The sequence below is a fragment of the Neolamprologus multifasciatus genome, chromosome 17 (assembly GCF_963576455.1).
Source record: "Neolamprologus multifasciatus chromosome 17, fNeoMul1.2, whole genome shotgun sequence".
NCBI lineage: Eukaryota > Metazoa > Chordata > Actinopteri > Cichliformes > Cichlidae > Neolamprologus > Neolamprologus multifasciatus.
The window spans coordinates 29,686,042-29,758,130 of NC_140455.1; the positions used below are offsets into that span (position 1 = coordinate 29,686,042).

Sequence of the window (72,089 nt, forward strand, 5' to 3'; positions counted from 1 at the left end):
AGTCAACCTTCTTAAATTAGAGTTGGTGACCACACTAAACTCACCGTTTCTTCTCTTGCTAAATCCTGTCCTCCCCATTCTTCAGAGAGTGAAATATTTATCTTGTCTTTTCCACAACGCTGAACAGTAGTTGACTTGTGTTGCTAAATTATGTATTTATTCAACATGAGCTGACACATTTGAATGTTTTTTTTGACCACTCGGATCAAACTGCTGCCATTAAAATGTATGAGAAGCCAGGGTGCTCAGGGAAGATGAGAAAGAATGGATATGGAGGCAGAAGGCAGAAAGGTATAGAAAGTGAAGGAATTCCTAGATAGATGTAGATATTGTGGAGTTGGATAAACTCAATATATCCTTGCAATCAAATTCCAAAATCTAATTTAGAAAATTGTCAAATGTCATATTGGTTTAAAGCTCCAATTTCTTTGTGCGTGTGTGTGTGTGTGTGGATGTGTGCAGGGTACAAACATCAGTGCATCGTACAGCTGACTGACAAAATCTGCTGTGCAAGCACCCTTACAATTGTAATGATAAAAGCTATCATAAAAATAACATAATTTTTCTTATTTATTTGGCAACCTGCAGTTTTGGTAAAGAAAATTATGCATCTGACTAATTTTTCAGGTCAATTTCAAATATATGTGTATAAGCTTACTAATATACACAAAAGGTTAAGCTTAAGGTTGATGTTGCAGGGAATTTGACCAAATTTATTTCACTCCACAAATAGAACTCTACACATTGTCATCTAAAAAATTATCAGTTGAGCATGTGTCATGGTCCCTAGTTTTCATCCTTAATGTCTGTATTGAGTTCAAAGTTTTATGTTCAGGTTTGGCCTTCTGTTGAGGCTCTCCTGTTATTCCTGTGTGTAAGTTTAGATTCTTCTGTCCTCTGTTCACTCTGTTATTCTAGCAGCTTTGCAATCCAGTGTGATGGTTTGTATCTTAATGTTTAGTAGTATAACTTCCCTCAGTGTTCCCAGTCTGTTCCTCTCTCTCGTCTTTTTGCTAGCCTCTGTGATGTCTGGTGTTATTCTTCTTAATAATAATAATAATAATAATGGATTGGATTTATATAGCGCTTTTCAAGGCACCCAAAGCGCTTTACAATGCCACTATTCATTCACTCTCGCATTCACACACTGCTGGAGGCAGCTACAGTTGTAGCCACAGCTGCCCTGGGGCAGACTGACAGAAGCGAGGCTGCCATATCGCGCCATCGGCCCCTCTGGCCAACACCAGTAGGCAGTAGGGTAAAGTGTCTTGCCCAAGGACACAACGACCAGGACAGAGAGCCCGGGGACTGAACCGGCGACCTTCCGGTTACAGATGCGCTTCCCAACCCCTTGAGCGACGGTCGCCCCCGCAACTCTTGACTCTGCTTAGTATTTTTCTTTTATTTATTTCAGCTTCTACATTGAAAGTTACTTTTATCTTAATTTTATATTTATGTGACAAAGAAAAGACAGGCCTGGCTGCGAAATCACATATCTATTGGTTACTGAAGTGAGCCAATGATGTGCCAATGATCACAGACAATCCACTGTTTTTTGAAATATAATATTAACAAGATTTTCAAAACAGACTATGATCCAAGACAAGTGAATGAGCCCATGAATTTTGCAGGAATGTGTTTAACGAGGACGAGACAGAAAACCATTTTAGCATAGACTTCAACAGGACTGGACGTCTTTTTGTAACCACAGCTATTACTTTCTCATGGCCTTCAGATACAACCTGAGTCTACTTATGCATTTATTTTTGTGATGTGGAAGCTACATCCATTGTTTTCACTGCCTATGATTATCCTGTGCTTATATATATTTCTGAATTTCTATTTCATTTCTGTTGTCCTCTAAACACCAAACTATTCATCATAGCATGTTTACTAACAAGTAGATGGAAAAAATGTTATATGAAGTCTTACTGTTACCTAAGAGTTTTTCATTTTGGCTGTGTTTTGGTCTCCAACACGTCTGGAAACAAACAGCAGCTAAATGTTTGAATATGTTTCTAACTTTTGTCTGCCTGCTATTTAGCCCTTTCAAATTGTTTCTTGTATTTTTCTTTGAGTTAAAGCAGTATCCAAACAAAAAGAGAGAAACCTTGAAATCTAAGAGATCTGCATAACCAATGTAGCCTGTATTTTAAATTAAAGGTAATTCATCATTATGCTAGAAAATCACAGCAAAGAAAGAATACCTTTGGGCTGTCTCCAAATATAGTCAAAGATAGCATCACCTTCATGAACTGATTTTATTGCCTTGATAGAAAAAAAAAAGGAAATGGGAGAAATTTAGAAAAGATGGTAACTTGAATCCATGGTTGCCATAGCAACCATTCATAAAGCACAACCAGAAAAGCAACCTTACTCTGACCAGATTGCTTGGCTGAAAATCACCCCCCCCCCCCCCCACCTCCTTTTCTTTCTTTTAATTGATGCCCAGTTACACTAAAGGAAATAAAAGGAAAATGTAGGGGTGTGTCTGGAATACACACTAAAAGATTCAGGTGACCTTTAAACACTGACTAAAAGGCAGTCTGTTAGGAAATGAGATCTTGGTGAAATGTGCTGCTGTAAAGAAAATACCTTTTACAACCCCAGACAAGGTAAGAATATCATTTGAAAACCATGTGTTTTCTCCGTAAATGAAGATATATATACATTGATTTACACCAACTGTAAATTACAGTGTTGCCATCTTAAGAAACACAGTTGTTACTTTGAAACAAAAGCAAAACTAAAAACTAATAATGAACTTAGATACAAGCAACCCATCACAAACACTGGTAACAATCTTACTCTATTGTCAGTGTGCATTTCTCTCTAAGCTAAAGTTAATTTTACATTTAATGCAACGTTGCAAACTAAGTGATCTCCTGCTATCTGTTTGTAAGGAAGATTTAGCTATATCTGAAGCAATAATATAAAGCTATATACCATGTTGTATATGTGGATGGATTGACAAGTAATATCAAATGATCCTAATGTCTGATGTCAGCCACAGCCAGAGGTAAACTGAGAATTTCCCTTACTGGAAGAAAACTGTAGAAACCTTACAAATCTGAAATGTAAACCTACTTATAATGTCACCCTTAATTGATGTCAGTAGACTGAAACATTATGGCTGACTTATCACGTGGTTAAAATGATACAGTGTATTATACTTAGTTGCAAAAAAGAGAGGCAAACCAACAATCAAAAGAAAAATATCTAAAATTTTCCAAGTCACAAAATAATCAGTTATTCATTAAACATTTCTGTGTTGCATAACTGTCCTATCAATGTAAACAGTGTAACTATACTTCTTTACCTCATTGTGTTGCATAATCAAGCCCCGAATGGGTCCATTAGAGCCTGAAATAGAACTTAAAAAAAAAAACTGAAAAGAGATTAAAAACAGTCTGTAAAAACTGGATCAGACCTTCTGTGTGATCATGAAAAGGCTTTGCTACAGTAAGAAACTGCTGGGGAAAAGCATTTGAAGACAGTGACATAATGAGACAACAAAAAGACAGATAAAGGCATTCACACACATCAAACACACACACAGACAGAGTGACTCTCACAGTCAGCCAGGACTGCAGACACTTTACAAAGTATGTTGCTGATTGAGGCTGATTGAGGCTGAGCAAGTGCACTGGCAGGAGGCCAACTGTTTTGGGGGGGAAATTATCAAGCTGAGTGGCACATCGCCCGTCAGCTTTTCTGCGATGAGAAACCCTCCCGTAATGTAGACAGACACACACACCCGCATGAACATGCATTGCAGAGCTTCTTCTGTGAGATGAGGGAGGAGATAGATAGTGGTGGGAGGACAATACATAAAAGCCATCTCAAAGTGAACAAATCCTCTTGCTTTTTACCAGACATTTAATTTCTTGTTGTCTGCCTTGAGAGATAAATGACAGATATTTAGTGGATTTGATTCAAAGTGCAAAATGAGCTGCTGATTTCATAATAATGGACTTCCAATGAGATCTTCTAAATGCATTTTAATTACTTAAAATAATGTTTCAACTGCTTGAGACATTTTAATAATTTGTCTGTGCACCATCAAAGCTCTGTTAGAGTGATTTATTTAGATCAGATTTGAATAGGTGAGTTGTGTTCTCCTTTCTCTCTTCCTGTTCAATGTCACAACAACCTGCTGTTTTTAGCAAACTGAAAGACATCTACCTTTCCTACATCTCTCCAGCCCCTAGCTTTCTGTTTTGACATGAGACTGCGTTACATAAAGAGCAAAAATGAAAGCGACCACCTCCTCACAACAGTGGGAGTGATCCACGTCCTCTTGGGGACTGAGCAAAGACGTCTTGGTTGGTGGTTCTGGAAGCTTTCTGGCATCGCCACGTGTGTTCCAACATGACAGCTAATTCTGTTACAGGAGGCATAAACAGTTCTGTTCTTATCGCAAACACAGACCCGGGACGTCGGCTGCTATCGTCAGCGTTGTATAACACTTTGGATGCAACAGACAAAGAAAAGGCAACAGAGAGAAGAGATGGAGAGAGGGTGTGTAGGATGTGTTGCAGCACAGTGATACATCACTGATGAATATTTTAAATGGTCCCCTGTTATGCGAAGAAGAAAAATGAAGACAGCTTTTGCTAGAGTACAGCAGTAGTAGGAGGATCTTACAGAAATCAGAACATGGGGACACAAAGTTTGTGAGTTACCCCAAGTAGCGGGTTTGGAGTAATTATTTCCCTATTTCCTAATAGTGTATTCCTACACTTCAAGCTGTGTGCCCAACTCCATCCATCGCAAAATTTCAAACAGTGCTAAAAATAAGGTGAGTGGCTGACTGAGGAGGAGTTGTTGTAGGCCACAGATAAATAGAGAACAACACAGAATACCAAGGCACCTGTGGCACAGTGGGCTCATTTGAGGTAAAAGACTTTCCCCTTCAAGAATTCCCTGAAGCGGACATTAGGGTGGTGGAGGACCTTGGCTCTCCTTTGCCATATCAATTTAAGCTGTTGGCTCCGGGCCCATTCATGCCCGAAGCCAAAACTCTCTGAGGTGAGGCAGTGCATTTGCAAGAGAAAAGCTGATTAAATCGAGGGATTGTCCATCTTCTGCCACTGCTGAGCCAAAAGATAGAATGACAAAGTGCTGGAAACATAGATGTGACAGCATCACGCAGTTGATGCAGATTTGTCAGCTACACACATACGTAATGCAAACTCCCTGTTCCTCTACATCCCAAAATGTTACACTGAACTCATTGTGTTCAAGAAGCCGGTTTGAGATGATTCGAGCTTTGTGACACGCCATATTATCCTGCTGGAAGCAGCCACAAGAAGATGGGCATGGCCAACAGCAATATTCAGGTAGGCTGTGGTGTTTCAGCAATGTGGAGTTGTAGCAAGGGGCCCAAAGTCTCGCAAGAAAATATCCCCCACTCCACTACACCACCACCAACACTGGCCTAAACTGTTGATACAAAGGAGGATAGATCGAGGTATATATGTCTGATAGAGGTCAACCTGCATGCATGGCTATGTGAGTCCAAGTGAATTTTATCAGACTGTGAATGCAATGCTCTATAGAGATGTATGTGTAACTTCCAATTTTTGATGCTAAAATAGAATAACTATTTATCTTTGGTGTCTGCAGCTAACGCAACAACTGCAATGAGTGTGTATGATTACAGCTTTAGACTATTTCTACTTTAAATGTATAAAACTCAAGCAACTCAAGCTTTTGTAAATTTGAAGTTCTGAGGCTTAAGCACACGTTCAGCTCTTTCCTCTTCATGTCATTAACAGTGATATAACAACCAAACTTTTTTATACCTTTAAAGAAGAATGCCGTTTTAACATTGCAAACAGCTATTTATTACAACATAATAAAAAAACAACAACTTTTGGTCTTGCTAACTCGATGAAGAACTTCTAAAGTCTTAAATGCTGGACATGAGATCTTCCGTGATTTTCATAATGTCATCTGGGCAAGTTGCATGCCAGACCGGGGCGTCGTACATCACAGTTTCCTCTACACAGTAAAGTAATGCTACTATAGTTAATGAAAGACATCTGTCAACACAACTCTTTGGGCTTAAATTTTAAGAAATTATTGGGTACAATTAAAGAAAAGTTTCTCATAGCTCATAACCCCAAACTATCCTGTAATGATAAAACAGAATATTATATTTATTTTAGACCCACCCCCCATTTTCTTTCATTGAATTATCTTCATCCTTCATTACTTTGGTATAGTATGAATGAGTGTGGGGGAGGTCTTATTCAGTACAACAAGCTGTAAAATTTATGAAAATACAGTTAAGAGACCAAAATTTATGTCCTCACATTTTCTAACGTCTTCTGGTGGTCCTTGCTGGGATAACTCTGGCCTTATGTTTGACAGTCCTGCACTGGACCATGTCTTCCAAGCTAAACTCCACAAAAGTGTGGCACTTGAATGTACACAGCATAAACTGAAGTTTAAAATGCACGTGAAAACATCCATCCAGTGTCAAACTGCACATACAAAATTTTGCACACTGGAACTGAAACATTCAAGAAATTAATCAAAAGCAAATTATTATTTGAGCTTTATTTTTAAAAACTCATATCATGCATGTATATTTTCTGAGCAACTTGGGGGAAGCAAATAAGTTTATTTTACTCAAAAGCTTTCCTTTTGGCTAGTAATACTCAGAGTCAGAATATGTACTTTAAAGGGAACGCATTATTACAGAATGTTAATTCAGCTGTCAAAAAAGGCTCTCTTGAAGCCTCTGGGGAATTTATAATACTTCTTATCCTGAATGTATTAGGTTGCTTTATGGGGATTCAGTGTTTTGATCTTATACGCATTAAATGACAGGACCTTTCAGCCTTTGTTGCTTTGTTATAGCTTTCACATCTCTCCCAGCACTCACAGCTATTGTGAAAACAAACAAAATACATCAACACCACTGTAATAGTACATTTAGCAATTTAATATAGTTCTCAAGATAAAGTTCTTTGATAAACAAAGGGACAGGTTTTTTTTTGGCTATATAAAAAGCTATTAGAAACGAGTGACTAGACTTTGAGACAAAAGTGGTTGTGTGCTTACATTTTCAGGTATCAAATACAGACACGTTTTGCTCAGAGTGAAGAGGATACTCACAAACTTCGGAATAAACGTCTCACTGACTGATTTACAAGACTCACTTCATCAAGTTTCAACCACATCACTACACACTGAGCCACTTATGAGCTATACTTCCAGAAATATGCAGAAAAAAGGGAGTCAGGTTTAGGAGCCAGTTTAAATCTAAGTGCCATCAGATAGCAGGAGATAAGTGGGAACTTTCAGTCATTAAATGAGATACCAAACCATGCTCCAACTTGCTTTTAAATTGATTTGAAAGGGAAAAAATGGATGATGGAAAGCCGTAAAAAAGGGTCACACACTGACCTACAATAAATAATAGTGATGTAATAATAAAAACTCTCAAATAGGCTGCAGGGTGTTGATTTGCAGGCAGCATCCCTAGGAACTCATAAACTGTTCATTACAGGCAAAGGGCCTGAACTGATTCAAATTTTCTAGTAATATTCATCTTCCTGTAGTGATGGCGCTTAAAGTAAACTGGCCCCTAAGCTGAAAGAGACATCCAGAGATAGAGTGCTACTACCACAAGAGCACAAAAGACAGACAGAGAGAAAGAGGTGTTTGGCAGTGCAGTCGTATGCAAAAAAGTCATCGCAATATACAGTATACCAATGACCATCACACCTGGGTCATCACACAGGTCACATAGGTTAATGTTAGTTTTCAGTATTTAAATAAATGGAACTTTTGATGTTTTACAGATACAAACATTATTTGGTCATCTCCCACCCTCTGGATGCCATCCCAACTTCTAAAGCATACACTTTTAATAATATAGCATATATTTAGGGTTTTATCTATTAAGTTATTCATAAATTTGACAGGAGTAATAAATGAGATTGATGTTTGAACCTTGTTTTGACCCAGGTCTGATTAGTAGGATTAAGAAAACGGATATACAGTACAATACACTTGAAATTACACACTGTGAAAAACATTTCATTGGTTCTCCTTAAAAGCTCAAGTAATGAAACTGCAAAATGTATTTGAGGTCATGACACTTCATTTGACTGGTTGCTAGGCCCCGCCCTCCTTACGGTTGTGACGTTACTGGTGGTTCCCATTACATTTGCAACAATACTGGCATTTACCATCAAAATGTGTACTGAGTTCTTGATTTCAGAGGTAGAGATAAACATGCTTCTCATATTTTCTTTAACCAGCTGCTACCAAGCTTTCACCTTCTACTGGCAATAAATACTAACTTTTTGTCAAAGCTGCTGGCGTCTCTGAGATTGTACAAGGTGGCAGAGAGCAAATGTCACTGTGTCTGAACTATAAAAACACATTACAAGCCATCCAGGACACTGTGGTTTGTCTCTTGTATAGGAGATTTAAAAAAAATTCTTGGTTAGGCTTAAGAGCCAAAGTAGTTAGTTATGTTAGTTTAGGTTTGAGATAGGGATATTTCTAGTGACTGACTTGCTACCTATTAGACTATTCAACTAATGTTTAAAAACATTTAAACTGAGCACATGAAGTTGAACGTGAGCCAAAAACAAAAAAAATTGAGTGTGTTTTAGAAATCATATATAAAAATGATGTTCCTCATTAATCAAATCATGTTTTAAATGTTCCTAAGCTGTGCACCATGCACACTCAGCTGTGCAGCATACTTTGCTGAATTTGGCTAACCTTAGCAGCGCTAGCAGCAGTAGACTTGGTTTCTTCCATATGGTTACATCTGCCTTCAGTTGCTTGATTATAGTTTCAGTTTATTCTGACAAGGTTTACATACAACTATCTCCCAGCACCTTTTTGCAGTGTTGCAGGACAGCGCAGGTTAGCATGGCTGTCATTTATTTACTTTCCCCTTTCCTGCTTTACAGCTTCCACTCAATGTGCATCATTTTATTAATATAACTGCCGTTGTTCATTAAAAGGATATTAATAATATGTTTAAGCAACCTGTCAATTAGCCACAAACATCCCTAATTTAGGAAAATTTCATGGTTTGGGTTAAAATATGTCTCTTTACAATCCTTCGTTGTATACTACTGCTAAACGGTAGCCAGTGTGACAAAATGTCACACCAAATGGATCACAAGTTGGAAACGGTAACAGGGCTCACCATTTACAACTGCTACTGTAATTAGCAGATTAAAACTGGTGCAGCTAGCTAGCTCAGCTAGCTTAACTAAGATGTTATTGTAAGTAGCACTAATTGGTTGAAAATGCTGTCTTCAGCTTCCTTCCTGATCATTTTAATGAAAAACTGCTGTCCTAACTATTAGTTGATCTTGCTCTTGCTAAAAGACTAAACCCAAAAACACACACTGCAGGCAAATAAATCTTTTTTATTATCTTAAGTGCATTTAAATAATGAGCATGACTATAAATAGTATAAAACATAGACGTACTTTCCATATCAGAACAATTAAGCTAATACGTAAGTGGCTGAAACCCTGTCTGAAGGCCATCAGAGGGATAAATCTGTGAATACAAAAAAGCAAATTTACAGTCCTACAAAAGTGTGGGGGAAAATAGCTGTGTGCCTTGACCTCTGTAACATTTCCTGTTGAATTTATGGGCTCAGTCACTCATTCTGAGTGATACTGAGTGAAAAATTAACCCTATATTTTTCCTTTATCTTGGTCATACTATGTTTAATAATGCACAACCATTAGCTAACGAGCTGCCAATCACAAGTCATTAGCCCAGTGAGCCTTCTGTTTCAAACCTGCCCTTTGGATTTTTGCAACCAAGGTAACGATGGCAGAAACATTCAGAAACCAACAGGTGATACTACAGTAGCTACACCCATCTTTTATCTGTTGCCAAAGCTCAAAATGTGTCTATTTACAGATGCAGAAGTATGACTGGACAATTACCAGTCAGGGTAGGGGGTTTAGCCAGTGGTCCTGGTCCTGCCATAGGGTTAATAGTAGCACTTTGTTTTACAGTTCAGAAATAGTAAATAAATAACCTGTAAATAAATAACAAAAGGCCCCGGGGCAGACCAAGGACACGCTGGAGAGATTATATCTCTCGGCTGGCCTGGGAACGCCTTGGTGTTCCTGCGGATAACCTGGAGGAGGTGGCTGGGGAGAGGGAGGTCTGGGCTTCTCTGCTTAGGCTGCTGCCCCCGGCCCCGGATAAAGCGGATGAAGATGGATGGATAAATAACAAAAATAAGAGCTGCTTTGTATTTACTATGACCTTTGTAGTTGTTGGTGCAAATGTATACTTGCTTCAACAACAGTTCCCTAGTATTTACAATGTTTCACTTATTCTTTTTTAAATAATATGGTGTTATTTGGTTGGTATTGTATTGGTATGGTATTGAATTATTGACAGAAAATTATTGCCTTTTTTAATATCTTACATAATTAGTAATGTGGTATAAAACAACAATGATAAAATGTGTGCACTAGTTATTTATTGTATCTACCAAACTGTACAGTGTTAAGTAACTAATATTTTGATTCATCTGTAAACACCAGTAAATGCTACACTGTAAAAGAAAGTGCCACTATATTCTTAGTTGTGTCACTCTGAATAAAGGTAGTAACTGAATGTAGCAGCTCGGTGATACTCTTTGTTGATTTTGTTCATCTTTTACATTATTCAAGAGTCCCAGGTAACTGTAATCCGTCTTCTTGACCTGAAACAAAGTATGCAGCTAAATTGCTTGTGATTCTAAGTCGAACCTATGGATCTGTTGTTTACAGCGCATTCATCATAAGAGCACCAAAGAAAGTGTACAGTATATATACAGCCCAACGTGTAAGGCGTAACATCATACAACAGTGTAGTGCAGATACTTCTATCTCAGTCCACTTCGTGCCGAGTCCGTCTCTTTCAGTTACATTTCACGGTGTTACGTTCCATTAATTTCCGGTCTATTCGTATTCAATTCAGTCTGCATTGTTTCATTCAATCCCATTCCACTTCATGCAACGCTAATTTGATTTCAATTAGTCCACTCCCACATGTCCGTGTTTGTTGTACTCTGAGACCAGCCCAGCTTCGCTCGAGTCAAGCGGATATTTTTCAATATACAATGTAAGTGTGGCTGTGTACATTTGGATTCTCCAGTGCAACCTCCTCCCTGTGTTTTCCTTTCGCAAACTACCATTGCTGCTGAGTTGGCCTTTGCTAGTTTAATTATCATAAGCCTTGTTCCCATATGTGCACCATTACACGAAGCATAAACTGACACCTGATGTAGGTTGTAAACTTAGCTGTACTTCTTATGGGCAGTGTGAGCCTACATGTTTAGGTGATACTGCTTAGATGTTGTGTCTGAGTTACTATACAAGGTGCACTTCATGAGTAATTAGCCAACTCTCTAAAATTTCAACTATGACATATTTGGGAGGTGATTAGCATTGATTATTTTCTTGGACGTGTTTTTGTTTCGTGGTTGCCAAATCCACATTTGTTATCACAAATAACTGAAAGACCCTACTTGTTGTGACGTATTTACAGTGTAAATACTCCAAATTAGATTATTTCTTTAACTTGTGAAGAACCAGGCCTCAACTGGTTAGGAGGTCATTACAACTGCCCCAAAACATTTAGCTAAACAAGGCTTACAAAAGGGAAGTGAGTAAGTCTTAAAGGTTTCAGGCAGGACTGCTAAAAATAAGTACTGACCAATTTTTAGAAGCACCCCATGGCAAGAGTGGAAAGACAACTTTGCCTTTTCTTATATGTCCTGGAAAAACAGTTATACAAATATCGTAAAGTTGATGATCTTGAATAACAGGATGAACATATTTAGAGCACCCAACTTCCTTCATGCACCCATTTAGAGATGTAAGTGGACTAGGTAAGGCAAATCTCTCCTAGCCGAGTCTTGAGAAATACTAGCCACAGGCAGATATCAGGCTAGTGACATCACCTTCCCTGATGGTAATGTCAGTCTAGCAGTTGGACCCAGCAGGTGTGTAGTTACTCAGCTCCCTGCGGATGGTGCTGAATGGCGACAGCTCCAGCTCAGTAGTGCACTCGTGTTCATTGTCGTCACTCGCTGTGGCTGAGGAGGGGGCGTGGTTACAGCAGCAGCAGCAACAGCAGCAGTCCAGGAATGCCCTGCCTAGCGGACGACACAAGAGGAGCAGCAGTGCCGGCGTCACGGCGGCCCGACAAAAGAGCAGCAGCTGGGAGAGGAGATGGAGCACGGACATGGTATGCTCAGGAACTCCGGCCGCCATGTAGGCAGAAACTATGTTGCAGATGTTCTCAGGCACCACGCACGCGCCATAGACGATCGCCAACGCGACGACTGTGCAGTTCATCTGGCTCTCTAAACGGATCTGCTTCTTGTTGCTGCGCACGCTGGCCTGTTCTGCATGCCGAATCTTGCGCGCCGTCACTAATGAGCACCCGATTGTAAAGAGAGTGGGGAGACAAAAGTAGCAGCCAAAGCACCACCACAGCCGAGCACCCTCGTACGTCAGGCCCAGCACATAGAGCATGTCAGGCAGTGAAGTGGATATCCTGATAATGCAGCGTTCCACAGGGGGCTCATCTGGGATTCCCGTGTCCTCCGCCACGAGCTGTCGAATGAGGAGTTCCGGGAGTGCCAAGAGGAGGGCGCCGATCCAGATGACGGCTAGCTTGGCAGTAGTAGATGTGCAGTTCTCTATCATCTCGTAGTACATCTGGACATTGGTGGCTGCACGGAAGCGGTCGATGCACAGAGCACACAGGGTGAAGGTGGTCACACCCAGGGAGGCCACCTGAGCAAACAGACAAAGAGAAGCCCTTTAAACATTATTCAGAAATTAACATGACACGTAACACTGCGTATATCCAGAGGCCTTAGCTGACTGAAATGCATTGCCTCAAGAACGTTGCTCATATCTTGAAATTGTGTATCAGCACAGAATGCATGAGGGGGAAATTAGGATAAAAGAGCTTGTGCTAACACTGGCCTTACACGAGTGATTATCTAAAGTCATTTCAACAGGCGGATGGGCTTATCTGTTTTCAATTCTGATTCGCCTGTGACACTCTGCAAAGTCACAGCTGCCAGGCTATCGAGCATAACAAAGAAAAGATACTAAATTATCTCAAATGGAGAAATTATATTTCAGAATCTTGAAGAAGGGCTGCTTCGTGTAGAGTAAACAAATGTGTTTCTCTGCATCGCACACAAACACATCAACTTTCACCAGCTGAAAAATCCGCCGCCACCAATAGAAAGACAGCAGGACAAAGTGTAATGGTACCGGCTGTTAGGTACACCTGACAGTGGCACAATTACATGCAGTGGGGCAGCAGAGGCACAGTGGAAGGCTCTAAGCTGTGATTAACACTGTAGTATCCCTTGATGCGTGTGTGTGTAAACTGAAAGCAGACTTTAAAAAGTGTAAAAGAATCTTTACACCTAGTGTTTAATAACAATCTAATTAGCAAACTTCCAAAAATAATATGCTTTCCTGTTCATTTCTCATTCAAAATCAGCACACAACAGCTAATTATTTGGCACTGCGTCTGCCTTTTAGATATGAGAATTGTCAAATTTCGCCAACACCTGAAAGCATCTGTTGGATTAGCCATCGTTTTGGCACAGTGTGGACCCTGCAAAATGGTCCTCTGCAGCTGGAGCATGTGCGGCCTAAACATCCCCTGACCCTCTGTCCTTCCTCATACAACACTGCTTCCACTCCTGCCCCTTCATATCCAATTTAATTATAACAGCCAGCTTCCCAGATGGCCCCATTGAGCTGACTTTAATGTTCTAAACACATACTTCCTGGATAGATATAGATGTTCAAACAGGAACACGCACACACGCTGACCCTGATACACGTGGAGGTCTAAGCAGGCTCATAAAGGGTCGTAACCACGAGCGAGGTGTATGCTCTCTGAACAGTAGCTGTGATGAATGTGACTGCATTTGGGAGCTGGAGGTTTTATTACTTGTTGTGCCAAAATATTGCAACTGCCACTGATTTGTTTCTGAGTGTATTTAGGATGTAGTGAAAGACATGTTCCTTTTAGAGCATCTTGTGTATGATTTCTTGTCAAACTCTGAACAGATTAATCCATTAGTTGGTTTGGTTTGTCAAATTTTGAGCACACTTGTCAGATGTCATCTTACACTTAGTCCTGCAAGTTTTTATACAGCACAACTGTCTGCTTCTTGTAATAGAGATGAGCGTCAGTCTGGAGCTGTTATAGCAGTGAAATCTAAGCAGGATTTGACAACCCCATGCTGTTCATCTACAGCATGAACAAAATGCAAAAAAAAAAAAAGCACACCCTTCAAATGTTGCTGCAGTACAGGCACAGAGCGACTCTGCTCGCTTGATTTATGCGTCACTGTGGATGCCACTTACTGAAATTGCATTCTGCTATTGCCCTACTGCACTCTTGAGTGTACATACTATGCAGGGATGCATGTTAGGCATAAAACACGATGTTTGTTCTACAGGGTGGGCCATTTATATGGATACACCGTAATAAAATGGGAATGGTTGGTGATATCAAAGTCCTGTTTGTGGCACATTAGTATATGTGAGGGGGCAAACTCCTCAAGATGGGTGGTGACCATGGTGGCCATTTAGAAGTTGGCCATCTTGGATACAACTTTTGTTTTTTCAATAGGAAGAGGGCCATGTGACACATCAAACTTATTGGTAATGTGACAAGAAAAACAAAGGTGTGCTTGGTTTCAACGTAACTTTATTCTTTCATGGGTTATTTACAAGTTTCTCTTTGTTCACAGCCATTGACATGTCGAAGAGGTTTCTGTTTCTGACCACTTATAACATGTGTTCAATGTGCTGCCCATTGTGTTGGATTGTCAATGCAACCCTCTTCTCCCACTCTTCACACACTGATAGCAACACCGCAGGAGAAATGCCAGCACAGGCATCCGGTATCTGTAGTTTTAGGTGCTGCACATCTCCTATCTTCACACCATAGACAATTGCCTTCAGATGACCCCAAAGACAAAAGTCTAAGGGGGTCAGATCGGGAGACCTTGGGGGCCATTCAACTGGCCCATGACGACCAATCCACTTTCCAGGAAACTGTTCATTTAGGAATGCTCGGACCTGGCACCCATAATGTGGTGGTGCACCATCTTGCTGAAAAAACTCAGGGAACGTGCCAGCTTCAGTGCATAAAGAGGGAAACACATCATCATGTAGCAATTTCAAATATCCAGTGGCCTTGAGGTTTCCATTGATGAAGAATGGACCCACTATTGTTGTACCCCATATACCACACCAAACCATCACTTTTGTTGTTCCAACAGTCTTGGAGGGATCCATCCAATGTGGGTTAGTGTCAGACCAATAGCGGTGGTTTTGTTTGTTAACTTCACCATTCACATAAAAGTTTGCCTCATCACTGAACAAAATCTTCTGCGTGAACTGAGGTTCCTGCTCCAATTTTTGTTTTGCCCATTCTGCAAATTCTGTGCGCCGATCTGGGTCATCCTCGTTGAGATGCTGCAGTAGCTGGAGTTTGTAAGGGTGCCATTTGTGAGTAGCTAATATCTGCTGAAGGGATGTTTGACTAATGCCACTCTCCAGTGACATGCGGCGAGTGCTACACTGTGGGCTCTTACTGAATGAAGCTAGGACAGCCACTGATGTTTCTTCATTAATGACAGTTTTCTTGCGTCCACATTTTGGCAAATCCAACACTGAACCAGTTTCACAAAACTTAACAAGCAGTTTGCTAACTGTAGCATGGGAGATGGGTGGTCTCGTAGGGTGTCTTGCATTGAAATCTGCTGCAATTACCCGGTTACTGGGTTCACCAGATATCAACATGATTTCGATTCACTCCTCACGTGTTAACCTCTTCGGCATGTCAATGGCTGTGAACAAAGAGAAACTTGTAAATAACTCATGAAAGATTAAAGTTACGTTGAAACCAAGCACACCTTTGTTTCTCTTGTGACATTACCAATAAGTTTGATGTGTCACATGGCCCTCTTCCTATTGAAAAAACAAAAGTTGTATCCAAGATGGGCGATTTCTAAACGGCCACCATGGTCACCACCCATCTTGAGGAGTTTGCCCTCTCACATATACTAATGTGCCACAAACAGGACTTTAATATCACCAACTATTCCCATTTTATTACGGTGTATCCATATAAATGGCCCACCCTGTAGAACAAAAAGGTGTTCTTGCACTCAAATAATAGCTTATTGCATTTAAATGTTCCATCCACTATTTAACATTTGAATATGTTCTATAGATTATTTTTCTTTTTTCTTTCTGTCATATACTGGTTACAGTGGTGGATGCCCATTTTAAACATAGCCAGAGGCCAAAAGTTCAGACTTCAGACTCATCTAAATGCTCAGTTTCGGAAGTCTGTGAGATGGTATATTCCTAATTGGTCATCTCAGGCGCACACCTCTGGCTTTGAGCCCACCAACCTGCTGTTTAAACCAGTGTTTTTCTCCATTTTTTTTCTACCTTTATTATTGTGAAACATCATATTAGTCTCTGTGTCTGACCCACTTCTGACAGACACAAATATCCATCCCGTACACAAGAACAGGTAGTTGCAAATGCTGAATATTTCATAAATAGAACAACAGGCCTGAAATTGGTTTTAAAGGCAACCGAGCTTTGATCAGCATGTCAGGGCGGAGAGCAAGGGCAAGATGAACAAGCATAGCTTTGTACTGGATGAGAGAGAGAGAGTCCAACAGTCAGGGCGGGTGGGGGTGGAGGGTTTGGGGGGGGGGGGGTGAAGCTGTCAGTGTGTTTGTGGAAGGGGGAAATGCAAATGAGAGAATGAGAAACAGAGGCAGAAGAGGAATGGAAAGTAAAGAGGGAGTCAGATAATGAAAGGGAAAGAGAGAGAATGAGAGCTGAACAATAGCAGAGAAACACGTCAGTGAGTCTAACTCACTGAGTGACGGAAAGAAAGAAATAACTCACGACATCCTCAGAATGATTAACAATGTTAATGTGGCATTTATCCCAACCAGCAGCATTGACCTTGTCATGTTCAGTTTACCTGCAGGCAAGACAACAGGTCTGTTAGCTTCAGGGACAGAAATCCTGCAACAGTAATGCTCTGATCCAAAAAAACCCAAATAAATAATATATGTACACTCCTGCTGATTTTATACATCCTGTCTCTTTCTAAAGGAATAGCTTGAGATTTTTAGAATCATAGTTATTTTCTTTCTTTTCTTTCCAATACCGAGTATCAGTCAAGCAGAGGAACTCAATAAAGATCTAAGAAGGACAAATCACAAGTTGAAAAAGTTTCTTAGATACATTTATAAATAATTGGAGATTCCAAGATTATAGTTCAAACAATTGTAGCCAAGTACAAGTTACAGATGTTTAACCACTTTGCACAAACTGTCAACCTCAAATGAGACAAAATTTAGGATAATCAGGAACAACCCAGGAACCATAACCTGGAAACTGCTGGAACACCAGCGTCACTGTCCATAGTGAAGTGAGTTGTACATGGTCATGGACTAAGAGGTTGCCAAGCAAGAAAGAAGCCCCTACTCCAAAACTGACACCTTCAAGCTTGACTAAAATTTGCAGCTGCTCAAACAAACAAGCCAAATGCTGTCTGGAGAAATGTTTTACAGTCAATTGAGAACAACGAGCTGTTTGGTCACAATGAGAAAAGGTTTGTTTGGAGGAGTAAAGATGAGGCGTTCAGTCCTCAAAACACTGTACAAATTGTTAAGCACGGTGGTGGTAGCGCTGTTTTGCTGCCAGTGGTACTGGTACATTGCACAAAGTGGATGGAATAATAAAGGACGACTACTTCCAAATTGTTCAAGTTCATATCAGCTAGAAAACTTGCACAGAGTTGGGTATTCCAATGAGAATGAACCACACATCAAACACATCTGTATACTTTTGCCCTGTGCGGTTTAGAGAAAAATCCAAGAGAAAATTCAAAATAAATTCAAACTTATACATTCTATTCTTATTGTGTAAGTCATTAAAGATGCATGCTGAACCATCTTCACCCTGGAAAAGAGCAGTTCAAAGAAATTATTAAAAGCCCCAAATTAGCATTTTAATGCACATGATGGGAGTATGTAGACTTCTGACCACAACTGTATTTAATAATAGGAACAAAAATTGACTTTATGTTTCCCTTTAGTTCTGTAATTGGAACCCCTTCCTATCAAATAATACCAAATATCAAATAATATCAAAACCACCTGTTACCACCTGATGATAGACAATTTGCAAAAGAGGTCAATGCAGTTTTTCCACGTTATATCATGAATTGCTTCTCAACCTTGGACTTCAAGAGCTCAGAAAAAAATCCAAAGCCATGAAAAGGCTTTTCATCTACAACACGTGTTTTTAAAATTCTGGCAGTCCATCTGCACAGCAGGTGAGAAAGACATTTTCCCCTGGTGCTGTTTTTTAATAACGGCCCATTAAGTTGCTGATTAAAGGTCTTGTGAGCTGGTGGTACAAAGGCTCAAGTTATTAATTGGCTCTTAACAAGGACCGGTGGAGCATTTGGGGCCATACTGTGACTACAGCCACTGTCAGAGGGTAATGGGTGTTATCAAGTGATGAATGGGCTAATGTCGAAACACAACAATGCGCAAACACAGCCACACACATAGACAACCAGTCTGGTAGTAATGAGCCAGGGAGACAAAGGGTTATTCCAGCTGCATTGCTTTTCTCTTACAGGAGTGTGTGACCCAGTGCAGGCTCCAGAAGACCATAACTCTAACCAGAGAGACCCTGCCAATGACAGCAACCATCCATCAGGTGGGCTGCATGAGCAACAGAGACAGCGGATAGATCAGGGTTAGAAGGCAGGTCCTCTGCTCATGCCCGTGTTTATGCTGAATTTTTGAAATTATCTTTCTATATGGTTGATGTATATGGAGGGCAATAGCAAACAGAGAGCAAAATCCAACCTTGTGGACCTGCTCATGCTAGCAAAACAAAAAAGGGCATAGCTTCTGCTGTTAAATATCTATTGCTTGTTTTCTGTTATCTTCCGTGAGTCCATCCATTTTCTTAAGTTATAGGTGACTGAAAGCTATCCCAGCTGACTTTGGCAGACAGACTGGTAACTTGCGTTGGGTGTACCCTATCACGGGGCACATAAAAAGAGACAGACAATCATTCAGGCACACTAATGTAATGCTAATGTAGAATCATCACTTCATCTAATAGGCACGTCTTTGGACTATAGTGCCTTGACTGTTGTTGTGATCTGGCGATATACAAATAGAACTGAATGGAATTATAGGAAAAAACCTAACTAGCCCTAACTTGACAAAATCATTGTAAACACACAGGCAGAGGCCGGTGACGCTACTGTTAGCAGGTAATGTGTCGCTAGCCTCTCAAACCAAAGGGGTAACACAGTTTGGAGGAGGAAATGCAATAAATATAATACCAAAAACAAAATATTGGAGTTATGAGTTCTTTTGTCTTTGATAGGATTCAACACACTACATATTAGTAGATTATTTACAAAGCTGTTCTAATGACAGTCTAGTCTGTCAGGACCAGCGTGCTGTCACACCACTCCCCAGCTGCCTGGTGGGGTGACGACAATAAATCATGAGGATTGATCAGGAATGATAAAAGTGTGCACTGAAAACTTTATGGTATGGGTTTTAATAGAGTAGCTCCTGTAGATTTAACTTGCAGATGTTCCAGTACTTCTGTCCATATAGTGCAACTAAAGGTTGGACGTCTACTTATTCTTTATTAAGGGTAGACGTTATTTCAACAGAAATTCAAACATCGTCCATGATATTCAGCACCGAGAATGCTGCAGGAGTCCACTATTCATGTTGAATCCATCTTGGGTAAATGGAGTTCAGCAGCACATTGGGTGCTGCAGGCTGCCGTAGTCAGCTGAGGCAGTAAGGCTCTGCTGGAGCTCTCCAGCTGCTACTCAGTGGTGTTCTGCTATAGAAGTTGATGTTAAAACAAGCTAACTGTTTGTGCTGAAAAAGACAAGTAACTAGTCACTTCTTCATTTAGAAAAAAAAGAGGAAATATAAACAAAGATAATTATTTCTTAATGTGTTTAAGTCATCCTTTTAAAAGTAGCGAGCAATTACCATGTTATGTTTTTTCTAATACACTACGCTGTGTATCTCACTCTTATGTAAAACAGAGTGGTGGTGAAGGAGCAGTTCATTTTGCAAATTATCACTGAAATATTGCAATGGTATTTTAGGTTGTTGCAGAGACATGTTTTGAATAATAGCACATTAGCGTGGAAAAATAAGGCATTAATTTGATGTAAAAGGCCCTGCATTAAGGAGGACAGCAGCCCATCCTCCAATGCCCTCTACTGCCATTTCCTACAGACTGTATGACTGGTACTGGTAATCTCAGCTTCAATAAAGTAATCTTTAAAAACAGAATAAAAAAAAAATACTTCCAATGGTTTATTAAAAAAACAACAACAAAAAAACACGTGGTCCATTTATGTTTCCAAAGCTCTCCTCTGTGGATGACGTTGCTCAGTAGTTATGGCGATGGCTTAGATCTGATGAAATAGCTTATGCGATTTTGCTCTTGTGATGAAAGAACACGTGTTCGAAAGCTTCGGAAACAAATATATAAAAAGTGTGTATGTGCAATACACTACATTGTGCATTACACATGCACAAAGAACGGGAATGAGTACTTAATGGGCTGCTTTGTATTTTTTTTTAATTACATTAAGAGCAACAGTGCTCTATGTCATTGCTTTCTGTTTTTTCCTGACTGTTTCTTCCAGACAATAAATTTCTCTTTCATTGAATTATATCCTGACGTGTGGCAGATTTACCCTGGACGCAAAAAGAAAAAAAAAAAAGGAATGCTCTCATTCTACAGTGGCGGCTGGAAAAGTCCTGTTCCAGGTCATTGATTCGTGCCTGGAAGTGTTACAGTGAAAGCAATACAAAACAGAACAGCTTTCATGTTCTATTCTCTTCTATGAAGCCTGATTTTGTGCTGACCTATTCTATGTTGACGTAAAGCTGATATGCTGCTTGTTTTCACTCCACATAATTCATAATGATAATCACCCAATGAATATTTCATTTACATGAGTAATTACCAATTTAGGCAACTGCGTCCAACGGCAACCCTGATCTTTGCTTCATGCTGTTATTTGAACTTGTCTGAACATACAAAACACCAAATCTACTCATCCATGGACAAAGAGCTGACTGAATGGACTCACCATCATGCATAATGAAGAGCTGCTAATCACATACTCTGAATAATTCAAATACGTATACTCCAATTAACAATTACTCGCATGCCTGACAGGCTGAGAATGCAGAGGGCGCGAGATCTAGTTTGTGTTTGTGTACTTAATTTGTGTTTGTCAGTGTCTACGCGTTGTAAGTGTACATCTGCATTTCAGTTTATATTAATGTAATATTCATTCTGTCTCTAAGTGTATGTGAGTGTGCGTGTCCCAAGGCTTGTTTCTAATCACAGATAGCTGATGCGGAGAGGAGAGGGGGGAGAACAGCCGCAGGCAGTGATCAGTAGGGAGAAGGACATCCCACCCATATGGAGAAACACCACACCCTACTGACTTTGTGAATGTGTGTGTGTGTGTGTGTGTGTCTACAGGCTAGATGGTTACCTAGATTTTAAACCGACATAGGCTTGGACACATATAACTGTAAATAGTAAGAGATTCTCATTTCATGACCTCTGGTAGACTTCTAAAGATCGAAACATAACGGTATGGTAAATGAAGATATTTATTTTTGATTTTACTAGCAAGGCTATCATTTTGGATTCTTTCTTTAGAAAGAAAATCATAATTGCAACTGACTTTATATTCCTTCCTATATTCCACTACTGTACTTCATACAGCAGACATAAAGAGCAGACCACATTCTAATTCAGTTACCTGAGGGTCTGCGCCTCGGTCTGTGCACGGTGAGTGTGTATATGTCAAGCTGATGTATGTCCTGCCATTATCGCCAATTTCGACACTGTGCATTGTGGCCCTCGGTGGGTCCGTGCAGCCCTGTTCACTCTCTCCTCATACTCAAGCTTTCTCTTGCACTCTCTTTTCCTCCAGCCTCTTCGAGGGTCTATTTCACTATGTCTGCCTGCTGAAGCCCTGTCTACAGAAAATACCAACAAGGCCAAATACACAAGGCACAAACTAAACTAAGCCTAAACTGAAGGATGATATTGGCCTTATAGATTTTTATATACTGTGCTTAGAGTTAGAAAGAAGGAACTTTCAATGAATTAGATAAGCTAGAACATACTTAATGTATCCCAAAAGTTAGGAAATTCATGATAGTCAGAGAATCAGTTTTAGTCAAAATATGAAAGACTGAAAACAGGTTGGATGAACGGCAGTAGAGACAGGCAATAAACAGACGGATCATAACGGATTCTTTTTTTTATGAGCTAAAGTCCTGTTACTGTTGTCACACTCAAAGTTCTCACATAAAAACACTTAGAAATGTATATAGTAAATAAAAGCACAAGTTGTACATAGCAAATATAATCAGTTCAGGTTGTAATGGCTCTAAGCAGATGCTATATGGCTACACTAGTATTGAGATTGTCAATATAACACTAATTACAATGCATCTTTAGGGAGATGTATATCCCATGATGATGATTGCCAATTATCTATCTGTCTACTAATGGGAGAAGTCATTAGGCTGTTGCATATGGGTTCAGTTGTACAATACTTGCATGACTGCTTAAATATAAGTGTACAAATCTTTTGTAAGATTCAGTTAGTAGGATTTTGCATTTTGGTTGAATTTTGTCCAACAAACCATGTGCCTAATGCTAAAAAGTAACACAATATTATCAGAAAAAGATGGACATTCAATCAATGTTTCTGTGACATTGTAATATCTCAGATGCCTTTTTCTGTAATGATTTACAAGCATTTCTTTAATTGGGGTTAATAAGATGTATATAAATCACTCTTTTACAAAAGCATAGCTTTAAATCAACCTTGACAAATGACTTCTTTTTTTCTTCTGGCTTATACAATGCTTACTGCTCCATTTATTTGTTATTTTACTCTAGTTTCAGGGTAAAATTCTTATTCTAATAAACTGCCAGGTGCAAAGACCCAATTATTGTCCATTAGTTTTGCCTTTTTTTGGGGCTCTGTCCCCTTACTGCCAAGAGGGGCAGTGTGCGGTGTGAACAGGCACTGTATCTGAAATGATGTGGGCTGGCAGACTGGCTCACATTTTTATTTTGTGCAGCATTTCCCGCTGTGTTTGCTCACATCTCACACCAAAATTGCTTTCTCTTTAAGGTTTAGAAATTCCACACTTGACTAAGCACTGAATAAAACAAGATTTACTTAAAGCAACTCCACGGGAGGCTCCTCTCTTTGCACAGACACTCATGCATTTTCTATAGAATCTCCTGATTTGAATACATACCTGAATCGGGTTCTGTGTCTGTCTGTGTTGTGTATTTATGCAGGCTAAGTGTGACTGAGACTGTGTCCTTATTTCAAATGATAATATCCCCTGTGACTCAATTTGGGTTAAGTGAACAAAGAAGTCACTCCATAGGGTGAGTGTGTGTGTTTCGCTGAATGTTCCACAGGGAAAGATTGAGCCCTGGGCTGCATTACTCACAGCCTGTTTGATACATGCATGCACAAATACACACACGGAACACAGACAGCGCCCTGTGCACATGTCCTGATACATATGTATATTAAAACACAGCTTGAAATGAAGCAATAAATACATGGAGACAGGTGTGTACAGCTACTTCACAACAACATATTCTGTATTAAAAATAACCATTTGGTCTGTGCGGTGGATGTGTGTTAGTCAGGTTATTAAATATTATCCCGTGGTCCCTGGGAAGCTCATATGCAATAACACAGGTAGGGGGCCTGTTTCTCTTTGATCCCCCAATAATTAAAACATATGCAGTCACAAGGTGTTTGCAACACGGTGCACAGTGGACTGATACTAAATATGAGGATGTTATTATACACTAAAGAGTAAGTATGCAATGCTAAATATAATCTCTACTTATTATTGATCATTTTTTTGCAGCTTCTGCAAAAAATGTACGCCTAGTAAAGTGCAGAGCCTGACCGATACATCAGCCTATATTAGCCTTTCGCTGATATATATTGGTATCGGCATTTATTATTATAGATGAGATAAGATAAAGATAAAGAACTTTATTGCCATTGTAGTTATACAACGAAATTTGTTTGGTAGTTCACAGAGGCCAGCAGCAATAAAACAAGAAGCAGCACAGTAACATAATAACCATAGTAAACGTAGTAAAAGTATAAAATATAAAGTAAAAAGAAGGCACTTAGCACAGTAAATTAAAAAAATATAATAGTATGTACAATATGGTATTATGTTTTGAGTGTTGAAATTGCATGTTTTTCCACCAAGGAGCACTCTGCAGACTTGCAGGTTTTTCAAACTCCATTATCATATTATCTTATAAAGGACTTTAAAAAATCTGCTTATGTTTGTGTGTCTGAATATAAAAAAACAAAATACCAGCTGATATATCAAAATATAGGATTTTTTAAATCACCAAATATCAGTATCAGCTTTAAAAATTCCACCAGTCAGACTCTAGGAAAGTGTGAGTGGACCTTTACCTTTATAACTTCACTGAACAAATAATAGCCTGTGAGCATATGTGACCATAAGCTGACAATTGAGTTCAAATGAAGAAAAAGCACCGACTGGTCTTGGATTTAGAAGCCCATTGTACACTCGAGCATTGCCCTAGAAATTGGCCTTCAGCTCTGTCTCAACACCCTTACAATTACAGTTGCATGGAAACTTCTAATATAAGATTCACCAATACCAATACCCGACAAGCACCACAAGCCCGTGAACGTATCTTCCTGGGCTAAATCTGACCACTTTAAAAAGGCGACCCCTCTATCTATACATTTGGTTTAAATGTAAAAGGTGAAAATTTATCTTCTTAGGGCTTATTTTTTGTTTAAAAGTGAACGTTTAGGAAGGAAAGGGGACTTTTTTAGTGGTGTCACTACAAAGGAGTCTAGGTTTAAATCTGCCAATTATGTGAGGAGTTTGTTGAGTTGTTGAAAAAGAGTGACCTTCACTTTTAAACCAAATTTAGACATAAAGGGACACCGTTTCAATGGCCTGAACAGATGGCCTTTAAACCAAACCTTAGGGTAGGTTATATGTCAGGCATAGGTATCTTTAACATCTCAACAGGTTTTTGCTGTATGGCTGGTAAGATATTATTAGATAACAGCTCTTCCTGTTTGCAGGCTCTGTAGCATCTGGAGGGAGGAGTTGAAGTTAAATTCTGATCACTGACTCTGGCTTCTTGCCCGGTTACACAATCTGACATTTACTCTTATCTTTCTTTCTACCTTTGGCTGCAAACAACATAATTCTTATGTAACGTAGTCATGACTCAGATGGGTTGCCCACAATTTCTCCATCTTCAAATCAAGCATCTTTAAACACATATGTAACCTCCCCCCTTCATGTTCACTTGAGGCGGGCCATGCCAACAGCCATTCAAAACAAGCTTAAGCTGTGCCTGAGCTGGAATCCCCTGTTTTACACAAAAGACATTGCGCTTGTGGGTGAATCTGACACTGGTGTAATTGCAGTAAAAACACAAAGGAAAGGTATCAGCATACTACTACTGCTTATGAATGCTGGTGCGTGGGAAGGGGAGGGTACAAAAAAGGCAAGGGAAGAGGCTGACTGAGTATATGTGCACGTGCAATGCCTTCCTCAGGTGTATGTATGATGAAAGCAGTGGTGTATAAGCCAAAGTAAATGGCAGATAGCGAGTGGCTGTCAAACATGCTGGTGCGTATCTGTGCTTGTTTGTGTGTTTGATGCCTCCAGGGCTAAATGAGATTCCTCTCCAGTTGCAGCAGGTGCACAAGTGCCAAACAGATTGCCTTGTTATTGGGTGAGGTGTCATCCTGTGACTGTGTGTACTTTCAGGTCTGTCAGTGCTTTGAAAGTGAAACCAAACTCTTAAATTAAATCTCTATATAGGCAGGCAACGAAGAGCATGACACCTAAATGACATTGACTGAAGGGATCAATTCAAAACATTTCACCTACACATGTGAGAAATTTAAAGCAGAAAAACGACACAAATGAAAGCTGGGCAGAATTACCTCCACATAGGGCACCACTTTGCAGGCAAATTCTCCCAGCAGCCAGGACTTCGTCAGTTCGTGGAACACCACCATGGGCAGGCAGAAGAAGATGAGCACAAAATCCCACACAGCTAAATTTGCCAGCAGAGAGTTGGAGATACTCTTCATGTAGTAGTTCTGGCACACGATGCACAGGATGGCAATGTTTCCCGCTATGCCCACCAGGAAAATGACCCCGGAGACGCACGTGATCGCGTAAGCGCCGTAAGTCTCACTCGTCACCGGGTAAAAGGGGTTCTTGATCTCGTTCTCGAAATCCTGCGAGCTGGGAGGGGTAATCGGCGTGGCGTCCCAGGGGTTCTCCTCTCGGAAAGTGAAAAACTCACTCCTCCTGGTGAAGAGGTCAAAGGGCAGTTCGGTGGAGGTGAGGGCCACCGGTTTGGGCATGGGTTCCCACGGTGACGCGTGAGGTTGAGCCAAAACTACAGAGCTTTTGTTCAACCGGTTTCTCCCCCTCTTCCACGCTTTCTTCTGTTCATCTTTTGTGCCTCTCTTGTGCCTCTCGCCCTCCTCGGGTCCCCCTCCTCCGTCTCCCCAACCCATTGAAGATGGCTTAGCCGCATTGTAGTGTCCACCTGCTGGCGTCCCCGTACTACTAAACCCGCCATTCAACTTTATCCTCCTATTATGGTGGCGCGTCGAGTCCCAATGTGAGACGGCGTTGGGATCCTCCACGGGTGTCAGAGTCCTATTGTAGTCGCGTTTGCTGTGTCCATTTCGCCGAATTTCTTCTGCAATTACCCTCTTCCAGGGGTGAGTGGAGTTAAGGGTCCCTCTGATAATTGCCCGCTGTGCCTGCAGCTCTGCCGAAGACGCACCTGTGGCGTACTCGGGCAAGAGCGCACGGTCCCGGGCTTTGTTTTGATGACTCTCCCGGAGAGACCCCTGGAAAGTCTTGCCAGAGTACGCGCTGCTGTTGCTCTCATCTTTAATCCGAACTCCTCCATTATTTCTCAGAGATAGCAATACATGTATATGGGCCAGTAACACGAATAACGTCCTAGGCGGCAGAATCTGCATGATCCAGGAAATTACTGAGCGCAGTTTAAATCTTCACGAGTGCATGATCATTACACCTCTATGGAGCTCGGGGATAATCTTCTTTTTAGTCAACACCCATGTTGGAAACCGTACAATAAATAGCACAGGGTTACATTCGCTCTGCAAACTTGCAAGTATCCCAGTGTCTTCTTCTGCACTATTTGCACTGCAGCTGCAATAATCTCCAAAACGCCCCCTCCTCCTCGTTTTCAAAGTCTTGGCATTAGCAGGACAGCGAGTCAGTGTCCGGATCCAGAGAGAGGGAATTGTTGCATATGCACGCACAAATCAGCACAGCATCCAGTTTCCAGCTGTGTAAAAACCCAGATCCTCTGCGAGTATGTGTATGATGTTAATTCATTGGGTTGGGTCGGCAGCAGCAGCAGCGTCAATGCGGTGCAGTCCGGGTAAAGCCCACCAGGCTGTGATGCACGGGAGTAGAGAAGAGAGAGAGAAGGAAAGAGGAGGGGTAGAAATCGGTCTCTTCTCTCTCTGTATCTCTTCCTTTCCTCCTTTGCGTCCAGTATCTTTCCTTCTTCGCTTTCTCCTTGGGTAGGACCGTGCGCTGGAAGAAAAATGCACTCCCCTGGCGGCTAACCCCGATCTGTCACTCTCCATCCATCATGGAGCATCTAGCAGCCCCGGAGCAGGCTACGGTTACAGCAACCCCCCAGCAGAGAAACCTGCCACGCCCGACAAGACGTGCTAATAAATATATTTCCCAGTTTTTAATTTTTACGCATAGGCGGCGCTGTGATATCAACGCGCATTTAAGTAGATGCCTTCCAGTCTAATTTGTTTAGACTCAAATAGGAAGCAAATTGCCGCTGGGTAAAATATCTATACTTATTTCAAGAAGAAAATCAACTTTTAGAGAAAAATCTCTTTCATCTAAGATATCTTGATTTGAGCTCAATTTATCTGAAGCGCCTCCCCGAGGCATTTTTTAGTTATGTTAAAAAAGAAACACTTTCAACCTACCACTTCATGAAGATTAATGATTCATGCTTTAAATAATTTCACTTGTAAAAGTTGCTACCCATTAAAAGCAGCTTTCACAGTCAGTATCGTCACCTCTCCACCTTGGCCCGTTGGGTCATTCGGATTCAACCTTCACAATTTCAGTGCATCTGGCTGCAAACTTCACTTTCATCTAAAGCCTGAAAGGATCACTGTGGGCAATATATACAGTAAACATTGATTGCGACTTGTTTTACGACTGTACCACAAATCATTCAATATACCTTTAAAATGATATTTGACTCTGACCCTAAGCTTTACTCAGAGGCTTTAAGAAGCACTCCAAACACTCGGATATTGTAAGAAGTGGCTTAACCGAGAGGAAACGTTTCCCTCGTGGATTGCAGTGTTAATTAATGGAACATTTCTTGAGACCGCTTGCTATGTTAACGCACTCTAAATCCACTTCGACTTGACTGTTCTTATATGTCTGTCTTCTCTTGCAATTTCTTCATTTTGAGTTAACTACTTAAACTGCTATTGTGACCATAACAGGTATAAAGAGCAGTGACTCCAAAATCAGTGTAATTATGAGCTGCAGTATGCTTCTGCAGCATCATTTTTTGGGAGAAAATACAAATAAAATGTAGGGAAAACCCCTTAGTATACTTGTGCTATACCAATACCTCATGATTTCAAAGGATCATCATTAGTTTGCAAATTCTGAACACATTTTAATGACAACTAAATCGCTTTTGAATTTCTGCAATAATTAGTCGATACAGCAAAGCACACCTTTCATCTTTTTATGTATTTTGAAATTGATTTGGTGGAGCGTTGGAATGTGAATGTGTCTGTCTCTAAATTACTTTGGGGCAGTGCTGTTGTTTCAATGGTTATAAATAAATGCAAATATATTAATGGCTATTAACAGGCTATAAATAAAATACATACATGTTTGCGGTATATTTTTTCATTTCCAAAAAGTCGTTTATTTAACACAGTTAAGTAAGCTACATACTGATCTTTGACTATTGAAATAAAGTATTAAACCTATCAAACTAGTATCGATGTGATACCGATACCAACTCTGGTATCGATACTAACGATATTTGAATTTATTCCCCCCACCCATCTCTAATAATTAGCAAGGTGTTGCAAATAATGGAAACCCAGTTTAAATAATTAAAAATAGGCTAAGGGATAAACCTTTCAAATGATAACGAGAAAATACCTGTTTTAATAGTAATCTGAAATGTTTGTGGTCATATAACAGTGTTGTTGAGTGAAACCAAACCAAAAAAGGCAAAAGTAGGAATCTTTCTGGTGGCAAACAGGGGGCGACTCCACTAGTTAAATGGATAAAATCAATGAAAACAAAAAAGTTTACCTCAGTAATCATTTACCTAATGAGTTCATGGTCACTACATACATATCTTATTTATTGCAGCATAATGTTTATACGGAGCCCTGCAAGACAGACTTTTGCAAGATCTCGCAAAACAAACTCGGGATCTTTTGCGAGATCTTGCAAATCAAACTCGGGATCTCGCAAAACAAACTCGGGATCTCGCAAAACTTTTGCGAGATCTCGCAAAACAAACTTGGGATTTCGCAAAACTTTTGTGAGATCTCGCAAAACAAACTCGGGATCTCGCAAAACAAACTCGGGATCTCGCAAATTTTGATGTAAATTATGCTCATATTTAATTAGAAGATAAATGACTAGCTTCTACAGTATGGTTTCCTTAATTTCTCAATCACAATCATGCTTTTTTTTTTCTTGCTTTTTGTTTCAAAGATGCTGATGGCTCATATCTAAGGCTTCAGAAGGGGAGCTGACAAACCAATGTGTGACGTCATGCTCGCTATGTCCATCTTTTATATTCAGGGTTTGATCACAATTTCTGATTTAAAAAAATGTCTGTCACAGAATATTGAGGGTTATTCAGCTATGGCAAGTAAACACCCTGATAAACAAACACGTGCACAAAAGCATGACCTTTCATTAAGCATGTCCAGTAGCTCAGTCAATAATTCAAGAGCCTTTAGAGGTAAATGAAATGATCCTATTATGTCTCAAGTACCCTAAGTACTGTTAATGGACTCACCCTGCTGCAGACACAGACTGCATATTACAGCCTTGTATGAAAAGTGAAAGATGTAGAACACATGGGCAAACTTAAGAATGCTCACATATGAGTACACGCACATATGTGAGCATGGAAATAAATGGCACATTTAGAGATTTTAGATAAGAAAGTGTGTGCAAATGTACTACCCCCCAAAAAGTTAAGATGGTGTGTAAAATTAAAATAAAAACACAATACAGTGATTGCAGTCCCAACTAATTTGGCCTTATTTTTCCCTTTTTCCTTCGATATGTTTTCTCTGTTCTATTGTGAATAAAATATGGATTGATGAGGTTTGCAAATCATTGCATCCTGTTTTTTATTTACATTTTACACAGCTTCCCAACTTTTTTCAGAACCGGTGTTGTCCAGTTCCCAAACAAGCATATGGTTCTGAATATTTACATATCTACAGTCATGCTTACTCTCTGTTTGTGTTTTCCCCAAAAACATATGTTGTTTTCAAGAGGATCTGAGAGAGTGGAAAGCAAATTGGCAAACACAGCGGACTTTAGCAGGTGACCTTCTACATCAAATAGGTGAGTGGAGCCAATTCCATCCAGGGGAGCATGCACGCACACATAATCGCACACTCGTCCAAGTTTCACTCGGGGGGTAGAATGCTCAGGATTGATCACTTGAGTTGCTGATGCCAGAGTCCTCATTTGACATTGAGTTGGATTTATTAAAAAAAAAAAGTTTTGGTTCTTTAATAATCCGTGTAGCGAAAGTGAGTCAAATATTATACCGTAGGCTTTTAAATCAGCTGGGAGTAATGCGGTTTGCTCAAAGACATGCACTGAAGAGGAAGACAGGATTTCTTATTCGCTTTTTAACACATGGGTTTATTAGGATTAATTGAAGCATTTTCAGTTAAAATGTGCACAAAGTTAATAACACAGTAAATGCTCAGCATCTGTCAGGCTTCACGAGTTAAATACTTCAAATTAAGCAGAGTGCGCGACCTTGAGAACACCACAACGTCACAACTATTTTAATAAGCTGGAAAGCAACGCTTCATATCTGCTGTGCATGTGGTCCACGGAGACTCCGCAAGATGCCGTGTGTGGGTGGAGATAAAGACGAGAGGTTCTCTCACAGATCTAGTCATGCATGGAAATGATCAATGGTTCAGACGCAGAGGGACATTAAAGGGCACACAGCGTGCCTGTACACACATGAAATACAAATGAAGGCTTCAGTGCGCACATTAACAGCGGGAGCCATGCACTCATGCACAGAGGGGAGTCTGGAGTTTAGTAGGGCATGAAGTCAGTCAGACGAACATGCGAGGGCCATGAAGATTTCATGGAGTTAATTACAAAATCCGCTCACATACAAATGTAAAAAGTAGAACACATGGACAAATCCCACAGTGCATTGACGAGCCAATGAATTATAGAAACATTTAGTTTGATTAGAGTGAAGGAGGGTCCAGAGGGTGTAAACAGTTTCCATACTTACATACTAATATGAATAAGTTACACCTCCACTTCTGTGTAGTGCACTTTAGAAGAGCCATTGTTCTAAATGAGCAGCTCAGTGAGTCAGTAAGATGTTGGAAGACTTTATTAGGCTAGCAGTGTTTAGCTTTAATATGTAAAACCACACTGCTGTGAAATTATCTTTATGAACTCAAGCTGTAGGAGAGTGGAGTGCCATTCAAGGAAATTGCTTTTTAACAACATTTGACTTTGCATACTTATGTTTCTGCTCCTCTGAATTGTGATTTGCTCTTGTGCAAGGTAAGGCTTTTATCATGCTGATTAGAGCATAACTCGATAGGCTTTTGTTTCGAGAGCTTTTCACTAAAGTCATTATTGTGCTTTAAGCTTAGTCTCATTCTGATGAATAACATTAGCTTCTCATAGTGTCATCGCATCATCAGGATGCTCTTAGTGAGGATTTCTGCAAGGCTGTAATCATGATAAACTAAGAGGCCCTCAGCACGTGTAAATGTATAGCTTAATGCTGCCATCTAGTGGTGTTAAACAGAATCGCAGAAACACAGGTAACTGGTAAATACGTTCTTTAGATCATTTTTCTCTTGTTTTGTACTGTATATTAAAAAAAAAACAACAACAACAACCCACCAAGCATACTGATGTGCTATTTCTGTGGAGTCTCTTATCCACTTAGCCGGAGCGTAGCTTGCTTACAGGCAGGGATGGAGAGGCAGGTCTATCATCAGGTAAATCACAGTATTGCAATCAGAACCAGAAAAGCACTAAAAAAAACAAAAACAACAACAACAAAAAACAAAATGTCTCAGCCTTGATAAATATGAAGCAATAAGTCTGAATATATAAACCCCACTAACCTTGTTTCTTTTGACTCTGGGAGGAAGCCAGAGTACCTGGAAAGAACCCAGACAGTTGGTGGATTCAACCCAGAACACTGTTGCTGTGAGGTGCTAACCACCATCCCACCACTGTGTGCAGGAAGCACTGTTATAGTATTATTATATTAAATTTAACACTCTACATTGTACTCATGTAAAGAAAAAAAACATTCGAATTTGACTCGCAATCAAATTATTTTAATGTTAGAAGTTTGGGAATGAATATGTTTTGAGTGTGATGATTAATTTTTTTATTTACACCTTTTTACATGGTCTTACAAGATATCTCCAGACTCAACGTCTCATCTTGCTCTTGTCTTTTAAGGAGGGGTAAAAGAGACCTATTTGTCTTCTTTAAAGAGTAGTGTGATGTTGTGTGTCATCATCAGAACTTTTATCTGCACGTCTCTGGCACTCCTTTTTCTCAGCCGAGCAGGTAAATAAGTAAATTGTGTTGCTTTAGACTAAAATAAAAGGAAGATGATGTCTGTTTCTTCAATATTCTTGCAGTCCTGCAGTTGTATGTAGTAAGATTGGTCAGTTTCAGCTTATTTGATGAGTTCAGCTGGTTTCCAGTAGCCTTGCTCTTGGAGACCTGGTAAATGCTCCTAGAGTAAACATCTCTGTGACTGGCCACTTTCTGCTCAGTTCAGTTCAGTTGCCAGTGAGTGCTGGATATGACTGTGTGCAATCGACAACTTATGAGCAGCTGAGTTGGTGATCTGAAGCTGGCTTGAGACTCAGGTAGGGTTTCTTTTCCATCAGTGTTGTGGCATCCTGTGCAGATTTCTCTGTGAGGCCATTGCTCTGGGGATAAAATGGATTGGTGGTTATGTGAGTAAAATCTCATGAGCCGGGCGAGATAAACACATTTCAGCTATGATGACTGGCATGGGTGAAAGCTCATAGCTGAAACTCGTTCTTCTTGTTTGTTTTCATCTTCGCGTACATTCCACCCTCACCTGTGCCAGAAATTGGTTTTTCCAGTAGTGAGAATGCACCTGACAGGGACTCCTGCTGTGTGCTACATGTGAGAAAGGACAACCTTACATTTTCATGTGTGAAAACAGCCTTAGTGTGTGTGAGTGCCTTTTCTTTTGGTGTTCAGAGTTCATCTCATTTCCTCTCTCTGCCCTGCTATATTTAATTTTGCCTGCTTTCTTTCATTCTCTCATTTCCCTCTTTCAATATTCTTTTGTTCTCATTTTTTGACAGAGTCTCTTTATTTCTTATTTTGCCATGTCTTCCTCTTCTTTTTATCCAAGAGTCGCTCTTTCTAATGCAGGAGCAGACAAATTACCCTAGCGTATTTCAAGTCATTTTCATAATTTCATCTTAATGTGTTTCCTGTTACCTGGGACTAAAGTTCGCTCCATTCTTTCTTTCACCTTTGTGATTAGTCTCACGTTCTTCCTCCATTTCTGACCGAGAACACAATTGACTCCATTATGACTCCATTAGGTGGAAATGTGATCTTATAAAGCATTCATAGTAATTATTTTATTGTGGAAAAAGAGCAAAAGAGTGAGAATTTTTTTTTTTATATGGATGAGTTTTGAATGCATCTTGATAAAACAGATGGATCAAAAAAAGAACTTCAGGCTTTATCCACATAAACCAGTGTGCTTTCACATCCATTCACACACAAACATTTAAACATAAGGCCACAAGCTGCAAAAAAAGCAAAAAGTTCCTCTCGCAGCACAGTAGCTGCAGGATATCCACTGTTTGCAGGCTACATTAACTAAACACTCTGCTATATGATTGCAGTAAATGACCCCATACCGAGATACAATTACAGTAAATTGTCTCTTCTTACTGGTACTGTACCTAATACGCTGGAAGTAGATGAATGAGCCTCACAGGGAGGCAAGATGCAGCAATTGACTTCTTGAACCTAATATTTAATTAACCAACGCCCCATTGACGATGACTTCCTAGAGAAGGGTTGCATAATAAATTCATGAAATCATTTTAGACGCTAAATACGAGAGATTTCTTTTTATTTTGTCAATGATTTGATTTGAAGTTGTAGAAACTGCGTCTTTTAGGAATGCCTGTTGCTTGCTGCATGTTTTTTTTCCAGTAAGAGATGAAATCAATTTCATTTTTAGCTTTTACTGTGTCATAATGACACTTTAGACCACTTGTGGTTTCACTCTACCACATCATTATCAAGTCCAGCAATCAATTCTTCCAACCTACAATTGACACACATGACATGTTCACAATTTTTATGCATGTTGCTCAAAAACTGATCATGAAACCAAAATGTGTTTCTTAAGGCTGCTGTGTGTTAAATAAACAGTAAAACAAGATTTACTAAATGCAGCTTTGTAGACATAGTAGACCATAGACTGTAATCAAAGGATCGAAATAACTTCAGTTAAGTGAATCCTTGTGCATGCATTTTATTTAATAGCCAGCAGGGGGCAACTTCTCAGGTTGCAAAAAACAAGCTGATGGGCAAAACAGCTCGTGACTCACTTTATCTATGTCCTACATTTCCACTTTCATGTTAAGTTTATGGTCCTGCTATTTTCAAGTCTTATTAAATTAGAATGAACAATAATTTTCTAATAATTTTTTTCTAATTTGCTGAAGTAAAAATGACCTATGGCTGTTCAGTTTTATTCTTCTTCTGAGTCAAAGCAACCACTCACATGACACAGACTCTGTGATGGCTACAGCCTTCTTTAATAGAAGGTCCTTGCCCTTGTCTAACCTGGATGTGTGTATTTGTGTGTGTGTCAAAGCGACACTGATCTCGAGCCATTAAAAGCATGCTTCTTTCAAAGAATGCCTCCGTTGACTGGTTTGCAAGTAGAAAACTCTTACAGTAACACCACTTCATGTCATGGAAATTGAAGCTGCAGTTGGATTAATAAGGAGTGTGTTCTTTAGGAGCTGGTTCCTCTATGGTCAGAGTCAGGGCTTTTTCGGTGATGTGAGTCCAGGTGAAGTTTTGTGATCAAGTACAGACGGCCTGGCTCAACAAGAATACACTCAAAACACTAGAAAAGGAAAATGAAATCTTTATTGAAGTGAGGTATCAACTGTTGACAGGCGTTATTACATTTCAGGCAGTGATATATGGACTGTCAGAGGATATTGTATAGAGGGCATGAAGAAATGGGCTATGCACACAATCCACAAGAGTTAATGACATCGGCTTTGGTGGTTGACAACATGTTATCAACATTTAGTGCTTGAGGTTTGCTGAAGGAAACCTCTGAGATCCTTAAAGTGCTTTAAGGAGTTTAATCACCTGATGGCACTGAAAGCAAAGCAGAAATCAATGATAAGTGGTTTGTTATGAGGAGTGTCTAACAATTGTATAAGCGAATGCAGAAGGCAAGCCACTACATCATTTGTGTCTTCGTTGTTCTCCTGCGGATACGCTGGAGGGTTTGCGGGAGTTTAGTGACAGGTGGTTGAATTATGCTCAAAACCGCTATCAATTAGATGATAAGTTGGTTTTGCAGTCATCTTCATCAGTCCTCTCTCTTCTGTATTTGTCTTTAAATTTACACAGTATCCCTGCATATGCTTTGCAGTGATGTTGGAGCCAAACTACTCATATAATTATGATTTGTTATAAGAATTAAGTTATAATCTATTCTATCTTTAAAAAAAACCAAACAAACACATATGGGAAGTACAGACATATTTTCACAAAGGAAAAAATTAGACCATTTTTTTTAAACCACGTTTCATACTATTCCATACATGCATGTCATATATAATGAGCCATATAACCTCATTCACTTTCATATATGATTTATACAAACTTCTACATCAGCAGTGTGATTTTTGCACCCCATGAGTTGCAAAAGAAAAAGAAAAAGCCATATGTAGAAAATATAATGCAAATTAAAATTGATATGCAAATATATACAGTGGGGCAAAAAAGTATTTAGTCAGCCACCGATTGTGCAAGTTCCCCCACTTAAAATGATGACAGAGGTCAGTAATTTGCACCAGAGGTACACTTCAACTGTGAGAGACAGAATGTGAAAAAAAAAAAATCCATGAATTCACATGGTAGGATTTGTAAAGAATTTATTCGTAAATCAGGGTGGAAAATAAGTATTTGGTCAATAACAAAAATACAACTCAATACTTTGTAACATAACCTTTGTTGGCAATAACAGAGGTCAAACGTTTACTATAGGTCTTTACCAGGTTTGCACACACAGTAGCTGGTATTTTGGCCCATTCCTCCATGCAGATCTTCTCAAGAGCAGTGATGTTTTGGGGCTGTCGCCGAGCAACACGGACTTTCAACTCCCGCCACAGATTTTCTATGGGGTTGAGGTCTGGAGACTGGCTAGGCCACTCCAGGACTTTCAAATGCTTCTTACGGAGCCACTCCTTTGTTGCCCGGGCGGTGTGTTTTGGATCATTGTCATGTTGGAAGACCCAGCCTCGTTTCATCTTCAAAGTTCTCACTGATGGAAGGAGGTTTTGGCTCAAAATCTCACGATACTTGGCCCCATTCATTCTGTCCTTAACACGGATCAGTCGTCCTGTCCCCTTGGCAGAAAAACAGCCCCATAGCATGATGTTTCCACCCCCATGCTTCACAGTAGGTATGGTGTTCTTGGGATGCAACTCAGTATTCTTCTTCCTCCAAACACGACGAGTTGAGTTTATACCAAAAAGTTCTACTTTGGTTTCATCTGACCACATGACATTCTCCCAATCCTCTGCTGTATCATCCATGTGCTCTCTGGCAAACTTCAGACGGGCCTGGACATGCACTGGCTTCAGCAGCGGAACACGTCTGGCACTGCGGGATTTGATTCCCTGCCGTTGTAGTGTGTTACTGATGGTGACCTTTGTTACTTTGGTCCCAGCTCTCTGCAGGTCATTCACCAGGTCCCCCCGTGTGGTTCTGGGATCTTTGCTCACCGTTCTCATGATCATTTTGACCCCACGGGATGAGATCTTGCGTGGAGCCCCAGATCGAGGGAGATTATCAGTGGTCTTGTATGTCTTCCATTTTCTGATGATTGCTCCCACAGTTGATTTTTTCACACCAAGCTGCTTGCCTATTGTAGATTCACTCTTCCCAGTCTGGTGCAGGTCTACAATTCTTTTCCTGGTGTCCTTCGAAAGCTCTTTGGTCTTGGCCATGGCGGAGTTTGGAGTCTGACTGGTTGAGGCTGTGGACAGGTGTCTTTTATACAGATGATGAGGTCAAACAGGTGCCATTCATACAGGTAACGAGTGGGGGACAGAAAAGCTTCTTACAGAAGACGTTACAGGTCTGTGAGAGCCAGGGATTTTCCTTGTTTGAGGTGACCAAATACTTATTTTCCACCCTGATTTACGAATAAATTCTTTACAAATCCTACCATGTGAATTCATGGATTTTTTTTTCACATTCTGTCTCTCACAGTTGAAGTGTACCTCTGGTGCAAATTACTGACCTCTGTCATCATTTTAAGTGGGGGAACTTGCACAATCGGTGGCTGACTAAATACTTTTTTGCCCCACTGTATAATTTTAATTTAATTTGCATATTAATTTTAATTTGCATTATATTTTCTACATATGGCTTTTTCTTTTTTTTTGCAACTCATGGGGTGAAAAAAAATCACACAGATAATGTCATATACATATACACACATGTGTGTGTGTGTGTGTGTGTGTGTGTGTGTGTGTGTGTGTGTCAGAAGGTTCAAAGAGCAGTCCAGTTATAAAAAAGGAATTTTTTGGCAATTATTTCATGGTTTAGACTTTAAAACGTTAAATGCATCCCCACATTTTCCAGCAGCATTTTAAAGCAGACACTTAACCCATTTGTTGTGTTTTGATTTAGCAGTGATGTGATTGTGTTTTTTTGTTGTTGTTGTTTTTAATTCAGTTTGCTGGGGGATAAATGCTAAAATAACGTAAAACATATCTAAACTGATCTTTTCCTTGGTAATGAAAAAACCACGTCTTTGAGTTTAAACTTCACTTTTGCTGGTCGCGAGTGCATCTGAATGTGATTCTTTGGAAATTAGAATTCAAATTGAAACCAAATTGAAAGTGAAATTCTTATTCATCTCACATGTCCCTGCCTTTATTACTCGGGTACAGTTTGCTGTCTTATATGTCATATAATCTAATGTAGCCATAATCAGTTTCCCCATCGCCACCTCTCCTTGATGCCCTTTTGGAGCCAAAATTGCAGTATGAAATGAAAGGTTTCACTGAAAGACTGGTACATTCCCTTGTGTCCTGCAAATATGTGTGTGCACATGCAGCCAGTGTCTTTTCCTTCACAGTTCAGTCATGCTTTGAATTCCTGTATTTTTCCTCATTATTCATGTTCTTCAGAGGTGATCTTTCATGTGGCTCAGGTCACCATGCCACGCACCTGGTGCTCTTCTTCCTCTCGCCATCCTTCCTGCTCTGTCACCTACTGGTCTGCCTGGCACTGAAGAAAGCAAAGTTGCTTTATGTGTGCAGCTACATGAAAAGTGCAAATTTTGATATTTTCCTCAATGTGTTGTTTCACGCCTGGTCAGCAGATGTCACTGTGCTACAGAAAGAAAAGCAATGACAGAAGATGAGGGAGCGATTGTGAAAGACTGATAATCTGTTTTCTGCATAATCGTTTCAAAAATATAACGAATCACAATGGGTGTACTGAGATTGTGTACGATGAAGGTACTGACGAGTCTTTAAGCCACCCTTCATTTCTGCATATTCACCTAGTTACATGGGAAATGGGTGCAACGATTGAAACATGCAAACATACATGGAAATAGAGTATACAGGTCAAAAACCTTTGTATAGTTCTGAGAGTCCTCAAAGTTCATATTTGGTATGACCACCTTTATTCTTCAACAAACCCTGAACTCTCCTAGGCAGGCTTTCTTGTAATTTCTTGAAGTAGTCTTCAGGAATAGTTCTCCAGGGTTCTTGGAGTACATTTAAAACTCTTGTTGTCATGGTTCTGTGTAATTTTGACCCAGCTTTTTGAGTTCTTACGTTTTGGTTTAATTTTGCATTATGGATTGTTTTCCGATTGTCTTGTTGTGATTTGTTTATATTATTATAAATTTATGTTTCAGTTTATTCTTGTTACGGGATTAGTTCTTAGGTTTTGTGTCTCATGTTTAGTGTAGGTTTAGTCCAGTGTCAAGTCTGCGTCTTTGTGAATTGTTCTCACTTTATTTTGAAGGTTTATGTCTCACATTAGTGTTTCTAGTTTCGCTTCCTCTGTCTCGTTAGGTCTCATTTCTGCCAGCTGTGTTCCCCTTCTGCCTCTAATTCCTTGATGACCTCCTCAGTGTATTTAAGCCCCGTGTTTCTTTGTGTCAGTGTTGCGTCGTACCCTCAGATTGTGCCTGTGTGTTTCTGGTCTCAGCGTTCATTGTTCTGTTCATGTTTTGTTCATTGCCAGCAATAAAGCTGTGGTTTTCAGTTGTAATTTTGGCTCCACGAGTCCTGCGTTTGGATCCTCATCTCCACCTGCCTGCACACAGAGCCCTGACACTTGTTTGGAGTTGTTTGCCTCATCAGGAATGTTGAGGTCCAGACTCTGGGGAAGCCAATCCATGATTGATTTTATTCCATTGTGTGTTTTTCTATCCCCATATATATTTATTGTAGCAGTGTGTTTTGAATCATTGTTATGCTGAAAAATGAAGCTGTTGCCAATCAGATGCTTTCCAGATTGTACTGGTGGACTGACATCTGAAAGGTCTTTCTCCCCATTCATAAATCTACCATTTTGACTAGATCAGCAACACCACTGGCTGATATGCAGTCCATGGTAGAGCCTCCACCGTGTTTTATAGATGGTTGTAGACACTCAGTGTTGTACTTGTCTTCTGACCTGCTTCATAGATACGGAAGATAACTGGAAGGAGATGACTTTCAGATACTATTTTGTGACAGTCTGACAGAAACAGACTGCCTAAAGATAAAATTAATCAATTATAAAAATGGTTCTTTTGCTAATTTGTCAGGTCTGTGCAAGAACAAGACTGGTTCATCCCCAAGGTGCCTTTTTAATGCTTGAATGATTCAAAGATCAATGTTAAAAATGTTAAAAAACAAACAAATAAAATTTCCTCTGAATGTGGTTGGGTACAAGGACTGGATTGAAAATGAGACAAAAAACAATCACAGCCAAAAGAAAAACTTTGGAAAGGCCTTTAGAAATCCTAGAGAATTATTGCTCAAAACAAATTTAAAAACAGCAAGAAACTCTGGCTCCCTGGAGGCAAAATATTTAAAAAATTAGTGTGGCTCAAGACTTTTGCTCAGTAATATATACAATATTTTTTTTCCAATATAACAGAACATTACTGCTACATTTAGATAGATGACAAATATGCAGTGAAAACACTTTTCCTTAAAACACATCTTTGGAAGAGATGCATGCATTAAGTAAATGAAAACTAACATTTGAGAAAATAATTATGGTTCCTAATTTTGCCAATTAATCCACTATTTATTTTACAACTCACACTAAATGACACAAATTCAGAGTATGTGAAGTATTTCATGAAACTTTAATAACGTTTTTTTTTTTTTACTACGAAGCATAAACAAAATGCTTTTGGAACAAAACAACAACAATTCACATGAAGCTGAATGGCATCCTTCAGTTAAATATAATTCTCCTTTGAAATGATGGTTTTTTTTTTTTGTGACAGATTGTATCAAAATTCTACACTTTTAGAGATATACATATAAAAAAATGATCACCATTGCTTTAATAGACACTTACCCAATAATTTCTGGGTTATTTATCAGAATTTCTTGCCTAATATTTTGAATTTATTAATAAAAGTGAACATATATTGAACTGAGGCAGCAACACCATAGAATCATTTTAGGATCTGCTACGTTTCAATTAGTGATGTGTCGATCGCGAACGAAATGGCTCTTAGAGCCGGATCTTTGACGTGAACGGCGTGAGCCGGCTCCTTATCGCAAGCCGTGGTTTTTTTTTTTCTTTCTCTCACCCTCTCACGTACAAACTTCAAAGCACGTACAAACTCTAAAACACGTAAAAACTCAGAAGCACATAAAAACTCAAAACATGTACAAAACACAACAGAAGTGCTCCAGGATGCTAGGTGCAGTGTTGAGCTTTTGTTACCTAGTGGCTACACAAGCCAGCAAGTACCAACGACCAGATTTGGTGTGTGGTAATAACAGGTAAATTAACTTTTTTTTTTTTTTTTAATTATTTGAATATATATGAGTGCTTGTGTATAAATACACAAACAATACACATATGCTTTCAATTGTGTAATTTAAGTGATCTAGGCAGCTCTGTTTTGGAAGTTCAGTTAAAGCTAGAAATGTGTTTTGGAGTTTGTACGTGCTTTGTCTCTAGGAGCCACCGCATATATTTATATATAAACATATATAAATAAACCACTTTTTTTTTACATTAGTAATTCCTTTTATGCATAATTTTATATTATTGTTAATAATAAATTAATTAAAGCAACAAAACAACCTGAAGAGCCGGTTCGGAGCCGAAAGAGCCGGCTCTTTTTAGTGAGCCGAGCCGAAAGAGCCGGTTCTCTAAAAAGAGCCGGAAATCCCATCACTAGTTTCAATAAAAGAAGTCAAGTCAAAGTAACAACAGGTTCATGTAAATCAAATACATTTTCGTCAAAGGAGCTTGCAAAGAAAAGCGTCTGGACTTCTTTAAGTTACTTGAAGACGTTTCACCTCTCATCCGAGAAGCTTCTTCAGTTCTAAGGTCAAATGGTGGAGAGTCCCAGATATAAACCTGGTGGGAGTGTCCCCCGACAGAGGGACAAAAGGACCCCCTGATGATCCTCTAATCGCCTGAGCCAAGGTGTGGAACTGGGTGTGGGTCCCAATCAGCCAGAGTTTCGGGTGAGTTCATTGTGAAACCTGGCCCCACCTTATCATGCGAATTCCTGAGGTCAGATGGCCCAGGGTGTGAGTGGGCGTTAAGGCGTCTGGGAAGGGATCTCAAAACTGGATTATAGATGGCAGAGAGTTGGTGTCGTAAACCACCGCCTCTGTTCAAAGATGGTCGCTCACAGTGGACATAGATGGCTTCTTTCACTCCTCTTTCAAACCATCTGTCCTCTCTGTCCAAAATGTGAACATTGGCATCCTCGAAAGAGTGTCCTTTATCCTTAAGATGCAGATGGACAGCTGAGTCTTGTCCTGTGGAGGTGGCTCTTCTATGTTGTGCCACGCGCTTGTGAAGTGGCTGTTTGGTCTCTCCAATGTAGAGGTCTGGGCATTCCTCGCTGCACTGTACAGCATACACCACATTGTTAAGTCTGTGTTTTGCCGTTTTGTCTTTCGGTCTTTCAATGAACTCACCCGAAACTCTGGCTGATTGGGACCCACACCCAGTTCCACACCTTGGCTCAGGCGATTAGAGGATCATCAGGGGGTCCTTTTGTCCCTCTGTGGGGGGACACTCCCACTAGGTTTATATCTGGGACTCTCCACCATTTGACCTTAGAACTGAAGAAGCTTCTCGGATGAGAGGTGAAACGTCTTCAAGTAACTTAAAGAAGTCCAGACGCTTTTCTTTGCAAGCTCCTTTGACTACGATGACCTGGATGACTGAGAACCTTCACAGACAAATACATTTTCATTCAACTAAATCCATTTTCTTGCAAGATGAAAAAACTGTCACGTCATGCCAACAACCCATTTTACTGCTCTTCCATGCTGGGGACAGAAAGTGCAGTCCTGACTGCAGGCAAAATCAGTGAGGTGTTACACGATGTTATGGTGTATTAAGTGAAATAAGTTCCACATTTCCCACAGCTCTTTACAGGCTGTTGAATACAAGTGTCTGTGTGTGTGTGTATTTCAAATCTGGCTCCTTTCTGTGTGTTCATTTTCATCATCTCACTCTAATGACTGTATGCACGTAGGCGTCTGTGTGTGTGTGTGCGCGCGTCTGTGTGTGTGTGTTCCCTATAGTTTCATCATTACCAGTATTCGGCTTGGTGGAAAGAAACGTAATATTGCTTGGCCTTAGGGGATCTGCTAATAAGCACCATAGTCATTCTGAGACACTGTACTGTGCATGGTGGAAAAGAGGGAGACTTATCCACTTGTACTGTATATCCATCTTGTCCTACTTATCTACTGTTTCCTTATAGTTAGTTATCAAGCCGCCTAGCTGTGCAAATTAAAAATTCATTTTGATAGGGTAACAGTTGGGGGTCTCACTCAGTGTGCATGTGTAAAAAAACAAGAAGCCTAATATTAGATACTGAAGCGTAATAAACTCTATACAATTCCTCTTTCTATACTGCAACAGGGTGTATCTGATAATCTGATTCTGCTCTGCTGATTTTGTGGCAAGACCCTCACTGCAGCTGATTAATCGGTGTTATGAAATCATTGTTGTTTTTCAGGACTCTGCATCTGGATATACCTTGGTACTTTATTCATGTTTTTATTTATTTGAATACTACAGCCATAAAAAGTCTGTGGTCACAATTTTACCTAAATTTAATGGACAGGCAAGAAGTCTTAACATTGAAACATCCTTTAGTAATATTTGGGGGGGGGGGGGGGGGGTTCTCCTAAGTTGCAAGGCTATTCCATCACAGCAATATCAGTTGTCCTTAAGAATCTCTTACTATTGTGTGGCAGTAAAAGGTAAAAACCGTGGAGTCATAAAAAAGAAAAAGAAAAGACAGAATAAGAGAAAAGAGAAAGGACAGTAGAAAAGACCTGGAGGAGACAGTGGCTCAGTGTAGCCTTTTATCTTGCTTCCAAAGGGCTGCTCTTCATCACGCACGTGTGTTTACAGCACACCAACATGCTGTGTTGCTGGTAACCATCTCTATATGTGTCTGTACGTGTTTGTTCATACTCTGCACCAAGACATGGGCATGTCATTGTGTATGCACACGTCTGTGTGTCATTCTGTGTGTACTAGGTGCTGACTCTACAGCTCATTACAGACTACCAGGGAGTCCTGCGGCCTCGAACTAGTGAGGAGAAGGAGAACTCCGTGACCCAAACATGAAGGAAGACTCTGGGATAGCGAGGCTGACTCTGTCCAGGTCCCGCTGGGCACAGTGTCCACTTGCTGACAGCCTTAAAAAGCTGATTCTGCAGTTCTGCCACTCTTTGTGTTTAAATTGGCTTTAAGTGATAGTTATATAATGCCTACACTTAAGGTTTAATGAATTAAAGCTATTAATAGGTTTTCAGTGTGTAACAGTTAGCAGCAAATGCTTGTGTTGTAACTTCCAAGGAGCCAGACTTTCTTATCATTTTTATAGTGGTCTTGATCAGCAGTTCTCTGTGCTTTCTGGAGTTTGAACAAAACTATCCAAATCAAGTTGGCCATGTGTGAAAAAATGGTTTCCTCCTTAATCACAATAACTGGCTGTGCCAGTCTTGGCAGCAAAAACTGCAATCAAACATTCATGATAACCGGCAATGAGTCTTTCACATCACTGTGGAGGAATGTGAGCTTCTTGTTGTTGTAATTGAGCCACACTACATGGTATTTGACCACGTATGGCCTTAAATCATGAACACTGACTTTAACCAAGGTAAGTGAGGCCTGCAGTTCTTTAGATGCTGTTCTGGCTTCTTTTATGGCCTTCTGGATACGTCATCGATGCACTCTTAATGGAATTTTGGTATGCTGGCTGATTCTGGGAAGGTTCATCACTGCTCCCGGTTTTCTCTATTTGTGGATAATGGCTCTCTCTGTGGTTCACTGGAGTCCCAAAGCCTCAGAAAGGGCGTTGTAACCCTTTCCAGACTGGCAGATGTCAGTGACTTCAGTTAATTTAGTTTGATGTGTTGCTTTTTAAGGCCTTTTAGCCTACTTCCTTTTGTCAGACAGGTTCTATTTAATTAATTTCTTGATTCAGCAGTTCTGCCAGTAATGAGTTGTGGGTGTAGTTAGTGAAACTGAACTCAGCTCTCTAAAATCTCTAAATTATATAAGAATTTGATTTGAAACATTTAAGTGTGACAAATATGCAAAAAATATGAAATCAAGAAGAGCGCAAATGTTTTTTAATTACACCACATTTATTTCAGTTAAGGCTAGATCAGGTGACCCCCGAACCATCCCTTAATTATGTTGGTAGTTATGCCTGCCTGAGCCTGGCTCTGCTGGAGGTTTCTTCCTGTTAAAAGGGTGTTTTTCCTTCCCATTGTTGCAAAGTGCATGCTCATAGGGGGGTCCTTGATTGTTGGGGTTTTCTCCTGAATACTGTATGGTTTTTTCGTTGCAGTATGAAGTGCCTTGAGGCAAATGTTGAGTTAAATTGAATATATGCATCATTTTGTTTTACAGAGTAGCAGATTGCAGCTGTGCTGAGAATTGCAGCAAAGCAAATGTCAGATTTTTCTTTAGTAACACATCCCTTAAGGGTTTCAAGTTAAGAGTATCATTTGTTCTTATGTTCAACTTCTAACCTATTATAGATATCTTTCAAAATCAGATATTTGACTTCAATCAGGTATCTGCAGCGCTGCTGCCTAAAGCAAATTATTATCTACTGGAGCAAACTTTAAAATGTTTACAAGTTTATGCATGATGCAAAATTCACAGATTTTGGGGCATTGGCATAGCCTCAGGGGAATGATGATGCTGATGAAGAAGACTCAAGAAGAAGAAAGTCTTTTAAAGCTTGAGGCAACTTAGAGAATGAGGTGGAACTCACCACAGCGCAAACTGAGATAATAGAAGCAGACATGTTACGGCAGGATATTTTGATCTACTTGAATTGTGGAGTTATTCTATACATTCTGAGTAGGGGCTATGTATTTGTACTGCAGTGTACAAATATCCCCAGGTCTCCAAATGGCAAAAACACAGTTGTTTGGAGTAAGAGTGAAGTTTAAAAGGTCACCAAAGCCTTACTGCATCAGTTTGAGGAAAGTGAGTGCAAAATAGCCCACGGGGATTGTAAACTATCATGTAGATTACCTTTTTGGAGCATAGTAGTTTACAACTGCCAATGCTGCTCACTAAAAAAGACTAATACGGCTGTTCTGGTGTTCATTTCTGCTGCTGAATACAGAGATATGTATTATTTATGTGTATGATAGGAGTTTGCTTTTGCAAAGCTCTTATGTGACATCAAACGGTGTGTTGGAATTAGATGCGTATGATGTACAGTAATTGTGCTTCATCCATTTTTTCCCCCTGACTATTTAACATTGGAAAATTGCATGTTAGGGTAGAGAAATCTGAACTACAGTGTGTATAATAAAGTCTGGATTAAATAACCTTATGGCTGAAAGCTAATAGATTTTATGGCCGAGCAACAGTGAGCAGGGATATAGAAAAAGGGCTGGGTTCATATTGCCAACACAACAACAAACCAAAACCTGACTACTTCACTACTTCTTAGATTTGAGATCTGTAATCAACATATGCAGCAGTGTCTGCAGATTTCATTCATACTGAACCTAAAGGCCCGAAGGACCCATCGTCCCTCCAAGCAGAGTGCACAAGAGCAAGAGAGAGAAAGAGAAAACATAATAACACTCAAAAAAAAAAAAAAATCCCCTATTATTCTGTTTGAGGCATCTGTTTCTATAATGAAACCAACAAACAAACATGCATAATTCAGCCAGCCACGCGTTCTGCACTGATTGTGAATGAGTTAAAAAAAGAAATGGAGGCTAATAATTATTGTGAAGGAAAAATGACGAAGTACCACACTTACACCTAAACAGCCTTATTTACCCTCATTTGTTAGAAGCAATTCAGGCGGTGGAATATTTCAAGATGCAGTGTGTGTAATGTGTGTGTACTGTACAACTACAGCTTCTGCCAAAGAGAAAGTGCCTCTGCCTCATTTTTTATGGCAAGAGCCAACATTAGGGTTGCAATAAACTGAGTACAGCTCAAAATTAGTTTACTAAAAGTGTTTGAGAGTTATGAGGGTGTTACAATAGAGACTAAATCTGAAAACAGACCACAAACCGAAAAAAAAACAAGATCAATCTTGTGTCTGAAATGGGATACTTCCATACTTACACCCTCTGTTTTGAGTGCATTGGTAGTGACAGGTATGGTTACACAAGGTGCACAAGGAGGACCTGGAGGGCATACACATATTATTAAACAATGTGAGTGTTGGCAATTTCTTACGGAGGACATCATCTTGGCGATGCAGTTTCAATTTTTTAGGTCTCATTTATCTATATAGTGCTGTGGCCCTATAAGAAATTTCTATAAATAATTATTTTTAATTAAAAACAAACACAGGGGTTTGTTTAAAAGAATTATAGGTTAAAATGTTTTTTACTGCATGACGTGAAGCTCATCCAGATAAGTAAATCCCAAAAGGTAGATTTTTGTAGTGTTTTCAGTGGGAGAAACGTTTCGTCACTCATCCAAGTGACTTCTTCAGTGTTAAAGTTTTTTTTTTCATTTTAATTGTTTTGATGATAATCTGATCAAGTGGTATTTCAGTGAATTAATTCTCAGTACTACTACTCGTGCACTGACTTGCCCTTCTGGAAGCAGCCATCAGAAGATGTCAACATCTGTCACGGTCTGGCTGGCAGACCGTGGGGATGAGGGGAATGAGGACCCAAGATGCAGGACTTTGTGATGAAGGCAGTGCGTTTATTTACAGTGGTGTAAATAGTTCACAGAATAAACCCCGTGTTTTCCCCTTGACTTCCGTGTCGTGTCTTCACCCACAAGTTCGTGCTCCGTGCTCTTCGCTCCTGTGTGTCCCCGCACCCCGTGCTCGCTGCTCTTGTCTTCCCTGCTCCTTCCTGGAAAAAAATAACAAAGAAGCAACTTGTCAGGACACTCGACTACCGCGGGCATGCACTCACTGGACTTGGTACTAATAACACTAACGTGGAGTCTAACTCAATAATCCAGCGTCGGTGGAAGCTCCGTCACTTCTAAATAGCTCCACCGACGAGCCCAGATGAGGAGCAGGTGTGCGGCAAGGACTTTGGGTGTGGCCAGCCCTCAAGTCAGGCCACGCCCCCAGGGCTGAAGGTGCCTGTAACTTGGCCCCAGAAGACGGGCAACACAGCCACCTGCCTACATACAGATGTGCACAGGGGCAGTGCAGACAACACACCAAATAATAATGATAACGATAATAACAACAATAACAATAATAACAACAATCCCATCCAATCCCCAGAGCCGGGTCCGTGACAACATCCTTTCTTGAGGTTTGAAACTGTGGTGACTACAATGAACTGATGAACTTGGTTGCAAAGAAGGTGCTGCACCAAAAACCTACTAGTGATTGTTTTGGTTTCTTTAATTGCCACAGTTTTTCAGGTTTGGCTGCAAGTGCCTTCAACACTGTTCTATCCACAGTCCTGAAGGACAAACTGGAGAGCACAGGAGTCCAGCAACCCCCTTAATTCATGGATATCGGACTACCTCACTGACTGAGCACAGTATGTGAGAACTCAGGGCTGTGTGTCGGACTGGGTCGTCTGCAGTACGGGCCCCCCCGCAGGGAGCGGTTCTGGCATTCTCTTCACCATCTACACTGCAGACTTCTCCCACGACTCCACCCAGTGCTTCCTGCAGAAGTTCTCTGACGACTTGGCAATAGTCTGCCTCATCACTGATGGGGACGACAGTACAGAGAGTACAGAGAACTGACCCAAGGCTTTGTGGACTGGTGCCAGCAGAACTAGCTCCAGTTTAACACTAGTAAAACCAAAGAGCTAGTGGTAGACTTCAGCAGGCACAAACATCCTCCACTGCAACCAATAAACATCCAAGGTATCCACATTGAGGCTGTGGATAGCTACAGGTACCTTGGTGTTCATCTGAACAATAAACTGGACTGGACTCATAATTCAGACACCTTCTGCAGAAAAGGGCAGAGCAGGCTGTACCTGCTGTGGAGACTCAGGTCTTTTGGAGTGAAGGGCCCACTCCTGAAGACCTTCTATGACTCTGTGGTGGCCTCAGCCATCTTTTAAGGTGTGATCTGCTTGGGTGGCAGCATCTCTGCTGGGGACAGGAAGACACTGAACAGGCTGATCAGAAGGGCCAGCTCTGTTCTAGGATGCCCTCTGGACCCAGTGGAGGTGGTGAGTGACAGGAGAATGGTGGCTAAGCTGTCATCCCTGTTGGACAACGTCTTCCACCCCATGCAGGAGACTCTGACAGCGCTGAGCAGCTCCTTCAGTGGCAGGCTACAGCACCCACGATGTGGGACGGAGAGATTTCACAGATCTTTCCTCCCCACTGCTGTCAGACTCCACAACAAAGACTTCAACTGACCAAACACACACATCCACACATGTGCAATAGCAATAACACTAAGTGCAATACTCTTTTTCTGACAACACTGTATTTTACTCAGTTGTATATAGTATTTATATTCTATTTTATTCTATTGTATATAGCATATTTTATTCTATTTTGTACAGTATCTTATTCTTATCCTATTCTAGTGTTTTTCTAATTTTTGCTATGTAACTTTGCACTGTTCACTTTCTCCTGTAACAAAACAAATTTCCCATGATTGGGACTAATAAAGGTTATCTTATCTTATTTTATCTTATCTTAAATACTTTCTAGCTACTAGCAAAACTTCAGTAAAACCTGTAAAACATGTTGGCTTAAGGACTAAGTTGCAACCTTTTCTTTGAACGTGAATGTTCTCCATTTTCCAGTTATGCTACAACAGCGTTTCCCAACCTTTTGGAGCCATATTTAACATTAGCACACCACCAAACAAAAATTTCACAAAAAGGATATTGATAATTTTTCAAAGTGCAGCAGATAGTGGAATTGGTTCGATTTGTCCCCAGTATACCAGTTTTGCTTTCTTCTGACCACTACACATGCTAGGGTCTTCATCTGGGTCAGATTGACTACTTTTTCTTTTCAAATGTTTATCTATTGCTATTACGCGCTATGTTTTGTCACTCACAGCATGACTATTATGTGATTCTTCTGTTTTACTGGCAGTTGGCAACCCATTTAATTAGAGCAGGTAGTTGTACTGCCCTCTAGTGGAAGAGAATATAATTCTTCTGTCCGTTACTATTTACAAATATCATGATTTTTAAAGGTATTTTGTTTAAAATATTCAACACATTAAGTGTGTACCTCTGGGTGCCATGAGTGGAGAAATTTTTTATATCAAAAATGATCAGAAATTATTTGTATCACTGTTATCTACAGTTGAAAAAAAAAAAGGTAATTAAGAAAACTTATGAACTGGCAACCTATCCAGTATGTACTCCTTACATGCGATTGAATGTGGTTAGTGAAAGAAAGTGAATACACTACTCAAAAAACACCCCCAAAAAACAACAACAATTAAAGAGAGGGATGGAGGTAGAAATGAATTATGTATTGTTGTGAATGGAGGGCATGGAGGAAACCAATCCGAAGGAAATAAGATGCCAAACTGATACAAGCTCCACTTATCTCGACAGTGACCTTCTCTGCCTCTCCTACTCCTCCATTAAAAGACAGCATGCAGAATTTTGCTGAAAAATAAGTCTGTAAACTGGAGAGAGTAGGAAGACAATGGGAGTGACTGATCCATGAATAAAAGATTGAACTGGATTAAAAAAAAAGAGAGAGAATGTAAAAAAATAAACAAGCTCAAGAGAATAAAAGCACATGAAGATAGAAAGGGAAGGAGGGATAAAGGGAGCACAGGGAGCATAGCACTTTGGCTTTGATAGTACAGTTGTGAAGAGATGATGATGGTGATTCCTCTCTGAAATCTGATCTAATTTTATGCTGTTTTTGTACCTCATCAGTCAGTAAAGATGTTACCATGAAGAAAGAAAATATGTTTGCTTGACAGCGCATTACTGGTTTTTACTGTACTCTTCTCACAGTTTTCATGTGGCTAGATTGTACTAGAAAAAAGGCCACCACTTCTGCTAGTGAAACGTGATTGTTATACAGAACTGTCCCTGTATTATCAAAACAGAGTAGGCTTCAAGGACACCAGACATGACATTGATTCATTTATATATGTTATGGAAGGAGGAGATGGGTTGCAAAGAAGCTTACAGATATTCAGCAACTGAGGGCAGGCTAAAGGAGCTTAAATAGGAGCTTAAATATGAGATTTTATGATTCAGTGTATAAAAAGCTGAGCCATCACCTGGGATCATTAAACTTAACTTTTTACCCACATAAACGGCAGTAAAGTTAAGCTTTGTTGACAGAAATCTGTGGCTCAGATGGTGGAGCTGCTGCCTGCCAATTAGAAGCTGTGTGGACTGATCCCTGAGTCCTCCAGTCTACATCATGTAGTATCTGTGGCAAAGACGCTAACCCCAAGTTGAATGAGAATGCTGGAAAGCAGTTTGGCATGTAAAAGTGATTTATGAAAGTGTGCAGTAGCTACCCTTTGGTTTCGTGGTCAAGAGCTTTATGCATCCGAATCAAGTGCAAAGGACAGCTACAGGCAGTAATAATCCCCAAACCAGTTGGGTCACAGTTCCAGCTGGCCAGAAAAGTAGAACTCTTTCTAACAAGGCTCTACTACACAAACACTTACACAGACAGGCAGTCAGATTGCGTCCAGTCAATCATCCTGTCAAGAAACAGCGTCAATCAGTCAGTCACCAAGTCTGAAAACTAGCCAGTGATTCAGCTGTCCACAAATCAGTCACTCACCCAATCAAATGACAGACAAATAGTTGGCAAACCACTCACATGCTCAGTCAGACTGTCAGAATTGTCATAACAGAACCCTTCTCGGCAAAACTGTAAGAAAGCATTTTTTGCCAGTGCCAAACACGTCAGCACATGGCTCGAAAGAATGTGATGAATTTGTCACCGTAGTTGAATGTAATGATGGGGGGAGAATGAGAGAAAAAAAAGTTACATGAAAGACACCAATCACCACATCTATTTGACACAAAACAGACAAAGCGCACAGGGCAAGAAGTACTGTAGGAGTCAAGACTGTTTAATTCCTGTTAAATCTATAATTGAATTCAAATCCTGCTCCTCACATACAAGGTCTTAAATAATCAGGCCCCATCTTATCTTAATGACCTTGTAGTACCATATCACCCTATTAGAGCACTTCGCTCTCGCTCTGCAGGCCTACTTGTTGTTCCTAGAGGATTTAAAAGTAGAATGGGAGGCAGAGCCTTCAGTTTTCAGGCCCCTCTTCTGTGGAACCAGCTTCCAGTTTGGATTCGGGAGACAGACACTATCTCTACTTTTAAGATTAGGCTTAAAATTTCCTTTTTGCTAAAGCACATAGTTAGGGCTGGACCAGGTGACCCTGAATCCTCCCTTAGTTATGCTGCAATAGACGTAGGCTGCCGGGGATTCCCATGATGCATTGAGTTTTTCCTTTCCAGTCACCTTTCTCACTCACTATGTGTTAATAGACCTCTCTGCATCTAATCATATCTGTTATTAATCTCTGTCTCTCTCCCACAGCATGTCTTTTATCCTGTCTTCCTTCTCTCACCCCAACCGGTCGCAGCAGATGGCCCCACCCCTCCCTGAGCCTGGTTCGGCCGGAGGTTTCTTCCTGTTAAAAGGGAGTTTTTCCTTCCCACTGTCGCCAAAGTGCTTGCTCATAGGGGGTCATATGATTGTTGGGTTTTTCTCTGTATCTATGAAGCGCCTTGAGGCGACTTTTGTTGTGATTTGGCGCTATATAAATAAAATTGAATTGAATTGAAAGACGCACGCAAACACAGGAATTTGGCAAATGAAAAATCAAATCTGCACAAAAGCATAGAACATCTTTTAAACAGGGACACGGACTCACAATGATGCACAAACAAGGCTACAAATTCTCACACTATACAAAAGTATGCCAACCCATACATACAAGTCTGTGTAAGGAAAAGTAAGTGATGGGTGAACAAAGAAGTAAAAGTGCCATCATGTTCTCGACAGGGAGGAGATTATATGTACAAGCATTGGCTGTATTTTAAGATGACGGGTGGATATACACAGCCCAAAAGCACAAATGCACACACACAGACACAGATTGCCAAAGAGTAACAACAGTAACAAAGGCATGCTTTTAAACAGACACGTACACATTTAAAGAATTCAAAAGATATAATGACATTCAAATTCCCAGAGACGAAGCCCAATTATTTACCTCATACAAAATGCTTGCGGCAGGCTGTCGACTCACAAACACAGCTCTAACCTGTCAATGTCTCTCCAGAATGATTTTATGCACTTTTGGCAGTTTGAGATATGGAGGAGGTGTTGCCTCATGAGACTTGCAGACAAAACAGTGAAAACCATTTCAACCACATCCAAACAGATCTGAGCATTCAAGGTTTTTTTTGCCAGCAAATGTCGACTACACATGTCTCTCTTTAATGTATTTTGTTGCCTATTCAGCCATAAAATGTTGCCTTTCTTGAAAAATGAAAACTGTCCAAAGTTTGTTTAGAAGTAAAACCACTGGAGGTTGTTTTGAATGTCAATATCCTACAGCAAAAACAGCCTCTTCAAATCTAACAACATCAACACAGCAGTCAGGTGTCAAAATCCTTGTTCCTGACTTCAGCTTCTATTTTATTTCTGTCATTTCCATTTCTGTTATTCCCCAACTGTCCAGTAGCTATGGAACGCCAGGACTGCCATAATGAATTAATTAAATACACCATTAAATAATTAATTAAATGTGTCAATAATTAATTAAAATGGGAAATAATTAATTAAATAAATAGTTATGACACGTAATTAATTAATTATTGACACATTTAATTAATTATTTATGTATTTCACATTTTAATTAATTATTGACACATTTAATTAATTATTGACACATTTAATTAATTATTTATTGACACATTTAATTAATTATTTATGTATTTCACATTTTAATTAATTATTGACACATTTAATTAATTATTTAAGGATATATTTATTTATTTCATTTTGGCAGTCCTGGCGCCTGGCTCTCATCATGAAATAATTTTATCTGTCAACCTCACCCATCAAACGCAGGGGGCGGGGTTAACGCTGCCCATGCAGCTTCTCTAATATTTGATTGGTTGCCGTGCAAAGTAAGTCAAAACAGGTCGATCCTAGATAATCGATTGCTTGTGTAGACTTGGGGCAGCCAGGTATCCCAGAATGCATTTCAAATCACAGGCAGCAATGTTGGTGGTGTAGTTTTAAAATACCCCGTTTTTCTGTCACCAACTACACTTTTAACAGTGTTTTAGCCGCGAATGTCGCGTTGTAATCTTCACATGTCGGGTCAGGTTGTCAACATAGAACATGTTTGCAAAGGTGCTCAGATGTTTTCAGAGATTTCAGTAGCTCTGCTAACAGTCAGCATGCAGAGTGCACCGAGGGGGTTACGTTAACCGGTTTGTTTACATATTCCACTCTCCGTGTTCCACGTGTTGCATTCGCAGATTCTCATTTTCACCGAACGATCGTCTCTTTCCACCTGGTCTTGTGTCTCTGTGCTTCTGTAACATAAAGAACGAGCTGACATTTTTCTCACGAAACCAGCGATCAGCTCAACAGACCCTCAGTTTACCTGCATGCATCCTCCTCCTCACCTGTCAGCTGTTTAACACCTGCTGCTAATTCAAGAAACACGCCCACGTTATCTGGTGATAGTCACAGTTTAACTGGGCAGCCGGTGCTCGATATTACGCAACGTCAGCACATTTTTCTGCACAAGATAAGTAAATATAGTTTTTCCCGAGCGCAGAGCTGCTGGAGCTTGTTTCCCAACAGAGCACTTTATTGGCGAACCCACTTCATCAGCGGCTGATGTCCAATCACCGGCACAGCTTTGAAACCTCACCTGAGTTTTAGCTCTCAGTGGTTAAACGCTGGACTTAATTCACTCAGGTTCTGTCTGTCGGGTCACGTTTACTTCGCTGTTTTATTTACAACTGAGCAAATCGGTTTGGCTGAGGTTAAAGTTACGTTTCATAACTGCACAGTTTTACAGACGTTTAATGGTTCACTGGCACATGTGTTAGACTGAACCATTCGCTTTTCTTTATCTGGTGTGTTTTGGATTTAACAGTAAATTTTGAGATTAAACTGACTTTTAAAATGTTTTTATACAAAGAGGAAAGAGAAGGCGCATTTCCACCGAGAGGAGCAGAGTTTCCAACTACATGTTCATAATGCAGACTGCAACCTGGACAGAAATATTATATCATCTGTTTTTAATAGGTTTTCTAAGCACCAGCGATCTGTTAGAATTTTTAGAGTTTACTTAACTAAAAATAAATGAGGTTAACATATAATTTGTGTGATTTTTTCTCTCTCTCTCTTTTTATTTATTTATTTATTTTTTTGCTTTTTCGGTCATGTTATGTTTAACTGTCAAAGGTTTGTTACAAACTATGAAACACATGGTGCAGACTTCTGGATGTTAGAAGAAAACTAATACTGCTAATAAGGCAGGAAGGTGTCCTTTAAAACTAAACATGTTAGTAGGACTTTAGTATTTATATCATAGTTTATGAAATAGCACGTGTATTTCAGTAATAGCCTACTGATTTCAGTGTAGTGGTGAACAGTCACACAGCTCACGTGGGTGTTATCTGTGATACTCCTTAACTATAATTTATCCAGGTTAACTTCAGTTAACTCTGAGCGGCTGGATCGACGGAGGTCAGACAACAATTTTACATGTATGATCTTAAAACAGGACACAGCCATTATCCGTCCTGGCCTCATATCAAATGTGAACGCAGACTGAGTCTATGTTTGACGATTGCTTTATATCTAATCTTCCTCTCAAACATTTAAACAGTCTGCAGCTGAGGGAATACAAACTCAAATTGTCGGAACAGGTTTGCTCGTTTCTTGCGTTCATTTGGTAATTTATTAAATGTATAACTGTTATAACTGCTGAGTCTCTTACGCTGATGAAAATGCAGAAAACACAGATCACGAACACCTGTTCAACCAATCGCTTTCATTCCACTTTGACAAACTGACGCGTTCATCTCTGTTACAGTGTTGCGTTAGACTGCTATATTTTTGTGTTCTTTATGCTGTAGATTTTCACGTCTCTGGAATAGTTGGCAGTACTAAGGATGCTTTTCTGTAAAATCATATTGATATGACCCGTGAATTATTCGTAGATGACAGTTAGATTAGTCAGCTGGGAAACTCTGTGTTACCTCAGAGAGCTGAAGATATCGTGGATATGCTGACCTCGCTCTGTGGTGTACAGGTCCATTTACCCTCATGATTAATATTCACAATAAAAATATTAGCCGAACATCATGAAGTCTGTATGTGTGTCATAGTTTCGAACAACCTTTGTACAGTTAAAGCCAGCAGTTACTACATGAGGAAACACCAACGTTATCTCTTTTATGCGTTTATACACAGGTCACACTGATTACTGAACAAAAACCCAAAGATCAGCTGTTAATCGAATTTATTTGCTCTCTCTCCTCCTTAAACATGTTTTTAATGTTAGTTATAATTCAGAATTATACTGAAACATGTATGACGAACATCAGGAAATAAAACCCTGATAAATATAACCTCAGTAAAAGAAGTCCGTGTCAGCGGGGGTTATTACAGCTGTGTACCGGGGCCTGAGCTTTGTCGGTGGTAATAACAGCTCGTTTGCTTGTGAGGCGAGCGGGTCTATCCACGCTTTGCCGTGAGACTGGGCAGACATCTCCGAAATCATCGAAGCACTTTTGCAAAGAGGCTCTATCTTGAGAAACCGACCAGACACATGAGGATTAAACCACTACATTCTCGGCTAAAAAAATATTAAAACTGTATTTGGTGACACACACAAACAGGGTTTTCAAAGTTCAGTTCTGTTAGTTTCCACATGCTGGTTGTTGTGTGCTAAAAACAATGGCCACCAGGCCAAAGCAATGGTTTTGAGTCGATCAGCGTTAACCCCGCCCCCTGCGTTTGATGGGTGAGGTTGACAGATAAAATTATTTCATGATGAGAGCCAGGCGCCAGGACTGCCAAAATGAAATAAATAAATATATCATTAAATAATTAATTAAATGTGTCAATAATTAATTAAAATGTGAAATACATAAATAATTAATTAAATGTGTCAATAAATAATTAATTAAATGTGTCAATAATTAATTAAATGTGTCAATAATTAATTAAAATGTGAAATACATAAATAATTAATTAAATGTGTCAATAATTAATTAATTACATGTGTCATAACTATTTATTTAATTAATTATTTCCCATTTTAATTAATTATTGACACATTTAATAAATTATTTAATGGTGTATTTAATTAATTCATTATGGCAGTCCTGGCGTTCCATAGTAGCTGTGTCTAGGGAGCTGTCTTACCTCAAAAATCACCTTTTCAGCCATCTGATTTGTAAAGGTATCCAAAGTTGGTTTCTCTGGTTGCAGTCTTTTCCATAAACAGTACAGAGTTTTCTTACTGGCGAAAAATCTGAACAATGGTTTGACAGGATTGACTTACCTACCAAAATCACTCAGAGAGGACATCGAGAACCCATCCGGGAGGTCAGATAAGACCACAAAAAACAACATCTGCAGAATTGCAGGCCTCACGTGTCTCAGTAAAGGTCCGTTTTCAGTGAGTCAAGGTCTGCGTCTCATTGCGTCTGGCATAAAACTAACACAGCATTTTTAAAAAAGAATGTCATACCATCAGTGAAACATGGTGGTGGTAGTATGAGGCTGCTTCAAAAACTGGATGACTTGTCATAACTGGGAATCAGGAATCAAACCAGGAATGTCACACTTAGGTTATGCAACAGGACATTGATCAGAAATCGATCTGTTCCCCTCTGAATGGCTAAAAAAATAATAAAGGTTTTGGAACAGCTTGAGATGCTTTGGCGTGTTCTTAAACAGGCCATTCATGCTGAAAAACTTGAAATATGGCTGAATTCCAACAATTCTGCAAAGAAAAGTAACATGTAAGTGTCACAAGCTGCACAAAGGACTCAGACTGAAGTCACAAAGATTAGTTCCTTTATTTTACTCTCCATTCTACTCTGTGTGATATACATAAGTGAGGGAAGAGGGGTCCGAGGTCACCAGGGTTCACGAAGGGGTCAGGAAAACACAGGGGAACTTCACACAGTTAACCTTCTCCTCCCAGGTACTCTTTTCCATGCTCACGCCGCACCAAGTCACCACACTCACAACAGGGTCACAGCAACAAATCCTTTGGCTGGCATGCAGAATCTAGCACAAGGACAGGAGAATCAATGTCAGGAAAAACTCAAAGGAAACTTGAAGAGAGCTGTAAAACTGAAGTAACACTGACGGTTACACAGTAATCCAGCAATGAGGTGCATCCACTTGCTGCCTTAAGTAGTGAGCTTGAGTGAAGAATGATCAGTTGCAGGTGCGAGGGGCAGAGGCGGAGCCTGCAATGAACTCTGCCCAGGCAGTGAGAGGGAGGCGAGAGAGAAAACACAAACAAAACATATGTAGCCATACTGGGCCAGCCAATCAAGCACAGGACCATGACAGTAAGTGTGACAAATATATATTTAAAAAAAATGGAAGGGGGGCATAACTCAGATCAGCGTGCGCATTTCCAGCCCGTCTGTTTAATGTGTGCACAACTAATGCGTCACAATTCAGGCAAATAGTTGCTTGCACACTCACAGCCCCACATCATTAGCATGTAGCTGTCGCTGTTAGAGTGTTAGCAAGTTTTTCCCTGTGAGTGAGGAAGACAAAAGATTTGCTTAATTACATTGTGGGGGAATCACTACAAAAATGTTTGTAACAACAAATCTAATGAAATACTTATCAACCACGAGGAATCATCCTAAGGATAATCTTTCACAGATAATCATCTTGAAATATAATATGTCCAGGATTTTCAAAATACACGTTATTTTTTTATTGAGTATGTCCCAAAATGAGAGACGGCCCATAAACTCAACGGGCAGGGGTTTACAGAGGCCTGAACAGAAAGCCATTTTACCATCGACTTCTATAGTCATTTTGCAACAACAGCTATTGACATCTGGCGGCCGTCAGATAAAATGCACATTTAAAGGACTTCAGCATTTCATTTTCCAACCTGCAATGTACGTTTGTGTGTTTTATTGTCCAAGGACTTATCTTGGCAGGCTCTAAATTGCGCTCCAGTTTTATCACTCAACCCACTTCAGTACTGAGTCTACTTCTTTGTGCTTGTTTGTCTTGTGTCTTACTGTTTCCAAACTTTTGCATGACATTTGTTCCACTTTTTTTCCTGCTCTGTCAGCAGGGACTTCTATTGATGTGCCACATATAGCAAGTTTCCACGGTACCTTCTTAACTGGGCAGTTCCTTAAATGGACACTTGGGGCTTGCTCCAAAAATAAGGCTATAAAGTGTTCAATTCCAGACTGCTAGAAAACTAAACTCCACTTTCCTAACAGCTGTATGAGCAGTGAATATTTACGTTACCATTTGAATATTTACTAAGGCTTACACTTGAGCTTTTTTAGGTGTACTTTAAGTTATGGGTGCACATTGTCTTGTGAGCACACTATTTATGACACGTTTCAGCTGTTAGCATGGCTGTAGACTACTTTACTCTGTAGCAGATATTAACTAACCAGCAATGTCTGATATCTACTCAAACCATCCAAGGTGAAGTTTCTGTGGAGTACAAAAAATCCATTATTGACAGGAGCTTTAGTGAATATACTTCATATTTATAGATCTGGATTTGTATTTGTAGTCTTGTCAGAGTGTTTGCGGTCTACTGAAGTGAAATAAAAACATTTCTAATGAAACTGATATGATTAAAGCAAAACAGTGATGGTTCTTGGAACAGTTCTAAATAACCAAGCCATTTATTTCTATCTGTTTTGCCCTGCTCCTTTTTTTTTATCACTCCTTTGTTCCCCTGTACTGTTATCTGTGCTTCCTTCTCCTCTTTCTGTTTCATCCTCCCCCCCCTCCCAGTATCTACAGGCCTTCTCCAACTTTTCTCATTATCTCCTTCTATCTTTCTCCTTCTATCTCCCTTTACTTTAGCTGCGATTCTGTTTGGCCCTCTCTCTCAGATCACTGATCTGTCTGCGCTGAAGCCTGAGGAAATCGGCGCCATGTGAAGCTGTTTCCTTCCACAGCTCAACATCGATAACAAAAACATGTCAGCCTGCACCGACCAAAATGCAAATCATTTCTGGTTGAACTTGAATCGCAGCTGGGGGTCGGGGTGTGTAAACTATTTAAGCACTTTAATGATTAATTATGTCAAAACAAATGTCTAAGCAATATACAGGGCACTTTTGTGTTATATTGTTGAGTGTGGGATCTAAATCCAACTGCAGCAAGAGATTCAGATGGCTCTGTGGATAGGTTTGCCTTATACTGTGTATAGATTGTAGCAGGCAGCAATCGGTGGAATGATGAATGAGTGACCAACTCACTTCTGACGCAGCCTCACACATTGCTGCACAATGCTGTCTGCTCCCCTGAATGCACAGGAACATATGAACATCTGGAGAAATGTGGAAAGCACATTAGATGCAACTGTTTTCGCCCATGCTGGCGGGGGGGGGGTCTCAATGCTTTTCTGTCAGAAAGTTCAAAGTGGTGGGCCTGATGAGCTGCCATTAATTGTGGAACAGATGCCCATGGTGCCCACAGGACCAGTTTTAATCACCTTTCCGCTATTTCTACCTGCAGGTCCAACTATTGTAACACACTCCACATGGAATGCAACTAAGGCTACGTTCAGGCTACGTACAACAGTATTGTTTGACTGATGGCCCTTAATATAAAGACTTGTGGTGGACTTTACGTTTCCCAATTTTGCTCTAAGTTATTTTGTTATTTACATATGGCCTAATAATTATCCTTATTGCTGTTTTAGAGAGGAGCTGTGCTTCAAAGGATAGTTGCAGATTTCTGTCAGAATCTGCAGATTATACAGTACAAATAAAATGTTCACGTTTCTCCAACGTTGTCTTCCCAACAGTTTCACTAACATCTACACTGGATGGCCAGGAAGCGTTCACGATGTCTTCTTGTGCCCTTCTCCAGCGCTGATAATTGGCGTCTGTCTTGTGTCAGTGACATAAAAGACGGATTTAATGCGACATGAACATTCAAACTGCAGTTGCTTTCTAAAACATCATATATGTATCGGATTCAGTACCACATACAAAAGTGACCCAGGTCGGATTTGAAAATATCGGCTTTGTGCTGTTCATACTGTCATACCATGATGGGTCACATAGGGTCAAAAAAGTCAGATTTGATGCGCTTTCACCTGCAGTGGGAACGTAGCCTTAATTTCTTACAGACATTTGAAGGCACTCAGACAATATATCTATATGACTGAGTGATCTCCTGACTTTTACCTCTAGTGCCACCATGAGGTTGACATTTGCCCTTCTGGCATGAAATGTTTCAATAAATGGATGAACATGTGACAACTTAGGAGATTGCTGATTTTTTTCACCACCATAATGCTCACAAATTTAGCCATTGTTTGGGTTATCTTAAAACCAATCAACCAGCCAACCAACCAACCAAAACAAACAAACAAACACCCTGGGTTAAGTAGCATTCCAAAATATGTCAAAACTATCAAAAAAAACCAAATATTTTTTAAAATCATATTTGGTCATACAATTTATTTAGTCAAGTATTAACCTCTGGGCCATAAAGTCAAAGCCAACAGCAAAATGCAAAAACCATGCCAGTGCCATTGACAGTGGGATGGAGATGGGATACACCATCTACGGACTGTTACATAAATCCATTCCCCTTGCTTTTGTTTAGTAAGGTTAAAAAAAAAAGGTCAGGTATAGGTGGATGAATAGCATCTCATTTTATTTGTACCTCTTTCCTAGTAGCAGAGCGCTTTATTTCAAGAGTTGGATAAGTGAGTAAAGATCCTGTAACTTAACTGCGGTTTGTAGGAATTCAATAAAGTTGAATAATTTATTTTATTACGAATAAAATAAATTATTATGTGACTTTTTCAGGCTCAGGTGACTCCAGGCTTCCCCAGTCTTATAAACAGTACAGTTGCGTAAATGCCAAAAAGTGGTCCATCCCAAGGATTGGATCCCACAGCATAAAAAGAGCAATAAAATGTACATGGTTGAGTGCCAAGAGGACTGCAGTGAATTACACAGAAGGGAAAGCAAACACTCATAAGCTAAGCAGATGACACGACACAGAAACACTACCTTGTCAAGCAAGGACACTGCAGTTTATTTACTCTTACAGGGCAGTGGCCACTCTTTAAATGATGAGGAGGTACACATCCTGGACAGAGAGGGACAACAGTTTGAGTGGGTAGTGAAGGAGGGCATTTATGTAAAAAGGAAATGACCTTCTCTAAACCTACATGGGGCCTAAGAGTAGGCACGGTGCTTACACAATTTTCAATGCTATGTCATTCCGCCCTTTTCTATGATTAGTACTCATGGCCACTGATCACTGGTGAGACGCAATTTGCATATTAACACTCATCAAGCTGATCACAGGCCTTTTCATTAGGCATGGTGTTATCTATGCAACTGTACCGTTTAAAAGGATAGGAAACCTTCACATAACTGAAACTGAACGAGTCACATGGATGAATGATGAAACATTTTTCCCAATGAAAACGCTAGCTCCAGATGAACAGAATCAGCTTCCTGCAAAGAAAGTTCTTAGGTCATATACCTCCTTGTTTGCGCCTCTGTGTGGAGATTGTGTGTTCTCCCTGTGCATTAACTAGTGTTTCTAAAACTGTCTAAACAGATGTGGCTCTGAGAGCGTGTTGTTGTCTGTCTCTCTGTGCAACATTGCAATGAACTGGAGACCTGTCTAAGGTGCACCCTGCCTTTTACTAGGCTTTTCCTCAGCACCTGTTGGTGGCTTTTAATGTATTGTAAAAATAATAATCTAACAAATAATATGTTGTTCTGTTGTTAACTTTAGCCCATCCTGTCACTGATTAGCAGATGTTTGAGTCTGTGAGATACATCATCTAATCAGGCTTGCTAACCTAGCAGACCAACCTCTGGTCTTAATAAGGTTGCTTCTGGCTCCAAAGATCCAATGTGGTGATGCAAAATAGATAGAATTTTTGTCCAATGCATACCGGGGTAATTATGACCTTACTGGGCTGCTAGTATGGATGCAGTCACATCTTTTTGACTGCAAAAGCATTCATAAAGAGGTAAATCAGTCTTTACAATCTGGCAGTTGTTATGACAAACAGAAAAAAAGAAAGGGAAAAAAGAAGAAAGCAAAAAATAAGTAAAGAAAACTATAAAATCATATTACAAGGACACACAATTATGAAGAAGAAATGTACAAAATACAACAGAAGGCGCATTCTTAAAAAGACTTCTTAGAAAAGTATTTAAAGGGAAAGCGCTTCCTCTTTTAAAAATTTAGTAGAAGACACTTAGGGCACTTAATCAATTTGTTAATTCCCCCTCTGAGCAGCCAGTACACACACACACACACACACACACGTACACAGAGAATAGTCTGAATACCTGAATGTACTTCAGCTGTGGGTAACCTTCACCCTTCTGTGAAGCATCTGTTGCTGCATTGCAGAGGCTTTTGCAGCAGGAAACAGAGCATTTTTGTTGTCTGTCTACACATACAGAAGCGATTTTGTTTAGATAAATTGTGCTGAAACAGAGGTGCTGCGGTGGGGAGCTTTGACAGATGTGTCGTGCTCAGATTCACAGGTCACGAAATGTATAGAGAACACACACACAAACACACAGGCGTCGATATGTGAAGAGAGGCGATGTTGGATTAAGAAAAGTTTGGAGGATGGAGAACTTTCTTCCCAAGAAAACTCATCAAATTCTACACAGAAATACAATCTGGCATGGGCTCTTTAATGTTTTTTTAATACATCTCTGTAGGAAAGAAAATTGAAGGAGATGAACCGGCTTCTTAATACAGTAGAGAGAACACAGCATGGTTTCCGGAATTCAGTTCAGGCACAATTTTATTCATTTTCAGTCCTTGACAAAGTACATCATCAGGAGGACAAAATCACTTTGACAAAGATGACAATAAGTACAGTTACTTGATGTTTCTCATGCAAACAGCACAAAACCCCAATCCTCTGTGATGCTGCGGATGCTCAAAAGTTATACTTGTGCAAGATATACTCAGCTGAAACCCATTAAATACAACAATATTTATGTCTTTGTTTTGTTTTTTAAACAAGGCATATGGCAGAAGCTATAAACAGACAAACTTACACCCCCCCCCTCCACCCCAACCAATGATCTTAAAGGCAATTCAAAATGTAAAAAGTAGGCATCAAGCATCAATCTCATTTTAATATGAATGTTAATATATCGTGAAAGCAAAATGATGTATGCTCCATTTTTGATTTCATTATTGTAGCCAACCTCCTGAAGGATACACAGTACACAGTATTGTTGTACTGTTCCTGTGGAAAAACCTGAATACAACCTTGCTGCTTTCACAGAAATTAAAAAGGTAAGCAGCAGCCAGTTGCTGCTAACCTCATGCCCTTGATTAATTGATCATCAGCAAAAGTAATTCTGTTTGTTTAAAAACGGTTTTGGCATTTTGCCGGTCTGGAATATTCAAGATTTGTATTTGCAGGAGTGGATGTTCCAGCAAATTCACATTCAATGTTAAAGTTCATAACAGTACAATTAGAAAAAAGACTAAACAAGGATAATTTGTTTTGAAGGGTTGCCAGGAGAAAACCTCTTCTTCTCTAAGAACATAGCAGCACAGCTTAGGGTTGAAATGTTGGACCTGAACAAACCTCAAAACATCTGGATCACTGTCCTTCGGACAGAGGGGAGATGTTTGTCCATAGAACATGGCATCATAATTAGTGAAAACCAAACATAGGACCAACACCTCATACCGGCTGTCAATCATGGTACGAAGTGTTGGTAATCTACAGCAGAATGATAGTGATACAGATAAAAGTGACTTCAAGTTATTTCTGCTAAAGGGGTTCTACAAGCTGCTAAATCGTGTAATGTATTTGCATAGACTACCGTGAAAATTTTCATTTTTATGTTGACTGTTAAACAATGTAATGAATGATTGCTAAAATCCCTCCAGACCCTGCTAGGTTATAAAATGACTGTACAGTCTGTTTTTAACCTACACAAAGCCTTATGGGACAAATAAAGATATCTAAGATAAATACAAAGGAACAAGTGACAGACTAAGCGATCTTTTCCTCACACCAAAATAAGGTTAAACTCGGAGGAGTCCTTGTCTAACAATTGAATGTTGGTGAAATAAAGAGAAATGCTTGAAGCACTAGATGAAGTGTGAAAGAGATGAAAGGAAGGGAAATAAGGAAGGGGAAAAAGAAGTGCGTGAGTAAAGAGGGAGAAACAACAAAATGGAATCGGGTGACAGTAAAGACATGACAGCGGCAAGGGATTAGAGTGGAAAACATGATGATAGCTCGTAACATCTGGTACAGGATGTGAAGTGGTTTTCTAAAAGGTCAGATTCGTGGTAAAGCATTTAGGGATAAGTGGGTAGTGCTAGTTCAGGTCTTTACTGCCTGTAGGCGCTTTAGAGGTGTTTGTCATCCAACATTTAATCCTGTCTGCCACAGAGACAATCTCGCAATGCCACTAAATGAGGACGACTTTTATCACACATTACCATTTGTCATTCCTAACAAAGGCTTCACAAAAGATGTGAGGAGGAAAATGTTACCTACAGTGTGACTGACTCAAATCCCCCTGAGAGTTTGATGCATGCAAATTGGCTGTAAGTAGTCATCGTGTTGAATGCATTTCCTCTCCGTAGCTTCATCCCTCACCTGAAGGAGGAGTCATTATTGAAATGACCCACACCGTTCTTTGTGTACGGCATTTACGTCCTTTGTAGTAATGACTCATCAAGAATATATCATAGATGTTGATGCCAGTATGACCGAAACGAAATTAAACACATTCACGTTATGGCTTTGTGTGAAAAGCAGCTGCAGGATGAGTAAGTACGAAGCACAATCAAGCTGAATGACTCAGTTTGTCTGTCCACCTCTCTGCTGTTTATCTTGTTTAGAGGCATCTCAAAAGCTGTACAAATGAGAACCTATAAAACTTCCCAGAAAGTCTAACTGACATCATTTTGTGTTCCCCCCACAAGCGCATGCTTTCATACCCACAAATAATTCTTTAGAGCAGGTATCCTTAGGCAGTATTTTTGATTACGATGTGCTTGCAAGGTTTAAAGAAACACCTACAGTGTTACCGAAATGCCACAGTACAGTTGTGTCTGAAATTTATGACTGAGTTTAACAACTCAAATATTAATCACTGCTATACTATTGGCTACATAGTGGACCCAAGTGCAGACAGCATTTGTGACACTACAAAGAGTGTCGTTTCTGAGAGTTCCTAATTATGCCTGTCGCTCAAACACCAGCAGGACATTTGCACCATACTTGAGGCAAAATGCACCTCATTGCTGTTATTTTTAAGAAAATGTTTCAGTCGTTTCATAAGCAAGCAGTTATCAATATATTGCTAACATATTTACGGGTTACGCAAAGCAATAACTAAATCTCAAATAGAGTTGGAATAGCTTTAATAGTCTTGGCTGTTGTTGAGGCAGAGGAGAAGATAAGCTCCTGAATCATTTGGTGGTTTGAGTGTGGATGATTATGGTCACGAAACACTCAGAGTGGGTAAGGAAATCACATTAGCTTTGTATCTGATGACTCTTTAACATACAGGTTTGAGAGGCTACGCAGAAAGTGTCACTGGCAATGTGTGGTCTTTTAGGCAAACAGAGGTAATGTACAGCAGGGGCAGGCAATATGGGGTCAAAAATATGTCACACTATTATAAGTAAATTGGTGGTGATATTTATGATGATATACAAGAAAAAAAGCTGAATGTTTTATCATTGACAGTGGACTGATAGCCTGGGGTGGCTAATACTGCAAAATTCTTTGACACATATCCATTTTTTACTACTTATTTTTTGCTAAGTGTTAAGTGTTTTATACAAAAAGTAATAGAGACACATTGGTCAGCCACAGCCATTATGGTGGAAATGCAAAGCAGCAGGCCATGGTTGTTATGATGTACAGTAAAAAAATTACATGTTTGTACTCTATATTTGTCCTACCATAGCTAGTATTTTGCACTTAAATTTAAGGGGTAGGAAAACAGAATTCAGTTGACTGCAATCTGCAATCTACTTACATTTAGTGATGAGATTGTATACTCTGTGCATTTAAATAGAAGTATGAAATAGCTGCTTAATGCTTTAACATTTCACTTTTATAACTTTAATGATAATAAAACTGAAATTCTAGTGATTTCTCCCACTGATTGTTTTATTTAGTATTGCTCTTTGTTGGAAGTTGGTGAAGTAGTTTCCCTTTTAGGTTAACTGTCATTTGAGGCTGACATGCTGCTCTCGCTTTCAGACATGTTTGGACTTGTGTCACTGTTTTGCACACTAGTAAGCCTTGCTATGTCATTGATATTGCAAGATAAAACTTGTAAAAACTTATACCAGTATTATCGCTACATAATGTGGTCAGTCCTAGTAAACAGCCACAAAATCTGCCTTTTGGTTTGCTACAAGATAGCAAACCATAAACAATCTATAAGATAGATGAAGATGTAGAGTCTGACAGCAGTAAGGAAAGACTTGCAAAATCTCTCCGCCCCGCATTGTGGCTGCCGCAGCCTACCACTGAAGGAGCTACTCAGCGCTGTCAGAGTCTCCTGCATGGGGTGGGAGATGTTGTCCAACAGAGATGACAGCTTAGCCACTATTCTCCTGTCACTTACAACCTCCACTGCGTCCAGAGGGCGTCCAGAGGGCATCCAGAGGGCGTCCAGAGGCAAAAGATGGCTGAGGCCACCACACAATCATAAGTCTTGCAGCAGGTACAGCCTGCTCTGCCCTTTTCTGTAGAGGGCATCTGAATTGTGAGTCCAATCTAGTTTATTGTTCAGGTGAACACCAAGGTACCTGTAGCTATCCACAGCCTCAATGTCCATACCTTGGATGTTTATTGGTTGCAGTGGAGGATGTTTGTGCCTGCAGGAGTCTACCACCCACTCCTTGGTTTTACTTGTATTGATCTGGACATAGTTCTGCTGGCACCAGTCCACAAAGCCTTGGGTCACTTTGAATGATCATTCGAAGTGGTCCATAAAGTACACAAAACTGACAGTTGAAATTTCAATTTTTTTTAATAAAATGGCTGAGTGCCTCTACAGTGAATGAGTGAACAAGGTCCAAGACTTGGGTCTGTTAAACACTTTAAAAACAATGCATTTGTGTCAGCAGCTTCATGATATGAAAAAAGTGATGTTAGCTTCAGTGTGGCTTGCTGTAATTTTATCATTCCCAGATTGGTTGAGTGCCTGCCAAGGGCTATGTTAATTATGCCCTGTGTGTGTACTGAAAAGCAGATATTTTTAAATTACAGCGAGGATAACATTTAGCCTTTTCTCACATGGTTATGGACGGTTCACATTAATGGCAATTTTGGCTACTTTACATTAGATTTGTTGATCGAATGCAGCTGGAGAACATCTCATCATTATTAACCGATAGTTAGAGCTTATTACTGTTAATTTGAGGCTGGAGTTTGGCCACACATTAGAGGAACAATTTTTGCCTGAATTGCACATGCTGAAAAGTTTGCTGTAAATTTGTATGGCCTTTTGTCTTGCACTTGTTAAATTAACTGTATAATTGACTGTATTAATCGGCCAGCTTGAGCAATTCATTTTAGTATTTAATTAGGATTCCTGTTTGGATATTGGAAATGCCTTTTATTGAATTTACTGCATGAGATTAGACAAAAAAGTGTTGTGCTGTGTGTGTACTGACTGGCATATCAGAGCAAAAATGAAATAGTGCCAGGAGCCGTTTGTTCTGCTTTAATCTTCTTATTTAGTGCGAATATAAGTGTTATGTCAACCAACACATTTTAAATCTCTGCTAAGTCATCTGTTGTATCAACCATCTTCATAGAGTTCAGCTACTCTTATTATCTTTGTTCCCTGCTAGTTTTTTCCCCTCACCTGTGTTAAATAAGCCACTTAGTATGCGTCTTCATACTGACTGATATTCTGTGCATGACTCTTGTAATAATAATACTAAAGGTCTCCTGTCCCCCTCAGGTCCTGTATCCTGATTTGTCACCTTTTAGTCTCCTCCAGAGAACAAATAAGCATACTTCATGTATGTCAAACTGTTCACTTAAATATAAGGTACATTTGTGATATGATTAGGCACAGGGGGACACATTCATATAATTCCTACTGTGTTACTGACTATTACACAAATCCGGTTTCCCTTTGGAAATTGAAAAATGTAGAAAAACATTTTAGACCAAACACCCCATTTTATTTATAGCAAATGAAACCAAAAGAAAACATGGACTGGGAAAAAAAGACAGTTTATTATTATTATTATTTTTTTAAATAGATATTTTCACAATGTCAGTCGTGTACTTAAAAGCCTTCCTAGCAGGATAGGATAGCAAATTTAATTATAACATGCTTTAAAATGAATAAAGGCTATTTGTAAAAATGTGTAAAGTTCATGACTCAAACTTGGATCCATGGCATAAATGGCAAAGTGATTCAGTCCAACAGAAATCCATCCAGCTTTCAGCTGCAGAGCTTTTTTGCCTTTACAAATGGAAAATATTAATTTTGTGTACATGGACATATGTCAGTACATATGAGAGCAGACTTTTGAAAAGTTGCTTTCAGGGACATGAAAAAAAAACTTGTAATAAGCAACTGTTCACAGTGACAGACTCGGAAATATATTTTTTACATTTCTGTCCAGAACATGGATTAATAGATTAAAGGTCGAGTCACAAACTGCCATGAGACTGCATTGCCCACGCAGTAGAGGTGGGTAGACAGAGCCAAATACCAACGTTGGTACTGGTATAGGATTAATACTAGCGTGATAGTATTGATATGTTTCTTTCCTCTAAGTCTAAGTATGCAGCCATCCTAAATGTGTTAAATTAAATATTTTTAGGAATTTTTTTGTGTTGATTGTTGACCCAAAGGGCTTTAAAGACATGCAAAAAAAAGTTTAAAAATACACAAAAACCTGAAAGATTTGCTTTATTGTATTAATTATATTTAATACAATGTTTAAATGGTAAATGGCCTGTATTTGTATAGCGCTTTTACTAGTCCCCAAGGACCCCAAAGCGCTTTACACATCCTGTCATCCACCCGTTCACACACTGGTGATGGCAAGCTACATTGTAGCCACAGCCACCCTGGGGCGCACTAACAGAGGCGAGGCTGCCGGACACTGGTGCCACCGGGCCATCTGACCACCACCAGTAGGCAACAGGTGAAGTGTCTTGCCCAAGGACACAACGACCGAGACTGTCCAAGCCGGGGCTCGAACCGGCAACCTTCCGATTACAAGGCGACCTCCCAACTCTTGAGCCACGATCGCCCCTTAAAAAGGTGATATAGGGGTCATTAAAATGTGTTCAGGATTTGACACAATGCTCACCCCTCCATAAGCCTTTGAGGGTTAAAAGTATTAGTATTCGGTATTGGTGGTCCTGATATAACGTAGATTTCTTTGACATTTGAAAGAACACCAACCAAATTGTGCATATGTGTTTGTGAGTGGGTGTTGGTGTGTGTACTTACACCACAAGGACAAAAGGAAGGCATTACCCTATCAAGCTGCAGACTTGCGACCATGTGACATTTGGGTCAGAAAGGATTATCACTTGCTGTGTGGGTCATGCAGATATATAAATACATCTGCACTGCTACTGTGTGTATTTCTTAAGAAAACAACACCTTGCTATTCTACGTAATGTAATGTAAAAATGTTAAAAAATAAATAAATCCCAACCTCTCAATTTAATTGGAACTTAAACCCAACCACTTTCAGAGATTTACTTTTTTTATTAGGTGGAAAAACATAATCCCACAATAATGCTGTTACAATCATTTTGGTTTTCAGACAAAGCAAAATGAGCTTAAACGTGTACTTGTAAACACTTCTAAAATGTGCAAAGAAGATTTTAATAATCTCGATTCTGTTCCCATCTCAGCCTTGGTCCTTAGACCTGCCTATTCTCTTAGAAGAAGAAAAATCATTTAAAGAGAAAGGGTGGGGAGTAAAGCTCCTATTTTTTTTTTTTTTTTTTTTTTTTTTTTTCGCCTGTCCCATTTGGTTCTTTAGCCGTCAGAATTGTTGTCTGAAGACCAACAAGGATACCCAATGGATTTATTTTGCCAAATGGATCATCATGGCATTGCCGTATTGGTCCATTTGATCGACCTTTGTTTTTATTATTTATTTTATTTTCAGTTGTTACAGACGGGACAGACATGAGTGAGGGATAGGAAAGGGAGAAAGAAAGAGGAAGGAAAAGAAAAACAGAAGGGGAGAGGGACAGTGAGAAAGGGGGGAAGAAAAAATATCTCCGGGATCACCTGTTGAGAGAAAAAGAATAGAAAACAAGCAA

At 39.8% G+C, this 72,089-nt stretch overlaps 1 protein-coding gene across 1 annotated transcript; it reads right to left on the reverse strand.

The window, feature by feature from the left end:
• Positions 1-423: 423 nt before the first annotated feature.
• gpr37b (G protein-coupled receptor 37b) lies at positions 424-27,973 on the reverse strand. Its single transcript, XM_085138041.1, has 2 exons — positions 26,191-27,973; positions 424-12,803 (listed from the first exon to the last, which is right to left on the reverse strand). The coding sequence occupies exons 1-2, from the start codon at positions 27,250-27,252 to the stop codon at positions 11,985-11,987; spliced, it is 1,881 nt and encodes a 626-aa protein (XP_084994167.1). The 5' UTR covers positions 27,253-27,973; the 3' UTR covers positions 424-11,984.
• Positions 27,974-72,089: the final 44,116 nt, after the last annotated feature.

Bases quoted from the DNA above. Each gene is read 5' to 3' on its own strand.
- gpr37b (XM_085138041.1), bottom strand. From the start codon at position 27,252: ATGCAGATTCTGCCGCCTAGGACGTTATTCGTGTTACTGGCCCATATA. The intron at 12,804-26,190 runs GTAATTCTGCCC...CTGTTTGCTCAG, and splicing joins AAGTGGTGCCCTATGTGGAG to GTGGCCTCCCTGGGTGTGAC.